This window comes from Lolium perenne, chromosome 7 (genome assembly GCF_019359855.2).
Source record: "Lolium perenne isolate Kyuss_39 chromosome 7, Kyuss_2.0, whole genome shotgun sequence".
Classification (NCBI taxonomy): domain Eukaryota; kingdom Viridiplantae; phylum Streptophyta; class Magnoliopsida; order Poales; family Poaceae; genus Lolium; species Lolium perenne.
The window spans coordinates 106,129,536-106,201,624 of NC_067250.2; the positions used below are offsets into that span (position 1 = coordinate 106,129,536).

Sequence of the window (72,089 nt, forward strand, 5' to 3'; positions counted from 1 at the left end):
TGACCTGCCCTTCCGCCTACAAATAGCCTTCGTCGCGAAACCCCCAGTACCGAGAGCCACGATACGGAAAACCTTACTGAGACGCCGCCGCCGCCAATCCCATCTCGGGGGATTCTGGAGATCTCCTCCGGCACCCTGCCGGAGAGGGGATTCATCTCCCGGAGGACTCTTCACCGCCATGGTCGCCTCCGGAGTGATGAGTGAGTAGTTCACCCCTGGACTATGGGTCCATAGCAGTAGCTAGATGGTTGTCTTCTCCTCATTGTGCTTCATTGTTGGATCTTGTGAGCTGCCTAACATGATCAAGATCATCTATCTGTAATACTATATGTTGTGTTTGTCGGGATCCGATGGATAGAGAATACTATGTTATGTTAATTATCAAGTTATTACCTATGTGTTGTTTATGATCTTGCATGCTCTCCGTTATTAGTAGAGGCTCTGGCCAAGTTTTTGCTCTTAACTCCAAGAGGGAGTATTTATGCTCGATAGTGGGTTCATGCCTCCATTTAATGCAGGACGGTGTGTGACGAAAGTTCTAAGGTTGTGGATGTCTGTTGCTACTAGGGATAAAACATTGATGCTATGTCTAAGGATGTAGTTATTGATTACATTACGCACCATACTTAATGCAATTGTCTGTTGTTTTGCAACTTAATACTGGAAGGGGTTCGGATGATAACCTGAAGGTGGACTTTTTAGGCATAGATGCATGCTGGATAGCGGTCTATGTACTTTGTCGTAATGCCCAATTAAATCTCACTATATTTATCATGACATGTATGTGCATTGTTATGCCCTCTCTATTTGTCAATTGCCCGACTGTAATTTGTTCACCCAACATGCTTTTATCTTATGGGAGAGACACCTCTAGTGAACTGTGGACCCCGGTCCTATTCTTTACATCGCATACAATCTACTGCAATACTTGTTTTACTGTTTTATGCAAACAATCATCTTCCACACAATACGGTTAATCCTTTGTTACAGCAAGCCGGTGAGATTGACAACCTCACTGTTTCGTTGGGGCAAAGTACTTTGGTTGTGTTGTGCAGGTTCCACGTTGGCGCCGGAATCTCTGGTGTTGCGCCGCACTACGTCCCGCCGCCATCAACCTTCAACGTGCTTCTTGACTCCTACTGGTTCGATTAAACCTTGGTTTCTTTCTGAGGGAAAACTTGCTACTGTCTGCATCACACCTTCCTCTTGGGGTTCCCAACGGACGTGTGTTAATTGCACGCATCAAGCTCTTTTTCTGGCGCCGTTGCCGGGGAGATCAAGACACGCTGCAAGGGGAGTCTCCACTTCCCAATCTCTTTACTTTGTTTTTGTCTTGCTTTATTTTATTTACTACTTTGTTTGCTGCATATATCAAAACACAAAAAAATTAGTTGCTAGCTTTACTTTATTTACTGTCTTGCACTCTATATCAAAAACACAAAAAAAAATTAGTTACTTGCATTTAGTTTACTTTTGTTATCATGTCTAGCTCTGTACCTGTTACTTCTTCACCTGAGGAATTAGTTTTTACTTTTAAACAAGGGGATGAGGAAAGTTTTAAAGATGCTTGGTCGAGGATTTTTACTTCTTATCGTAAAGCTGAACCTCAAATGACTCTAAGTTTACTCCTTAGTAATTTTTATTTTGGTCTGATGATTAGCTATAGATATGCCTTGGATGCTCTAGTGGGAGGAGATTTCCTTCATTGTAATGGGGATCAAGCTTTTAATGCCATAAAGAAGTTGGTTGCATCACATGATTCAGCTAATAACTTTGATTCAGCCCTTATTAGCATTTATAATAGATTAAACACTCTTGAGACAAATGCATCTCGCTTAAATGAAAATTATGGATATATTCGTAACCGTCTTGATCAAGTTTTAGTGAACTCTGAACCTTCATTGTGGGATCCAACTATTAAAATTGTCATAGGTGACCAAACTCTTCATGCTAATTGTGATATTATGACTGAATTTTGCCTAATGCCTAAGAGTATTCATAAATCTTTGAAACTTTGGGAATTCGCTGAAGGGGGAGAAGGAATAACTCTTATTGATAACTCTGTTATAATTCCTAAAGGGGTAGCTGCGGGTGTGCATACAACCATTCTTGGGAGAACAATATCCATTGATTATCTTGTCATTGAATGCGCAGGAACAGGACAAATCACACTCGGAAGATCCCTGCTGAAACTATTGGGAGCAGTCATAGACATGAGAGAAGGCACCCTAAAATTCACCTCTACACCCGGGGGTAGCCATATATTCCCTAAGCCAAAGAGTAAGAAAAAGGACAAGAAAGGTAAGGGTAAAACCCAAGGTAATGTCGATGCTTCGACTCTCGATAATACTTGATTTACACTTTCTGCGCCTAGCTGAAAGGCGTTAAAGAAAAGCGCTTATGGGAGACAACCCATATTTTTACTACAGTATTTTTGTTTTATATTTGAGTCTTGGAAGTTGTTTATTACTGTAGCAACCTCTCCTTATCTTAGTTTTGTGTTTTGTTGTGCCAAGTAAAGTCTTTGATAGTAAAGTTCATACTAGATTTGGATTACTGCGCAGTTTCAGATTTCTTTGCTGTCACGAATTTCGACCTGCCTCCCTGTAGGTGGCTCAAAAAATTAAGCCAATTTACGTGCGTGATCCTCAGATATGTACGCAACTTTCATTCAATTTGGGAATTTTCATTTTAGCAAGTCTGGTGCCATTTTAAAATTCGTCTTTACGGACTGTTCTGTTTTGACAGATTCTGCCTTTTATTTCGCATTGCCTCTTTTGCTATGTTGGATGAATTTCTTTGATCCATTAATGTCCAGTAGCTTTATGTAATGTCCAGAAGTGTTAAGAATGATTGTGTCACCTCTGAACATATTAATTTTTATTGTCCACTAACCCTCTAATGAGTTGTTTCGAGTTTGGTGTGGAGGAAGTTTTCAAGGATCAAGAGAGGAGTATGATGCAATATGATCAAGGAGAGTGAAAGCTCTAAGCTTGGGGATGCCCCGGTGGTTCACCCCTGCATATTCTAAGAAGACTCAAGCGTCTAAGCTTGGGGATGCCTCTTGGGCATCCCCTTCTTCATCAACAACATTATCAGGTTCCTCCACTGAAACTATATTTTTATTCCGTCACATCTTATGTGCTTTGCTTGGAGCGTCGGTTTGTTTTTGTTTTTTGTTTTGTTTGAATAAATGGATCCTAGCATTCACTGTATGGGAGAGATACACGCTCCGCTGTTGCATATGGACAAGTATGTCCTTAGGCTTTACTCATAGTATTCATGGCGAAGTTTCTTCTTCGTTAAATTGTTATATGGTTGGAATTGGAAAATGATACATGTAGTAATTCTAAAATGTCTTGAATATTTTGATACTTGGCAATTGTTGTGCTCATGTTTAAGCTCTTGCATCATATACTTTGCACCCATTAATGAAGAAGCACCTAGAGCTTGCTAATTTGGTTTGCATATTTGGTCTCTCTAAAGTCTAGATAATATCTAGTATTGAGTTTTGAACAACAAGGAAGACGGTGTAGAGTCTTATAATGTTTACAATATGTCTTTTATGTGAGTTTTGCTGCACCGCTTCATCCTTGTGTTTGTTTGAAATAACCTTGCTAGCCTAAACCTTGTATCGAGAGGGAATACTTCTCATGCATCCAAAATACTTGAGCCAACCACTATGCCATTTGTGTCCACCATATCTACCTACTACATGGTATTTCTCCGCCATTCCAAAGTAAATTGCTTGAGTGCTACCTTTAAAATTCCATCATTCACCTTTGCAATATATAGCTCATGGGACAAATAGCTTAAAAAACTATTGTGGTATTGAATATGTACTTATGCACTTTATCTCTTATTAAGTTGCTTGTTGTGCGATAACCATGTTTCTGGGGACGCCATCAACTATTCTTTGTTGAATATCATGTGAGTTGCTATGCATGTCCGTCTTGTCTGAAGTAAGAGAGATCTACCACCTTAATGGTTGGAGCATACATATTGTTAGAGAAGAACATTGGGCCGCTAACTAAAGCCATGATTCATGGTGGAAGTTTCAGTTTTGGACATATATCCTCAATCTCATATGAGAATAATAATTGTTGCCACATGCTTATGCATTAAAGAGGAGTCCATTATCTGTTGTCCATGTTGTCCCGGTATGGATGTCTAAGTTGAGAATAATCAAAAGCGAGAAATCCAAAATGCGAGCTTTCTCCTTAGACCTTTGTACAGGCGGCATGGAGGTACCCCATTGTGACACTTGATTAAAACATGTGTATTGCGATGATCCGGTAGTCCAAGCTAATTAGGACAAGGTGCGGGCACTATTAGTATACTATGCATGAAGCTTGCAACTTGTAAGATATAATTTACATAACTCATATGCTTTATTACTACCGTTGACAAAATTGTTTCATGTTTTCAAAATAAAAGCTCTAGCACAAATATAGCAATCGATGCTTTCCTCTTTGAAGGACCATTCTTTTTACTTTTATGTTGAGTCAGTTCACCTATCTCTCTCCACCTCAAGAAGCAAACACTTGTGTGAACTGTGCATTGATTCCTACATACTTGCATATTGCACTTATTATATTACTCTATGTTGACAATTATCCATGAGATATACAAGTTACAAGTTGAAAGCAACCGCTGAAACTTAATCTTCCTTTGTGTTGCTTAAATACCTTTACTTCGATTTATTGCTTTATGAGTTAACTCTTATGCAAGACTTATTGATGCTTGTCTTGAAGTACTATTCATGAAAAGTCTTTGCTTTATGATTCACTTGTTTACTCATGTCATTACCATTGTTTTGATCGCTGCATTCATTACATATGTTTACAAATAGTATGATCAAGGTTATGATGGCATGTCACTCCAGAAATTATCTTTGTTATCGTTTTACCTGCTCGGGACGAGCAGAACTAAGCTTGGGGATGCTGATACGTCTCCGACGTATCGATAATTTCTTGTGTTCCATGCCACATTATTGATGATATCTACATGTTTTATGCACACTTTATGTCATATTCGTGCATTTTCTGGAACTAACCTATTAACAAGATGCCGAAGTGCCGATTCTTTGTTTTCTGCTGTTTTTGGTTTCAGAAATCCTAGTAAAGAAATATTCTCGGAATTGGACGAAATCAACGCCCAGGGTCCTATTTTGCCACGAAGCTTCCAGAAGACCGAAGAGGAGATGAAGTGGGGCCACGAGGTGGCCAGACTATAGGGCGGCGCGGCCCAAGCCCTGGCCGCGCCGACCTATAGTGTGGGCCCCTCGTGTGGCCCCGGAGCTGCCCTTCCGCCTACAAATAGCCTTCATCGCGAAACCCCGGTGCAGAGAGCCACGATACGGAAAACCTTGCATCGAGACGCCGCCGCCGCCAATCCCATCTCGGGGATTACGGAGATCTCCTCCGGCACCCTGCCGGAGAGGGGATTCATCTCCCGGGAGGACTCTTCACCGCCATGGTCGCCTCCGGAGTGATGAGTGAGTAGTTCACCCCTGGACTATGGGTCCATAGCAGTAGCTAGATGGTTGTCTTCTCCTCATTGTGCTTCATTGTTGGATCTTGTGAGCTGCCTAACATGATCAAGATCATCTATCTGTAATACTATATGTTGTGTTTGTCGGGATCCGATGGATAGAGAATACTATGTTATGTTAATTATCAAGTTATTACCTATGTGTTGTTTATGATCTTGCATGCTCTCCGTTATTAGTAGAGGCTCTGGCCAAGTTTTTGCTCTTAACTCCAAGAGGGAGTATTTATGCTCGATAGTGGGTTCATGCCTCCATTGAATGCAGGACGATGTGAAAGTTCTAAGGTTGTGGATGTGCTGTTGCTACTAGGGATAAAACATTGATGCTATGTCTAAGGATGTAGTTATTGATTACATTACGCACCATACTTAATGCAATTGTCTGTTGTTTTGCAACTTAATACTGGAAGGGGTTCGGATGATAACTTTGAAGGTGGACTTTTAGGCATAGATGCATGCTGGATAGCGGTCTATGTACTTTGTCGTAATGCCCAATTAAATCTCACTATATTTATCATGACATGTATGTGCATTGTTATGCCCTCTCTATTTGTCAATTGCCCGACTGTTATTTGTTCACCCAACATGCTTTTATCTTATGGGAGAGACACCTCTAGTGAACTGTGGACCCCGGTCCTATTCTTTACATCGCATACAATCTACTGCAATACTTGTTTTACTGTTTTCTGCAAACAATCATCTTCCACACAATACGGTTAATCCTTTGTTACAGCAAGCCGGTGAGATTGACAACCTCACTGTTTCGTTGGGGCAAAGTACTTTGGTTGTGTTGTGCAGGTTCCACGTTGGCGCCGGAATCTCTGGTGTTGCGCCGCACTACGTCCCGCTGCCATCAACCTTCAACGTGCTTCTTGACTCCTACTGGTTCGATTAAACCTTGGTTTCTTTCTGAGGGAAAACTTGCTACTGTCTGCATCACACCTTCCTCTTGGGGTTCCCAACGGACGTGTGTTAATTGCACGCATCAGCGTGTTGATGTCCTATGTGTCCAAGAGACCAAGTGGAAGGGACAGAAGGCGAAGGAGGTGGAGGATACCGGTTTCAAGTTGTGGTACTGATACGTCCCAAACGTATCTATAATTTCTTATGTTCCATGCTACTTTTATGATGATACTCACATGTTTTATATACATTATATGTCATTATTATGCATTTTCCGGCACTAACCTATTGACGAGATGCCGAAGAGCCAGTTGCTGTTTTCTGCTGTTTTTGGTTTCAGAAATCCTAGTAAGGAAATATTCTCGGAATTGGACGAAATCAACGCCCAGGGGCCTATTTTTACACGAAGCTTCCAGAAGACCGAAGAGGATAAGAAGTGGGGCCACGAGGCGGCCACACACTAAGGCGGCGCGGCCAGGGCTTGGGCCGCGCCGGCCTGTTGTGTGGGGCCCTCGTGTGGCCCCCTGACCTACCCTTCCGCCTACTTAAAGCCTCCGTCGCGAAACCCCCAGTACCGAGAGCCACGATACGGAAAACCTTACAGAGACGCCGCCGCCGCCAATCCCATCTCGGGGGATTCAGGAGATCGCCTCCGGCACCCTGCCGGAGAGGGGAATCATCTCCCGAAGGTCTCTTCATCGCCATGATCGCCTCCGGATTGATGTGTGAGTAGTTCACCCCTGGACCATGGGTCCATAGCAGTAGCTAGATGGTCGTCTTCTCCTAATTGTGCTATCATGCTCGATCTTGTGAGCTGCCTATCATGATCAAGATCGTTTCTTTGTAATCCTACATGTTGTGTTTGTTGGGATCCGATGGATATTGAATACTATGTCAAGTTGATTATCAATCTATCATATATGTTGTTTATGTTCTTGCATGCTCTCCGTTGCTAGTAGAGGCTCTGGCCAAGTTGATACTTGTGACTCCAAGAGGGAGTATTTATGCTCGATAGTGGGTTCATGCCTCCATTAAATCTTGGACAAAGGATGAAAGTTCTAAGGTTGTGGATGTGCTGTTGCCACTAGGGATAAAACATCGATGCTTTGTCTAAGGATATTTGTGTTGATTACATTACGCACCGTACTTAATGCAATTGTCTGTTGCTTGCAACTTAATACCGGAAAGGGTTCGGATGATAACCTGAAAGTGGACTTTTTAGGCATAGATGCATGCTGGATGGCGGTCTATGTACTTTGTCGTAATGCCCTGATTAAATCTCATAGTACTCATCATGATATTTGTATGTGCATTGTTATGCCTTCTTTATTTGTCAATTGCCCAACTGTAATTTGTTCACCCAACATGCTATTTATCTTATGGGAGAGACACCGCTAGTGAACTGTGGACCCCGGTCTATTCTTTACATCTGAAATACAATCTACTGCAATACCTGTTCTTTACTGTTCTTCGCAAACAATCATCTTCCACACAATACGGTTAATCCTTTGTTCACAGCAAGCCGGTGAGATTGACAACCTCACTGTTACGTTGGGGCAAAGTAGTTTGGTTGTGTTGTGCAGGTTGTACGTTGGCGCCGGAATCCCTGGTGTTGCGCCGCACTACACTTCGCCGCCATCAACCTTCAACGTGCTTCTTGGCTCCTCCTGGTTCGATACACCTTGGTTTCTTTCTGAGGGAAAACTTGCTACTGTCTGCATCACACCTTCCTCTTGGGGTTCCCAACGGACGTGTGTTAATTGCACGCATCAAGCTCTTTTTCTGGCGCCGTTGCCGGGGATCTGAAGAAAAGTTACACCACAGAGAATTGCCTCCCACGGCAACAACTCTTTTTCTGGCGCCGTTGCCGGGGAGATCAAGACACGCTGCAAGGGGAGTCTCCACTTCCAATCTCTTTACTTTGTTTTGTCTTGCTTTATTTTATTTACTACTTTGTTTGCTGCACTTAAACAAAACACAAAAAAATTAGTTGCTAGTTTTACTTTATTTACTGTCTTGCTCTCTATATCAAAAACACAAAAATATTAGTTACTTGCATTTACTTTATCTAGTTTGCTTTATTTACTACTGCTAAAATGAATACCCCTGAAAATACTAAGTTGTGTGACTTCACAAACACTAATAATAATGATTTCCTATGCACACCTATTGCTCCACCTGCTACTACAGCAGAATTCTTTGAAATTAAACCTGCTTTACTGAATCTTGTCATGAGAGAGCAATTTTCTGGTGTTAGTTCTGATGATGCTGCTGCCCATCTTAATAATTTTGTTGAACTACGTGAAATGCAAAAGTATAAGGATGTAGATGGTGATATTATAAAATTGAAATTGTTTCCTTTCTCATTAAGAGGAAGAGCTAAAGATTGGTTGCTATCTTTGCCTAAGAATAGTATTGATTCATGGACTAAATGTAAGGATGCTTTTATTGGTAGATATTATCCTCCCGCTAAAATTATATCTTTGAGAAGTAGCATAATGAATTTTAAGCAATTAGATAATGAACATGTTGCTCAAGCATGGGAGAGAATGAAATCTTTGGTAAAGAATTGCCCAACCCATGGACTGACTACTTGGATGATCATCCAAACTTTCTATGCAGGACTGAATTTTTCTTCGCGGAACCTATTGGATTCAGCTGCTGGAGGTACCTTTATGTCCATCACTTTGGGGGCGGCCACAAAGCTTCTTGATGATATGATGATAAATTACTCTGAATGGCACACGGAAAGAGCTCCACAAGGTAAGAAGGTAAATTCTGTCGAAGAAACCTCCTCCTTGAGTGATAAGATTGATGTCATTATGTCTATGCTTGTGAATGGTAGATCTAATGTTGATCCTAATAATGTTCCTTTAGCTTCATTGGTTGCCCAAGAAGAACATGTTGATGTGAACTTCATTAAAAATAATAATTTCAACAACAATGCTTATAGGAATAATTCTGGTAACAACTATAGGCCATATCCTGCTGTTAATGGTAATAGTTATGGTAATTCTTATGGAAATTCTTACAACAATAATAGGAGTGTACCCCCTGGTCTTGAAGCCATGCTTAAAGAATTTATTAGTACACAAACTGCTTTTAACAAATCTGTTGAGGAAAAGCTTGATAAAATTGATATTCTTGCTTCTAAGGTTGATAGACTTGCCTCTGATGTTGATCTTTTAAAATTGAAAGTTATGCCTAATAAGGACATTGATAATAAGATTGTTACTACAGCAAATGCCATCCAAGTTAGAATTAATGAGAATATAAGATTAATGGCTGAATTGCGTGCTAGGTGGGATAGAGAAGAAAATGAAAAACTAGCTAAAGAGAATAATGTAGCTAAAGTTTGGACTATTACCACCACTAGTAATGATAATGATTCACATGTTGCTACACCTCCTACTATCAATGGTAAAATAATTGGTGTTAGCAATGTTTCTACTCCTAGTGCAAAGCGTGCAAAACTGCCTGAAATTGCTAAAACTGCTGAAACTGCTTGTGATAAAACTGCTGAATTTTTTTCCAACATTGGGGACAATGATCCCATTGCTGTAGATCATAATGGTTTAGATTTTGATGATTGTCACATCTCTGAAGTTATAAAGTTCTTACAAAAACTTGCTAAAAGTCCCAATGCTAGTGCTATAAATTTGGCCTTTACAAAACACATTACAAATGCTCTCATAAAAGCTAGAGAAGAGAAACTAAAACTTGAAACCTCTATTCCTAGGAAGTTAGAAGATGGTTGGGAGCCCATCATTAAGATGAGGGTCAATGATTTTGATTTTAATGCTTTATGTGATCTTGGTGCAAGTATTTCTATTATGCCTAAGAAAATCTATGATATCCTTGACTTGCCACCATTGAAAAATTGTTATTTGGATGTTAATCTTGCTAATAATGCTATAAAGAAACCTTTGGGGAGGATTGATAATGTTCGTATTATGGTTAACAATAACCTTGTCCCCGTTGATTTTGTTATCTTGGATATTGAATGCAATGCATCTTGTCCCATTATACTGGGAAGACCTTTTCTTCGAACTGTTGGTGCTACCATTGATATGAAGGAAGGTAATATTAAATATCAATTTACTCTCAAGAAAGGTATGGAACACTTCCCTAGAAAGAGAATGAAGTTACCTTATGATTCTATTATTAGAACAAATTATGATGTCGATGCTTCGTCTCTTGATGTTACTTGATACACACTTTCTGCGCCTAGCTGAAAGGCGTTAAAGAAAAGCGCTTATGGGAGACAACCCATGTTTTTACTACAGTACTTTGTTTTATATTTGAGTCTTGGAAGTTGTTTACTACTGTAGCAACCTCTCCTTATCTTTATTTTATTGCATTGTTGTGCCAAGTAAAGTCTTTGATAGTAAAGTCAATACTAGATTTGGATTACTGCGCAGAAACAGATTTCTTGCTGTCACGAATCTGGGCAGAATTCTCTGTAGGTAACTCAGCAAAATCTGCCAATTTACGTGCGTGATCCTCAGATATGTACGCAACTTTCATTCAATTTGGGCATTTTCATCTGAGCAAGTCTGGTGCCATTTTAAAATTCGTCTTTATGGACTGTTCTGTTTTGACAGATTCTGCATTTTATTTTGCATTGCCTGTTTTGCTATGTTTGATGGATTTCTTTGTTCCATTAACTTTCAGTAGCTTTGTGCAATGTCCAGAAGTATTAAGAATGATTATGTCACCTCTGAATATATGAATTATGCACTGACCCTCTAATGAGTTTGTTTCGAGTTTGGTGTGGAGGAAGTTTTCAAGGGTCAAGAGAGGAGGATGATACAATATGATCAAGAAGAGTGAAAAGTCAAAGCTTGGGGATGCCCCCGTGGTTCATCCCTGCATATTTTAAGAAGACCCAAGCGTCTAAGCTTGGGGATGCCCAAGGCATCCCCTTCTTCATCGACAACTTATCAGGTTCCTCTAATGAAACTATATTTTTATTCAGTCACATCTTATGTGCTTTGCTTGGAGCGTCTGTTTGCTTTAGTTTTTGTTTTGTTTGAATAAAAGTCGGATCCCACAATCCTTTATATTGGAGATATTACGCTCCGCTGTTTCGTATGAACACATGTGTTCTTAGTTTTATCTTTAATGTTCATTGCGAAAGTTGAACTACCTCATTCATTGATATATGGTTGGAAACGGAAAATGCCGCATGTGGTAAATGGTATAATGTCTTGAATAATGTGATACTTGGCAATTGTTGTGCTCATATAGATCTTGTTTAATCTCTTGCATCATGTACCTTGTACCCATTAATGAATAACTACATAGAGCATGTTAAAATTTGGTTTGCATGATTGTTCTCTCTAAGTCTAGATATTTTCTGGTTGAGGTGTTTGAACAACAAGGAGACGATGTAAAGTCTTATAATGCTTACAATATGTTTATATGTGAGTCTTGCTGCACCATTTCATACTTGAGTTTGCTTCAAACAACCTTGCTAGCCTAGCCTTGTATTGAGAGGGAATCTTCTCGTGCATCCAAATCCTTGAGCCAATAACCATGCCATTTGTGTCCACCATACCTACCTACCACATGGTATTTCTCCGCCATTCCAAAGTACATTACTTGAGTGCTACCTTTAAAATTTCTATTCTTTACCTTTACAATATATAGCTCATGGGACAAAATAGCTTAAAAACTATCGTGGTGAAGAATATGTACTTATGTGTCTTATTTCTTAGTAAGTTGCTTGTTGAGCGGTAACCATGTTTCTGGGGACGCCATCAACTTTTTTACCTTTGTTGAATATCATGTGAGTTGATATGCATGTTCGTCTTGTCTGAAGTAAGGGCGGTTTTCACAATCAAATGGTTTGAGTATGCATACTGTTAGAGAAGAACATTGGGCCGCTAACTAAAGCCATGAATCATGGTGGAAGTTTCAGTTTGGACATAAAACCTCAATCTCTTATGAGAATATTAACTGTTGTTGAATGCTTAAGCATTAAAAGAGGAGTCCATTATCTGTTGTCTATGTTGTCCCGGTATGGGTGTCTAAGTTGAGAATGATCAAAAGCGAGAAATCCAATGCGAACCTTCTCCTTAGACCCTTGTACAGGCGGCATAGAGGTACCCCTTTGTGACACTTGGTTGAAACATATGTTATGCAATGATAATCCGTGTTAACCCAAGCTAATTAGGACAAGGTGCGAGCACTATTAGTATACTATGCATGAGGCTTGCAACTTATAAGATGTCTTATACATAACTCATATGCTTTATTACTACCGTTGACAAAATTGTTTCTTGTTTTCAAAATGAAAAACTCTAGCACAAAAATAGTAATCAATGCTTCCCTCTGCGAAGGGTCTTTCTTCTACTTTATTGTTGAGTCAGTTTACCTATTCTTTCTATCTTAGAAGCAAACACTTGTGTAAACTGTGTGCATTGATTCTTACATATTTACCTATTGCACTTGTTATATTATTTTATGTTGACAATTATCCATGAGATATACATGTTGAAGTTGAAAGCAACCGCTGAAACTTATATCTTCCTTTGTGTTGTTTCAAAGCTTTCTACTAAGAATTTATTGCTTATGAGTTAACTCTTATGCAAGACTTATTGATGCTTATCTTGAAAGTATTATTCATGAAAAGTCTTTGCTATATGATTCATTTGTTTACTCATTATCTTCATCATTGCTTCGAATCGCTGCATTCATCTCATGTGCTTTACAATAGTATGATCAAGATTATGATAGCATGTCACTTCAAAAATTATCCTTGTTATCGTTTACCTACTCGAGGGCGAGTAGGAACTAAGCTTGGGGATGCTTGATACGTCCCAAACGTATCTATAATTTCTTATGTTCCATGCTACTTTTATGATGATACTCACATGTTTTATATACATTATATGTCATTATTATGCATTTTCCGGCACTAACCTATTGACCCGAGATGCCGAAGAGCCGATTCTTTGTTTTCATTGTTTTTGGTTTCAGAAATCCTAGTAAGGAAATATTCTCAGAATTGGACGAAATCAACGCCCAGGGGCCTATTTTTACACGAAGCTTCCAGAAGACCGAAGAGGATAAGAAGTGGGGCCACGAGGCGGCCACACACTAAGGCGGTGCGGCCAGGGCTTGGGCCGCGCCGGCCTGTTGTGTGGGGCCCTCGTGTGGCCCCCTGACCTACCCTTCCGCCTACTTAAAGCCTCCATCGCGAAACCCCCAGTACCGAGAGCCACGATACGGAAAACCTTACAGAGACGCTGATGGCGTGTAACTCACACGTTCGTTGGGAACCCCAAGAGGAAGGTATGATGCGCACAACAGCAAGTTTTCCCTCAGAAAGAAACCAAGGTTTATCGAACCAGGAGGAGCCAAGAAGCACGTTGAAGGTTGATGGCGGCGGGATGTAGTGCGGCGCAACACCAGGGATTCCGGCGCCAACGTGGAACCTGCACAACACAACCAAAGTACTTTGCCCCAACGAAACAGTGAGGTTGTCAATCTCACCGGCTTGCTGTAACAAAGGATTAACCGTATTGTGTGGAAGATGATTGTTTGCAGAAAACAGTAGAACAAGTATTGCAGTAGATTGTATTTCAGTAAGAGAATTGGACCGGGGTCCACAGTTCACTAGAGGTGTCTCTCCCATAAGATAAACAGCATGTTGGGTGAACAAATTACAGTTGGGCAATTGACAAATAAAGAGAGCATGACAATGCACATACATATCATGATGAGTATAGTGAGATTTAATTGGGCATTACGACAAAGTACATAGACCGCCATCCAACTGCATCTATGCCTAAAAAGTCCACCTTCAGGTTATCATCCGAACCCCCTCCAGTATTAAGTTGCAAAGCAACAGACAATTGCATTAAGTATGGTGCGTAATGTAATCAACAACTACATCCTTAGACATAGCATCAATGTTTTATCCCTAGTGGCAACAAGACAACACAACCTTAGAACTTTCTGTCCTGTGTCAATGCAGGCATGAACCCACTATCGAGCATAATTCCTCCCTCTTGGAGTTACAAGCATCTACTTGGCCAGAGCATCTACTAGCAACGGAGAGCATGCAAGATCATAAACAACACATAGATATAACTTTGATAATCAACATAACAAGTATTCTCTATTCATCGGATCCCAACAAACGCAACATATAGGATTACAGATAGATGATCTTGATCATGATAGGCAGCTCACAAGATCCGACAATGATAGCACAATGGGGAGAAGACAACCATCTAGCTACTGCTATGGACCCATAGTCCAGGGGTAGACTACTCACACATCACACCGGAGGCGACCTTGGCGGCGTAGAGTCCTCCGGGAGATGAATCCCCTCTCCGGCAGGGTGCCGGAGGCGATCTCCTGGATCCCCCGAGATGGGATCGGCGGCGGCGGCGTCTCGCAAGGTTTTCCGTATCGTGGCTCTCGATGCGGGGTTTCGTCACGGAGGCTATTTGTAGGCGGAAGGGCAGGTCGGGATGGGGCACGAGGGCCCACACCCTAGGTCGGCGCGGCCAGGGCTTGGGCCGCGCCGCCTATGGTGTCGCCACCTCGTGGCCCCACTTCGTCTCCTCTTCGGACTTCTGGAAGCTTCGTGGCAAAATAGGACCCTGGGCGTTGATTTCGTCCAATTCCGAGAATATTTCGTTACTAGGATTTCTGAAACCAAAAACAGCAGAAAACAAAGAATCGGCACTTCGGCATCTTGTTAATAGGTTAGTTCCAAAAAATGCACGAATATGATATAAAGTGTCCATAAAACATGTAGATAACATCAATAATGTGGCATGGAACATAAGAAATTATCGATACGTCGGAGACGTATCAGCATCCCCAAGCTTAGTTCTGCTCGTCCCGAGCAGGTAAAACGATAACACAGATAATTTCTGGAGTGACATGCCATCATAATCTTGATCATACTATTTGTAAAGCATATGTAGTGAATGCAGCGATCAAAACAATGTATATGACATGAGTAAACAAGTGAATCATAAAGCAAAGACTTTTCATGAATAGCACTTCAAGACAAGCATCAATAAGTCTTGCATAAGAGTTAACTCATAAAGCAATAATTCAAAGTAAAGGTATTGAAGCAACACAAAAGAAGATTAAGTTTCAGCGGTTGCTTTCAACTTATAACATGTATATCTCATGGATATTGTCAACATAGAGTAATATAATAAGTGCAATATGCAAATATGTAGGAATCAATGCACAGTTCACACAAGTGTTTGCTTCTTGAGGTGGAGAGAAATAGGTGAACTGACTCAACAATAAAGTAAAAGAATGGTCCTCCATAGAGGAAAAGCATCGATTGCTATATTTGTGCTAGAGCTTTTATTTTGAAAACATGAAACAATTTTGTCAACGGTAGTAATAAAGCATATGTATCATGTAAATTATATCTTACAAGTTGCAAGCCTCATGCATAGTGTACTAATAGTGCCCGCACCTTGTCCTAATTAGCTTGGACTACCGGATCATCACAATGCACATGTTTTGACCAAGTGTCACAATGGGGTACCTCTATGCCGCATGTACAAAGGTCTAAGGAGAAAGCTCGCATTGGATTTCTCGCTATTGATTATTCTTCAACTTAGACATCCATACCGGGACAACATAGACAACAGATAATGGACTCCTCTTTTATGCATAAGCATGTAGCAACAATTAATAATTTTCTCATTTGAGATTGAGGATATATGTCCAAAACTGAAACTTCCACCATGGATCATGGCTTTAGTTAGCGGCCCAATGTTCTTCTCTAACAATATGCATGCTTAACCATAAGGTGGTAGATCGCTCTTACTTCAGACAAGACGAACATGCATAGCAACTCACATGAAATTCAACAATGAATAGTTGATGGCGTCCCCAGTGAACATGGTTATCGCACAACAAGCAACTTAATAAGAGATAAAGTGCATAATTACATATTCAATACCACAATAGTTTTTAAGCTATTTGTCCCATGAGCTATATATTGCAAAGCGAATGATGGAGTTTTAAAGGTAGCACTCAAGCAATTTACTTTGGAATGGCGGAAAATACCATGTAGTAGGTAGGTATGGTGGACACAAATGGCATAGTGGTTGGCTCAAGTATTTTGGATGCATGAGAAGTATTCCCTCTCGATACAAGGTTTAGGCTAGCAAGGCTTATTTGAAACAAACACAAGGATGAAGCGGTGCAGCAAAACTCACATAAAAGACATATTGAAAACATTATAAGACTCTACACCGTCTTCCTTGTTGTTCAAACTCAATACTAGAAATTATCTAGACCTTAGAGAAACCAAATATGCAAACCAAATTATAGCATGCTCTATGTATTTCTTCATTAATGGGTGCAAAGCATATGATGCAAGAGCTTAATCATGAGCACAACAATTGCCAAGTATCACATTACCCAAGACATTTATAGCAATTACTACATGTATCATTTTCCAATTCCAACCATATAACAATTTAACGAAGAAGAAACTTCGCCATGAATACTATGAGTAGAAACTAAGGACATACTTGTCCATATGCTACAGCGGAGCGTGTCTCTCTCCCATAAAGTGAATGCTAGGATCCATTTTATTCAAACAAAACAAAAAATAAAAACAAACCGACGCTCCAAGCAAAGCACATAAGATGTGATGGAATAAAAATATAGTTTCAGGGGAGGAACCTGATAATATTGTCGATGAAGAAGGGGATGCCTTGGGCATCCCCAAGCTTAGACGCTTGAGTCTTCTTAATATATGCAGGGGTGAACCACCGGGGCATCCCCAAGCTTAGAGCTTTCACTCTCCTTGATCATGTTGCATCATACTCCTCTCTTGATCCTTGAAAACTTCCTCCACACCAAACTCGAAACAACTCATTAGAGGGTTAGTGCACAATAAAAATTAACATATTCAGAGGTGACACAATCATTCTTAACACTTCTGGACATTGCATAATGCTACTGGACATTAGTGGATCAAAGAAATTCATCCAACATAGCAAAAGAGGCAATGCGAAATAAAAGGCAGAATCTGTCAAAACAGAACAGTTCATATTGACGAATTTTAAAATGGCACCAGACTTGCTCAAATGAAAATTCCCAAATTGAATGAAAGTTGCGTACATATCTGAGGATCACTCACGTAAATTGGCATAATTTTCTGAGTTACCTACAGGGGGATTTTGCCCAGATTCGTGACAGCAAAGAAATCTGGAACTGCGCAGTAATCCAAATCTAGTACTTACTTTTCTATCAACGGCTTAACTTGGCACAACAAAACACAAAACTAAGATAAGGAGATGTTGCTACAGTAGTAAACAACTTCCAAGACACAAAATAAACACAAAGTACTGTAGGTAAAAACATGGGTTGTCTCCCTTAAGCGCTTTTCTTTAACGCCTTTCAGCTAGGCGCAGAAAGTGTGTATCAAGTATTATCGAGAGATGAAGCATCAACATCATAATTTGTTCTCATAATAGAATCAAAGGGTAACTTCATTCTCTTTCTAGGGAAATGTTCCATACCTTTCTTGAGAGGAAATTGATATTTTATATTACCTTCCTTCATATCAATGGTAGCACCAACAGTTCGAAGAAAAGGTCTTCCCAATATAATGGGACAAGATGCGTTGCATTCAATATCCAAGACAACAAAATCAACGGGGACAAGGTTATTGTTAACGGTAATGCGAACATTATCAACTTTCCCCAAAGGTTTCTTTGTAGAATGATCAGCAAGATTATCATCCAAATAACAATTTTTCAGCGGTGGCAAGTCAAGCATATCATAAATTTTCTTAGGCATAACAGAAATACTTGCACCAAGATCACATAAAGCATTACAATCAAAATCTTTAATCTTCATCTTAATGATGGGCTCCCAACCATCCTCTAGCTTTTTAGGAATAGAGGCTTCGCGCTCTAGTTTCTCTTCTCTAGCTTTTATGAGAGCATTTATAATATGTTGTGTGAAAGCCAAATTTATAGCACTAGCGTTAGGACTTTTAGCAAGTTTTTGCAAGAACTTTATAACTTCAGAGATGTGGCAATCATCAAAATCCAAACCATTATAATCTAAAGCAATGGGATCATCATCCCCAATGTTGGAAAAAATTTCAGCAGTTTTATCACAGGCAATTTCAGATTTAGCTTTGAGCGGTTTCTCGCTTTGCATTAGAAGTGGAAACATTGCTAACACCAATTCTTTTATTAGTATTAGTAGGAGGTGCAGCAACATGTGTAGCATTAGCATTACAAGTGGTGGTAATAGTCCAAACTTTAGCTACATTCTTCTCTTTAGCTAGTTTTTCATTTTCTTCTCTATCCCACCTAGCACGCAGTTCAGCCATTAATCTTATATTCTCATTAATTCTAAATTGGATGGCATTTGCTGTAGTAACAATTTTATTATGATGATTCTCATTAGGCAAAACTTTTGATTTCAAAAGATCAACATCAGCAGCAAGACTATCGACTTTAGAAGCAAGTATATCAATTTTCCCAAGCTTTTCTTCAACAGATTTGTTAAAAGCAGTTTGTGTACTAATAAATTCTTTAAGCATGGCTTCAAGTCCAGGGGGTGAACTCCTATTATTGTTGTAAGAATTCCCATAAGAATTACCATAGCCGTTGCCATTATTATAAGGATATGGCCTATAGTTGTTACTAGAATTGTTCCGGTAAGCATTGTTGTTGAAATTATTATTTTTAATGAAGTTTACACCAACATGTTCTTCTTGTGCAACCAATGAAGCTAATGGAACATTATTAGGATCAATATTAGTCCTATCATTCACAAGCATAGACATAATAGCATCAATCTTATCACTCAAGGAAGAGGTTTCTTCGACAGAATTTACCTTCTTACCTTGTGGAGCTCTTTCCGTGTGCCATTCAGAGTAATTGATCATCATATTATCAAGAAGCTTTGTTGCTTCACCAAGAGTGATGGACATAAAGGTACCTCCAGCAGCTGAATCCAATAAATTCCGTGAAGAAAAATTTAGTCCTGCATAGAAGGTTTGGATGATCATCCAAGTAGTCAGTCCATGGGTTGGGCAATTTTTAACCAGAGATTTCATTCTTTCCCAAGCTTGAGCAACATGTTCAGTATCTAATTGTTTAAAATTCATTATGCTACTCCTCAAAGATATAATTTTAGCAGGGGGATAATATCTACCAATAAAAGCATCATTGCATTTAGTCCATGAATCAATACTATTCTTAGGCAGAGATAGCAACCAATCTTTAGCTCTTCCTCTTAATGAGAAAGGTAACAATTTTAATTTTATAATGTCACCATCTACATCCTTATACTTTTGCATTTCACATAATTCAACAAAATTATTAAGATGGGCAGCAGCATCATCAGAACTAACACCAGAAAATTGCTCTCGCATAACAAGATTAAGTAAAGCAGGTTTAATTTCAAAGAATTCTGCTGTAGTAGCAGGTGGAGCAATAGGTGTGCATAAGAAATCATTATTATTTGTGGTTGTGAAATCACACAACTTAGTATTTTCAGGGGTGGCCATTTTAGCAACAGTAAATAAAGCAAACTAGATAAAGTAAATGCAAGTAAACTAATTTTTTTGTGTTTTCGATATAGCAAACAAGATAACAAATAAAGTAAAACTAGCAACTAATTTTTTTGTATTTTGATTTAGTGCAGCAAACAAAGTAGTAAATAAAACTAAGCAAGACAAAAACAAAGTAAAGAGATTGAGAAGTGGAGACTCCCCTTGCAGCGTGTCTTGATCTCCCGACAACGGCGCCCGAGAAAATATGCTTGATGGCGTGTAACTCACACGTTCGTTGGGAACCCCAAGAGGAAGGTATGATGCGCACAAAGCAAGTTTTCCCTCGAGAAAGAAACCAAGGTTTATCGAACCAGGAGGAGCCAAGAAGCACGTTGAAGGTTGATGGCGGCGGGATGTAGTGCGGCGCAACACCAGGGATTCCGGCGCCAACGTGGAACCTGCACAACACAACCAAAGTACTTTGCCCCAACGAAACAGTGAGGTTGTCAATCTCACCGGCTTGCTGTAACAAAGGATTAACCGTATTGTGTGGAAGATGATTGTTTGCAGAAAACAGTAGAACAAGTATTGCAGTAGATTGTATTTCAGTAAGAGAATTGGACCGGGGTCCACAGTTCACTAGAGGTGTCTCTCCCATAAGATAAACAGCATGTTGGGTGAACAAATTACAGTTGGGCAATTGACAAATAAAGAGAGCATGACAATGCACATACATATCATGATGAGTATAGTGAGATTTAATTGGGCATTACGACAAAGTACATAGACCGCCATCCAACTGCATCTATGCCTAAAAAGTCCACCTTCAGGTTATCATCCGAACCCCCTCCAGTATTAAGTTGCAAAGCAACAGACAATTGCATTAAGTATGGTGCGTAATGTAATCAACAACTACATCCTTAGACATAGTATCAATGTTTTATCCCTAGTGGCAACAGCACAACACAACCTTAGAACTTTCTGTCACTGTCCCAGGTGTCAATGCAGGCATGAACCCACTATCGAGCATAAATACTCCCTCTTGGAGTTACAAGCATCTACTTGGCCAGAGCATCTACTAGCAACGGAGAGCATGCAAGATCATAAACAACACATAGATATAACTTTGATAATCAACATAACAAGTATTCTCTATTCATCGGATCCCAACAAACGCAACATATAGGATTACAGATAGATGATCTTGATCATGATAGGCAGCTCACAAGATCCGACAATGATAGCACAATGGGGAGAAGACAACCATCTAGCTACTGCTATGGACCCATAGTCCAGGGGTAGACTACTCACACATCACACCGGAGGCGACCATGGCGGCGTAGAGTCCTCCGGGAGATGAATCCCCTCTCCCGTGGTGCCGGAGGCGATCTCCTGGATCCCCCGAGATGGGATCGGCGGCGGCGGCGTCTCAGTAAGGTTTTCCGTATCGTGGCTCTCGGTACTGGGGGTTTCGTCACGGAGGCTATTTGTAGGCGGAAGGGCAGGTCAGGATGGGGCACGAGGGGCCCACACCCTAGGTCGGCGCGGCCAGGGCTTGGGCCGCGCCGCCCTATGGTGTCGCCACCTCGTGGCCCCACTTCGTCTCCTCTTCGGACTTCTGGAAGCTTCGTGGCAAAATAGGACCCTGGGCGTTGATTTCGTCCAATTCCGAGAATATTTCGTTACTAGGATTTCTGAAACCAAAAACAGCAGAAAAACAAAGAATCGGCACTTCGGCATCTTGTTAATAGGTTAGTTCCAGAAAATGCATGAATATGATATAAAGTGTGCATAAAACATGTAGATAACATCAATAATGTGGCATGGAACATAAGAAATTATCGATATGTCGGAGACGTATCAGACGCCGCCGCCGCCAATCCCATCTCGGGGGATTCAGGAGATCGCCTCCTGCACCATGCCGGAGAGGGGAATCATCTCCCGGAGGTCTCTTCATCGCCATGATCGCCTCCGGATTGATGTGTGAGTAGTTCACCCCTGGACCATGGGTCCATAGCAGTAGCTAGATGGTCGTCTTCTCCTAATTGTGCTATCATGCTCGATCTTGTGAGCTGCCTATCATGATCAAGATCGTTTCTTTGTAATCCTACATGTTGTGTTTGTTGGGATCCGATGGATATTGAATACTATGTCAAATTGATTATCAATCTATCATATATGTTGTTTATGTTCTTGCATGCTCTCCGTTGCTAGTAGAGGCTCTGGCCAAGTTGATACTTGTGACTCCAAGAGGGAGTATTTATGCTTGATAGTGGGTTCATGCCTCCATTAAATCTGGGATAGTGACAGAAAGTTCTAAGGTTGTGGATGTGCTGTTGCCACTAGGGATAAAACATCGATGCTTTGTCTAAGGATATTTGTGTTGATTACATTACGCACCATACTTATTTCAATTGTCTGTTGCTTGCAACTTAATACCGGAAGGGCTTTGGATGATAACCTGAAAGTGGACTTTTTAGGCATAGATGCATGCTGGATGGCGGTCTATGTACTTTGTCGTAATGCCCTGATTAAATCTCATAGTACTCATCATGATATTTGTATGTGCATTGTTATGCCTTCTTTATTTGTCAATTTCCCAACTGTAATTTGTTCACCCAAGATGCTATTTATCTTATGGGAGAGACACCGCTAGTGAACTGTGGACCCCGGTCTATTCTTTACATCTGAAATACAATCTACTGCAATACTTGTTCTTTACTGTTCTTCGCAAACAATCATCTTCCACACAATACGGTTAATCCTTTGTTCACAGCAAGCCGGTGAGATTGACAACCTCACTGTTACGTTGGGGCAAAGTACTTTGGTTATGTTGTGCAGGTTCCACGTTGGCGCCGGAATCCCTGGTGTTGCGCCGCACTACACTTCGCCGCCATCAACCTTCAACGTGCTTCTTGGCTCCTCCTGGTTCGATAAACCTTGGTTTCTTTCTGAGGGAAAACTTGCTACTGTCTGCATCACACCTTCCTCTTGGGGTTCCCAACGGACGTGTGTTAATTGCACGCATCAGGTACACGGGGACAACTTCAAACAAAAATGTAGTAGGCATCTTGGTCAATAAGAGCCTCAGGGATGGAGTTGTGGACGTCAAGAGGCAAGGGGACCGGATGATCCTTGTCAAGCTGGTTGTTGGGGACTTAGTCCTCAATGTCATCAACGCGTATGCCCCACAAGTAGGCCACAATGAGAGCACCAAGAGGGAGTTCTGGGAAGGCATGGAAGACTTGGTTAGGAGGGTACCTATTGGTGAGAAGCTCTTCATAGGAGGAGACCTCAATGGCCATGTGGGTACATCTAACACAGGTTTTGAAAGGGTGCATGGGGGCTTTGGCTATGGCATTAGGAACCAAGAAGGAGAAGACGCCCTGAGCTTTGCTCTAGCCTATGACATGGTTGTAGCTAACACCCTCTTTAAGAAGAGAGAATCCCATCTAGTGACGTTCAGTAGTGGTCTACACTCTAGCCAGATTGATTTTGTCCTCGCTAGAAGAGAAGACAGACGCGCCTGCATTGATTCTAAGGTGATACCTGGAGAGAGTGTTGTCCCTCAACATAAGCTGGTGGTTGCTGACTTTCTCTTTAGGATCCGTGTCCAGCGGGGTAAGCGCGCCAAAGTCGCTAGAACAAAGTGGTGGAAGCTCAAGGGTGAGGCATCCCAGGCTTTCAGGGAGAGGGTTATTAAGGAGGGCCCTTGGGAGGAAGGAGGCGATGCAAACATGATGTGGACGAGTATGGCGACCTGCTTGCAGAAGGTCGCTGTAGAGGAGTTTGGAGTGACTAAGGGAAGTAGAAGGGAAGCTAGGGATACCTGGTGGTGGAACGATGAGGTCCAGAAGGTTATTAGGGAGAAGAAGGACTGTTTCAGATGCCTATATCTTGACAGGAGTGCAGCTAACATGGAGAAGTACAAGGTGGCGAAGAAGGCTGCAAAGCGGGCGGTGAGTGAAGCAAGGGGTCGGGTGTATGAGGACCTCTACCAACGTTTAAACACGAAGGAAGGTGAAAGGGACATCTATAAGATGGCCAAGTTTAGGGAGAGGAAGACGAGGGATGTCAATGAAGTCAAATGCATCAAGGACGGAGAGGATCAGCTTCTTGTGAAGGATGAGGCGATCAAACGAAGATGGCGGGAGTACTTTGACAACCTTTACAATGGAGAGGTTGAGAGCTCTACCATTGAGCTAGACGACTCCTTTGATGATACCAGCATGTGCTTTGTGCGACGTATCCAGGAGTCTGAGGTTAAGGAGGCGTTAAGGAGGATGAAAGGAGGCAAGGCGATGGGTCCTAATGGTATCCCCATCGAGGCGTGGAGAAGCCTTGGAGACATAGCGATAGTATGGCTAACTAAGTTTTTCAACCTCATTTTTCGGTCAAACAAGATGCCCGAAGAATGGAGGCGGAGTATTTTAGTACCAATCTTCAAGAACAAGGGGGATGTTCAAAGTTGTACTAATTACCGTGGAATCAAGCTGATGAGCCATACTATGAAGCTATGGGAGAGAGTCATTGAGCACCTCTTAAGAATGTTGACAAGCGTGACCAAAAACCAATTTGGTTTCATGCCTGGGAGGTCTACCATGGAAGCCATCTTCTTGGTACGACAGCTGATGGAGAGATACAGGGAGCAAAAGAAGGACCTTCATATGGTGTTCATTGATTTGGAGAAGGCCTATGATAAGATACCTTGGAATGTCATGTGGTGGGCCTTGGAGAAACACAAAGTCCCAATAAGGTACATTACTCTCATCAAGGATATGTATGATAATGTTGTGACAAGTGTTCGAACAAGTGATGGCGACATTGATGACTTTCCAATTAGAATAGGGCTACACCAAGGGCCAGCTTTGAGCCCTTATCTTTTTTGATTTGGTGATGGATGAGGTCACAAGGGATATACAAGGAGATATCCCATGGTGTATGCTCTTTGCGGATGATGTGGTGCTAGTCGATGATAGCCAGACGGGGGTTAATAGAAAGTTAGAGTTGTGGAGGCGAACTCTAGAATCGAAACGTTTTAGGCTTAGTAGAACTAAAACTGAATACATGAGGTGCAGTTTCAGTTCTACTAGGCACGAGGAGGGAGAGGTTAGCCTTGATGGGCAGGTGGTACCGGAGAGAGACACTTTTCGATATTTGGGGTCCATGTTGCAGAAGGATGGCGATATCGATGAAGATGTGGGCCACCGAATCAAGGCTGGTTGGATAAAGTGGCGCCAAACTTCTGCCATACTCTGTGACAAGAGAGTGCCGCAAAAGCTAAAAGACAGGTTTTATAGGACAGCTATCCGACCTGCGATGTTGTATGGCGCAGAGTGTTGGCCAACGAAGAGACGACATATCCAACAGTTAAGTGTAGCAGAGATGCGCATGTTGAGATGGATATGTGGCCACACAAGAAAGGATCCGGTACGGAATGACGATATACGGGAGAGAGTTGAGGTAGCACCGATTGAAGAGAAGCTGGTCCAACATTGTCTCAGATGGTTTGGGCATATCCAACGGAGACCTCCGGAAGCGCCAGTGCATAGCGGACGGATAAAGCGTGCTGAGAATGTTAAGAGGGGTCGTGGTAGACCAAACTTGACATGGGAGGAGTCTGTTAAGAGAGACCTGAAGGTTTGGAATATCGACAAAGATTTAGCCATGGACAGGGGTGCGTGGAAGTTAGCTATCCACGTTCCAGAACCATGACTTGGCTTCGAGATCTTATGAGTTTCAACTCTAGCCTACCCCAACTTGTTTGGAACTGAAAGGTTTGGTTGTTGTTGTTCTTATTGTTGTTGTTGTTGTTGTTGTTGTTGTTGTTGTTGTTGTTGTTGTTGTTGTTGTTGTTGTTGTTGTGTTACTCTGTATTTTAGCTTTGTAATCTATATCTATACCTAATAATAAAGGGAGGATTGTTTCCTTGGTCCAACACTTTTTTGGACCGATTTACCCCTACATTATTAGGCTAAGCTATGAAATATTACATTGGTTGCCACCGGTAAGTTTACTTACCGGTTCGTTTTCTGTGTCGCTCCTCCGAACTGGTGAAGGCTCGCGCGGTAATGGGCCACATAGCTATGCAGCTGGCCTAAGAAAATTATCCGACCATCCAGAATATGGATTACAAGCAATGCGCCGCCTAGATTAGTCCCACATCGCTTATTTACACGGACTCTCACCAGTTTATATATCTAACTTTTTTAGTACCAACAAGCAGCTAAAGATTTGATGAGGAACCGAGCATGGCAAGCTAAGCAGGACGGGTGAGGATTGTGCGGTGGCGCACGCTCATATCGATGGAAACAACAAAGATACTGTGAGGAATAAGAAACGTGGCCGGGAGAGGTGCCGAGAGAAGGATGCGTGTTTGCCTAAAAGCGCGGCGGACAGCGGGCGCATGTCGAGAGAGGAGATGTGCGACGGCCGAGAGCACCCCCACTAGGGGCGCAGCAGAAGAAGCAGTGCATGAGGAGCGTCGGGTGATACGTCTCCGACGTATCGATAATTTCTTATGTTCCATGCCACATTATTGATGATATCTACATGTTTTATGCACACTTTATGTCATATTCGTGCATTTTCTGGAACTAACCTATTAACAAGATGCCGAAGTGCCGATTCTTTGTTCTGCTGTTTTTGGTTTCAGAAATCCTAGTAAGGAAATATTCTCGGAATTGGACGAAATCAACGCCCAGGGTCCTATTTTGCCACGAAGCTTCCAGAAGACCGAAGAGGAGATGAAGTGGGGCCACGAGGCGCCCAAACCATAGGGCGGCGCGGCCTGCCCCTTGGCCGCGCCGACCTGTAGTGTGGGGCCCTCGTGTGGCCCCCTGACCTGCCCTTCCGCCTACTTAAGGTCTCCGTCGCGAAAACCCTATCACGTTCGACGAAACCAGAGAAAACCTTCCAGAGCCGCCGCCATCGCGAAGCCAAGATCTGGGGGACAGGAGTCTCTGTTCCGGCACGCCGCCGGGACGGGGAAGTGCCCCCGGAAGGCTCCTCCATCGACACCACCGCCATCTTCATCACCGCTGCCGTCTCCCATGAGGAGGGAGTAGTTCTCCATCGAGGCTCGGGGCTGTACCGGTAGCTATGTGGTTCATCTCTCTCATATGTACTTCAATACAATAATCTCATGAGCTGCCTTACATGATTGAGATTCATATGATGATGCTTGTAATCTAGATATCGTTATGCTAGTCAAGTGAATTTTACTTATGTGATTTCCGGAGACTCCTTGTCCCACGTGTGTAAAGGTGACAGTGTGTGCACCGTGTGGGTCTCTTAGGCTATATTTCACAGAATACTTATTCACTGTTATGAATGGCATATTGAAGTGCTTATTTATATCTCTTTATGATTGCAATGTGTTTTGTATCACAATTTATCTATGTGCTACTCTAGTGATGTTATTAAAGTAGTTTTATTCCTCCTGCACGGTGTAATGGTGACAGTGTGTGCATCCGTGTTAGTACTTGGCGTAGGCTATGATTATGATCTCTTGTAGATTATGAAGTTAACTATTGCTATGATGGTATTGATTTGATCTATTCCTCCTACATAGTGTGAAGGTGACAGTGTGCATGCTATGTTAGTACTTGGTTTAGTCGTATTGATCTATCTTACACTCTAAGGTTATTTAAATATGAACATTGAAAGCTTCAGTTTCTCTTCCAGTTTTGAAGGACCACTTCCCTCTTTTTTTCTGAAAAGGTTATATAATTGTGCTGTGAAAGCTTCAGTTTCTCATTCAAAGGCAATAAAATTTATCTATGGCTGGCCGGCTGCTACTAGGTGTTATGTACTTTAATGATAACTGTTGGTTTAATATATCATTTCCCTTCGGCTGCAGCATGCTATATTGAATTGTTGATTGATGGTTTAAGAGCAGTTGTTATCATTTGGTTGCGGTCACGACATGTGTTAGGCCTTGAATTGAGATGACCTACATATTGTGAAAGCCCGTTTAATTTTTTACAAGTTTTACAGTGATTGGCATTTTTAATAACCATCCATCCACACCAATCTAACGGTGATAAATAGACGGAACCAAACTAACGGAACCAAAAATATGTGACCGAAACCAAATCACGTGGGACCGGAACCTTTAATATATTTTATGAAAATTGTAAAAAGCGAGCATCCATTTGAGAGGTTGAACGGTTGGATGAGCTTTGCACGCATCTTAAAGTCGCCCAACTAGCAACTAGTAGTGGACATCCGTTGTGTTTCATCGCTCATCCTCTCTCTCACTGACGGGAATCTCTCTCTCCCGGCGATCTCCCGCGTGGCTGTCTGGGCGGCACCATGGAGCCGGCCGCCGGCGCTACACGAGGAAGGATGAGGGGGGCGGTGATTGGGGGGATCAGTGGGGGGTAACCTGGGGTGGTTTTCGGGGCGGCACCACGAAGCTAGCCGCCGGCCCTAGCGAGCAAGGCGGAGGGGCGCGGGGGATTGGGAGCATCGGCGGCAGGGTCCTGGGTGGGTGATCGGGTGGCACGACGGAGACGGCCTCCTGCGCTAGGTGGGGAATGGGGGCATCAACAGCAGGGAATCTTGGTGCGGGAGCAGGGACGGTGGGAAATCCGCTGTGGTCGGCGGCGCAACTTCACACCTCACGTAAGGTCGTCGTCCTCCTCTAGTTTTTTCCCCTTTTCTTGATTGTTTCAGCAAATCTGCTTTCTTATTTCAAGTTTAAGAGCTGAACCTCCTTGCAAATGAATGGACTATCTGAATCAAAGTCAACACTACCTAGTATTTGGTTATTCTGATGAATTCGGTTATGCAAATATGTTGTACAATCAGCAGCTGAAGCTGGTTTTATATAAGTAAATTAGTACACTGTGGCGCCCGATCTGCACATGTTGTATACTCTACTGATTTCCTAGTGGAAGATTCGGGATGTTGCTGATTGTAGTAATCAAAATCTTGCAAGAAGTCAGGACCTCGAGTGCAGTTGTTGCCTTCTGACAAAGAAACTGTGACCCTGAGGACAGTAGTTCTCAACATGCTCAATGGTTGAGGGAAAATAGATTTAATAGCGTCAGAGTCCTTACTAGGTTAAGCTCAGTTCACAATGCGCCCTCCTTCTACATGTGATGCACCAATATACGTATTTGGCATGCCATTTTTGGAACCACCTTTTTTTCGGAACCCGGTGATCGTGTAGTAGCTCCACTTCCAGCAGAGAAGCAATCAATCTTCTGTGTTGGCTCATTTTTTGCATTTATTCAATTTTCTGAGCATGTTGTTATGTCTTCCAATAAGGATTATTCTTTCTCAGAACACGAATTAGGAAAGTTAAAATTATAGATGACACTCGTTTATATCTGCTTTGGTTTTTTAAATTGTAGGTTGGATGAGTTCACTGGAAGAAGGCCTTGTGGTTGAGTTGGTGACGCCCATATCTGGTGTTTTTTGTTCAGTAGCTACCAGTTTCATAATGATGCCTTGCAATATATGTGCAACGGCAAGTCATCCCCATCAATCAAGCACAAACAATCCTCTGGACTAGAAGATTATGAGAAACATTTGTTGTTTGAACATCAATGCCTTAGTCTGCTATGTAGTTCCTTGTCCAGTTTTTTAATGAACACTTAATTAGTCTCATTATTTGCTCCAGTCATCGACTTGTATATGCTTGTTGTGTCCCATATTGTCCATAATGTTGCCAGCTTGCTAAGAACTATTGGTAATGGTAATTCAGAGAAAATTTCCAAGCAAGTTTTATGTCTGCTTCTTAAAGCGGTGAACAACTCATCGCAATCAAAGGGTTCAGTGACCACTCTACGCAAAATTGAGATCCTGATTTTTCATGGAATTGATTTCTGTGAGTTGATTGCAACACGGAAAAGCAGCACCCCGTCAGTCATATTTGAGACTTGTTTTCTTCTTCTACTACTTAGATTTCGTGGCGTGTTATTCTAGCGTCGAGTTGAGACATGACCATGGAAACCTTATTGTCAGACTCAGATATCAAACAAAGATCAACGCAGTTTTTCTACAATGGCGTGGGCGTTCCTGGCTTATCCAACGATCACTGTGGTTCTAAGATTAGTGCTGGGTTGTTTTGCAGTTTCAACCTAAACATTGTGCATCTTCGCGCTACTATAGGAACCAAAGTGTACCTTGTACATCTTATATTCCTACCGGACACACTCCCTCTCCTTATCCACTCGTACGGCGGTGCAGCCCACAATTCCTCGTCCTCTCCCCGAGCTCCACGCCAGCGCCGCTCCCGTCCCCGCCGTACTTCTCGAGCTATCGCCGTCCCTCGTGGGCTTCCTGGAGCCACTCCTGCCCGCTCCGTGTCCGCCACCGCTCTGCTCCGTCGCCAGCGATGTCAACGACGAGATGGCACAGCTCGAAAAGCTCACCGGGCTCGCCTCGCCGCCATACCTCTCCAAGGTTGGGCGCGCCCGTGCGAGCTGCCGTCGGCGATGCGCTCGAGGCCGATTTGCTCTTCAATTTCTTTTTTTCCAATCTGACTTTCTTCCCTTGCAGTTCTTGTGAGTAGTCTACATGTATTCCGGTGATTCCTGAAATAAATGCTCTTCCATTCTTTCCGATTTAGCAAACATTTTTCCTAACACAATCTGGTGATTTGCTTTTTCATTCTTTCCTATTTTGCCTCTATTTTTCCTAACATAATCTGATCCAGATCCTGAATGTGTGCCAGAAAAAAAGGTCCAAATCCAATTAACGTGGTGGAATATTTTTGTTCCAGGTCACATACGTACTGAAAACAAATGGTCCAGCACAAATTAACGAATGTAGATCGCCAAGTCCTCCATTTTTACTCGTATTTAGCCTCTATATTCCTAACATAATCTGGTCCAGATCCTGCATGTGAGCAGCAAAAAAAGGCCCAGATCCAATGTATGTACTGAACATAATTCCACATGGAAGTGGAAAAATAATACATGAAATTTTTCTGCATCTACATCCCATTGATTTAGGTGTTCATCCCATAATTTCATAACATAATCCCATTGTTCTGTAGAAACCAAGGACTTGTCTATTAAAAGGAAGAACTTTCCAGGGTGGTTTCTGCTATTTACGAAACTGGTTGCACGAATCTCAAAGTCAAAGTGGACGTCCAGAGATAAGCCAGGGACGCCCACGTGTATGTAGAGATGCATTTTCGAACAAAGATGCAGGCAACAATAATATCAGTATGTACTCCTATGTGTTATGTTGCACTGGGGCCCGGGTTGCACGGCCGCTTGGAGGAACCGTGCGAGGAACAGAGGCTGACGTATGGTGGCTGTGACCCAGAGGAGCTGATGCGGAGCCTCGGGTCGGGTGGTTCGGGAGCGTTGGATGATCTTGGAGGAGATGGTGCAGAGGTGCCATGACCTGTTTGAGGTAGAGCAGCTGAGCACGGAGCTGGAAAACAACGGTGTACTTCAGATGGGTGACACCAGCCAAGTCGCGCCACCAACGGCTTGAGGATTTGTCGATATTTCAAACACGCACATACAAATATAAGGATTATTATTTCTTCAATAATTCATCCGCCTGCTTTCCAACTTGGAATGATCTACCAAAGTGATGACAATATCATTACCACGTTAACTGAAGCAGTTCTGAATATTTGCCTCTTGGGGACTAGTTAAGTTTGCTTCTGTAACTTGTGATATCACAATCTCCTTACATCTAGTGGTCACTCAGTTATTCTCACTTTAATCTAATCTGAATAGTATTCAGTTGCATGTCCTGTTTACAATATTGTTTATGTTCACTGAAGTAATTTGTTTTCTAAATTCCTTAGGCCCTGTTTAGAATAGGAGTTTTTCTTGGTACAGTTTTGTTTTTCAGTTTAAATTTGAGTTTTTCTTGGTACAGTTTTGTTTTTCAGTTCAAATGTGAGTTTTTCTTGGTACAATTTTGTAATTTTAGTTCAAATTTATCCTAGATACCAACACTTCATGGAGAACTTAAATCATGCATGCCAGTAAACTTACCACAGATGCACACAGAAAAAATACAACATGATCATGGAAAAGCCAGAATCATTGTAGTACAAATGATCATGAAAAATACAACAGTGATGCCGAATTAGACTTAATTGATGCCGCTAACCAAACACTCGAGGACGACTTTACACAATATGAGTGCACAATAATTGAGGGTCTATAAACTACTAAGTAGAACCACTTAAACATAATCCGAATGTACAAATGTCAGATCTAAAGAAAATCAGTAATCTGGTCCTATGCTCTACAAAACCGTAGGCGCAAATAACTTGGTCAGCTACATCCTTGGACAGCTTGACTGGCGTAACTTTGGCGCACCAGCTTGGTGAACCGGCACCCTCTCTGGTGAACCAGTTGCATATTTCTCCAACTTCCCAAACGTCTCCAGTTTCACCTTCAGCATGAAATCCAGGTTAAACAACAAATCCAGCTCAAGCCGATTCATATCGATTACGCTGATTCCTCCTACTATAGTGTAGAATGAGTTTTTCAAAAACCTGCAAGACATGTATTAAGAAAGTTACTCGAAATCTGCGCACATGCTTTTCATTCTTCTTTTGCAGACATAGAACCAAAGCATTATTTAGAACAATGGAGCAGCCAACATCCAAGCTAGGAACCATCTAGTTCATTTTTTAGGAGTCACATGCTAACCACTGCTCCATAAATCAGAATACTTGGGAAAACTGTTCATATATTCAGGGATAGACATGCTTATTATAAAAAAGCTAACCATGTAAAGTGGTTCTACTTAGTAGTTTATAGACCCAGAGAGCATATCTAGTCATGAACTAGTGAAGTTGGTTTATTAACTGATCTAAAGCTGAATTTCTATCTATTGTCAGCACTCTTACTGATCAACCAAAGCACGGTTAAATTACCAACCATCAGATCTGCATCAAAACTACAGTAATTAATTCTACTATTTCTTTATATTTACCATGACCCCTAAAGAGATATCAATATTTTCAGCACTGCAATAAGGCAACCTATGAAAAATTAATGGTGTAGCATTTTTCTTCAGTAAATTCATTAATATTTCTATTATTTGTAGGCAGTGACTTGACAATCAATCCAACTAAACTTGTATGATGATTTCATATAATTTAACATGTTTAAAATAATCTTTCAACTAACTTTATTGTGGTTTTCACAACAATGCACGGCCTCCTAGCTAGTAGAGACCTGAGATCAATGAAAAGCTTACTGTGCTAGAACATACTTCTGCACAAAGAGCTAGTACTTCAGAAACAACTTCCATTCAAGAAGATATATAAATAATATAACCAATAGCAGTTGCCGTGACCCGTGAGTACTTACGTATCATCTGTTAATTTGGAAGCATCCACTACACTTGTAATTAGCAAGCGGTGAACACTAGCTACGAAGGGAAAAAGATCAATGTTTTAGCTGGACCGCTCGGCGAGCTACCAGTTTCAGTTCCCCATCATCACCTCTGCAATCGACGAGGACGGCGCCGTCGATCTTGGATCCATGCCGGCCCAAGCGACACTCCAGCCGATCCCCAGGCAGAGAAGAAATAATTCAACTATCTACAATGTTTCAGAATAAAATCGAGCTGCTAAGTAAATTCACCTCCAGGCAACGAAAAGAAAAAGAAACATGATGGCAGCTAGGGGTTGGATGCTCCCCTGAATCCCCGCGATGTGGGGACGGGCGGAGGCTCGCGTCGGCGCCTCGCGGCTGCGACACAGGGGAGGGGGTGCGACGGAGAGGCCGAGACCGTGAGCCCACACGACGGGAGGAGGGGGGCAGCGTCGGCGGCGGCTGCAGCGGCCGGCGCTCGTGGGGGAGCGAACAGAGTTCTGATTTGATTCTATCGGATCTTGATGTTGATTCGATTCTGATTTTTTTTTTCTTTTGATTTGGAACACTGATAAAAACGTCCGTTCCGAATTGTTGCAGGAGTAGTAGCATTATAGAACTTACAGAAAATTTATCACTGATTTAATCAACGGTCACAAAAAATTAGATTAAACGGAACTAAAATTTAATTAGACGGAACCAAAGTTTCGTGCCAATCACCGTAAAAGAGCTCTTAATTTTTAGGTTTATCTAAGTCTTTTGACAATTCAGTGCTATTTCTGGTGTAGCTTTTACATATGTTGATTAACAATTTCTTCATGCCAAGTAAAAGAAGAAAATTTATCACCGAATCATGCTAAATAGAGCGCCTAAATATCTGTTTGGAACATTCGGGCATCCAAAGACAAAGGAAAAAATTATTAACAAATTTTAAAATAGTTTCTAAGTACGAGGGCAGTGTTATTTTTCTGCTGCATTATTTACCGTAGTTGGTACTCTAACTTAAGGCCTCAATGTGTCACTGGCCTTGACGTGCATGGGTACAATTTAGTCTAGCCTCTTCAACTTTTGATTAATAATTTCTTTTTATAGAACAAGTTCATAACTAAATTGAGCTTTGGAGTATTACTTACACTATTGCTTGCAGGTGACCTCTTCATGTTAGAAGCCTATAATATCATGCAACCTGTTCTTGCAAAGGAAGGATAAGGGTATTTATATTTTTTAGAAAGCATGGTGTAAGTTGTTCTACAAGACAATTTTTAGTTGACAATATGCATTATTAGACTAATCGCTCTAGACACTGCAACCTCTTTCTCTGTGAAGCCAGCGAAGCAGGACATATCTTGGAGCAGCAGGCAACTGTCTTAGCTGCAATAACTTTTATAGGCCTTGATAAGGATTGAAGATCATACCAATAAATGACATTATATCCGGAAGCCAGTGTAGTCGATATATAGTTCAGGTCAGTATGCCAGATAAAGGTTTTGCCTGGCTCGCAATGTTGCAAATCTGTCCTGTTTCGGTGGTTCACTTTCACCAGAAGTAAAATAACTAGATAACCTCGTCAGTGCTCAATCGCATCTGGTCAAAGTTACTGAATTGGAGAGGAGGACACTCTACCATGCTACTGTAATCGCATCTGGTTTTTCACTTGCTTGGAGTGTTAGGCTTGTGAAAGCATGTGTGGAATAATCACCCATGAATTTTGTTTTAGTGAATCAGTATAGACAAACTAATGCGAAAGTGAATGACTTCGGCAATTGAGGAGCTTTTGCATGTTCTTTCAGTCAGGACAGTTTTTCATGGTTATTTTTCTGAGAAAGATGTTATTATGTTTTTTAGTCTACACTACCTTCAGTAACAACGACAACAATGTGGTCAATTGAGAGACAATCTTGGTATCTCACATGTGATCACTTAACATGTGTGATCCTTTGCAACGATTCTCTTTCATATGGATGACATTTGTCTGATATAATTTCTAACTGTATCAGTTCTGGTATTTAACTTACGAGCTTTTCCATGGAGAGAACATTCAGAGCATCTGAAACCAGTATCATGAATTCAGCAGTTGATGCAGAGTTCATTTGGTTCATACTAAGTTATATTCAATTTCTTGCTTCTATAGCTGGTTTGAAGTCCTGGTTGTTTGTTCCATATTTCAGAATACCCTTGTGCTTATAAAACTCGAGATATGGGTGTATTATGTCGCGGTCATAAGCATGTAACCTGACGTTCATGATGTTTGAACACTATAGTAGTATATCTATTGTTTGATTATATCCTTCGTGTAATTCCAACACCTATATTGCTGATGCAGCATATCCATGTTCGTTGGTTTTGAACAGTATCCTACTATGGCAGAGTGATCCTCTTGATTAAGCTTATACACAGAGTGGTCTCTGCGATCAGCATTAAACGACAATTCTGAAGCCGGCCGTGGATCACCACTTCATGGCTACTATCGATGATTTCAGAGGTTTGTACTGCGAAGTGTCTTTTGTAGGAATGCTGCTGATCCAAAATACAGTGTAGGTCATAGTTACCTCATTCTTATGTTATGGTGGCTTTTGTTTGTTTGAGCTTCGTGTTATCTTGATTATCGTTTCACACTATCGTTACCAGTTGACTTGCTCCATACCTGACCGGTTGTTTGGTTATAGTTTACTTTTAACCTGAAAATTTAAGTTGTCCTTGGTTATAACTCTGTAGAGGAAGAAGTGTTTTGTTGGGATTATCTGCTCCATACAATAAATAGGGCCCCGCAACACTAAAACAGAAGAGATCTAAAGAAAAAACTGTTTTAAAGCCTGAAACAATGTGATGGCACTACCATGCAAAGCTACCACTCTTGCGAAGGCAAACACAAACGATATGCGCATGTTCATCTAGTTTTAGTATATCTTGGATTGGTTAGGACATGTATAATGGTTATATCTTAGCATTGTCACCTAGGATAATTGATGATGTGGAGTAGCGAGAAATAGGAAGAAGAGGCTTGTCTTCTCTTAGCTAAGAGATCATATCTTAGCAACAATCTGTCTCACCACTTATTTAAGGATGTCTCGTTACTAGAGATAAGACTAAAAAATAATCCATTGTACATCATGTTTTCTTGTTAAATCTATATTACGTGGTGAAAAGAAGATAAGGCAGTCTTATATTGTTGATGCCCTTATTTACAAATCAAAGCAGTAAATATTAATGACTTGCTAATTAGTTAATTTTACTCCAATGTAGACTAGTAGACCAGAATGCAGGATTTACCAAGTTCGGGTTTAGTTTTAACTGCAAAAGTAGGTGGTTTAGCTTTAACCGTAGAGGTTAGGCAAAACGGCCTCCGGGCGGGACCCACCAAACAGCCAATGCCACGGATTAATTATCCCACACGAGCCACCGCCGCCGCCTTCTTCTTCTCCCCACACATGCCGCCGTCGCATTCTTCTTCCACGCGGCGAGCGAAATCCGGAGGGCGCGCGGCGCGGCGCAGCGCAGCGTTCTGAATATGGAGTTGGGAACGTCGACGGCGACGCGCGCGCGGGCAGCGGCATGAATCGGTGAGCGAGCGCGGGTTGATACCTGACCCCGGGCGAACTCGATCGGCGCCTGGAGCAAACAAGGATCCTTGCCTACCGAATCGAGGTAATTAAGGAGCCCCGTGAGCCGCTCTTCTCCCTCCTCCTAGCTCCAGATCCCCTCATTGTTTCTGCCTGTATGCGGCTCCTCCCAGTTTGCGCTGCTTATTCTGCTCCCCATACCGTCTTGTGTCCCTCTTCTTCTTCTTCTCTCTATTGATTTCGTTATTCCTTCTGCTCTACATAGTCATTAATTCGGTGGCTTAGGTCCCACGGTTGCTACTCCAGTCGCGTGGCGTTAATTGTCCGGTGATCATTTGCGTGGTTAAGGGGAACATGATAGGAGGAGATTTACGTACAATGGTAGGATTGTTTTAGTTGGACAGTGCGCTGCTGCCTTAGGCTAGTCATAGTGGGGAGTAACTTAGACTAGTAACATGACATATGTTACTAGTCTAAGTTACTACCTCCATAGTGGGTAGTAACTAATATGTGGTGTCATGTATTGTGTCATTTACTATGGTGTAGACTCAACTTGTCTTGGGGTGTGTGATGTTATGGTAACATAGCTAGTTACCACCTCACTCTCTTTCTTCATTCATTGCCATGCCATCTCACCAAAATACCTTGGGTTGTGTGATGTTACTAGCTAAGTTACTCCCACTATGAGCAGTCTTATCCGTAAGATGTTTCGTTGGGTGGATAGTGAAATTCTTTTGACAGTAAGTGGCTAGTTCCAAGATTAAATTATCTCTTACCTGAAGTCTTAATTGTCTATTGACTCGTCACTGGTTTGTAATCTATGTCTTTGATTGGTTGCATCTGGAAACTAGTAGATACCAATTCTTGTTCTTTACAGTTGATGACTCCCACTACATCTCTATGTGGCAACTGTACGCACCTTGCTTGTATCTGTCTTCTGGAAATTAGTTGAGTTGTTGTATGTCTATTCAGTTGCTTTTCGGATACGACAACCACGCGAATGGTTTTCTTGATCTTAATAGTGAGATCAGGTTGATTTTTATCTTGTTCTTTTGACACTAGTGCTAATTATATGCAGGTACATTGGGTCTGGATTCAATACCCACAGTCTGCACTCTGCAGACCAGATGTGACGTCTATTCTTGAGAGCTCAGTTGAAAGTTTAGCATCTTATCTGACCCTTGTTCATAGTCTAATTGTTAGTTTGTTCTTTACGTTCAAACATGTATCTGAGGAATGTCAGGATGTTAATGTTATTAGTCTGAAGACCAGTGCGTGGAGAACTGACGTAGACCAGATGTGGCGTCCATTTTTGAGAGCTCAGTTGAAAGTTTAGCATCTTATCTGATCCTTGTTCATAGTCTGATTGTTAGTTTGTTCTTTACGTTCACACATATATCTGAGGAATGTCAGGGCTGTTAATGTTATTAGTCTAAAGACCAATGCCTGGAGAACTGACGTAGATTGAAAATTTAGAACCTCCAAACTTAGCCCAATAATAAATGATTGATGGAGACTGTAGACTGAACTGAGTGTTCTAAGTTAAGCATCTTATGGCTTGATTTCTGGGAACTATTTTGTAGGAGTATTAGTTTGTGAGTGAGAGGTTGGCACTTGGGCGTAATTTCCTGGTGCTAGTAGGCCTTAGGCTGGAAGAGTACGATTCATTTGTTTAACCTTATCTATAGGGTTCGTAAAGAGCACAACTAGTTTTCTCTTTTTCTTAAATAACTTGTTTAAATAAAAAAGGGGTTTGTACTGACTAGCAGAGGGGCTAACTGGACCAGTAGACTAGCTTGACTGGACAGACAGAGTCAGTATGACTTGGGGTCTGAGTCATGTAAGTACGACTCTAGCACTGAGACCAACTGGTAAGTATTCATCATGCAACCTTTGCAGGTGCACTACTAATAGGCAATTGCTGATACCTGCCATGAACAAGCATATTCCTTAATTTTCTGACAATTGAACTCTCAGTTTTATTATTAGTTTTTCGTCTTGCTTTCCTGCATGAGGTCCCCATTATGCTTCATGCTTCATACTGATAGTCAACCCATGCATCCCTGCAAAATTATTTGCTTAGCAGTTAGCATAGTAAATTGATGAATAGGGATTATTGTATGGAACTAATAATCCCAGTCATTTTCCAGCTTGGTGCAGAAGGAGGATGGGGTACATTCTCACCTTATGATTTTTTGTCTTTTCCTTTTTTGGGGAGTCATCATCTACATATAAATGGCAACAACTTAACTTAGTGGGATTTGTATCTTCTGTGTACTATCTTGTTTTGTAATACTGTGTTTCACAATCTTTTCCTGGTGATATCAACCAGAAAATGTGTTTCTGACTTTCTGGACTAATTCCCATAGGTGGGCAAAAGCAATCAAATGACAAGTGAATTTCGATTTCGCATACTTAGAAACTAAAATTTAGAATGAACCATACCTTTGCTGTAGCCATAGCACTCAAACAAGTTTTCTTAGATCATGATAGTGAAGATGAAGTTGCTGATGACATTGCTGACTTGGAGGGTAGACGGGTTACCTTTCTCAGGGTTGCAGATGATTGATGATGATGATTTTGTTCTTGTCATACAAGATGAGAAGCTTATATACTGTTTGTTGAAAAGTGTTTTGAGATATGGGTCAAGTTGGAGATGTTTCCAGCATAAGGTTTATCTTCAGCATGCTCTCATTTTGTTTGGCGTACATTATTATTCATAGTGTTTTACATTGATGATTGCTGCACATTTGTTGTTGTTTGAATTCCTGTTCCATTTATTTCACGGGGCGAACAAACCTGCATATCTCACCATCTTCATAATGTGTTTTGCTAGTGGTATAAATTGTTTTGACAATTTTCTATTGATAATTTCCAATCCATTTTAGAGCGTTGTTGACATAGCAAGACGCAAGAAGTGGTTTCAAAACAGGATATGCTTGATTACAATGCATGAGTATACATCATAAACAATATTCGTCTTGCATGTAGACTGAATTTTTTTTCGTTTTTACAATAATTCCGCTTATCTGGTATAACCTTGTCCTGCATAGTAGATTCTGTAGCATTTTTTTTTTCATGGTACCCATTGAACAGTACATATATATTTTGTATCTGTGTATTTCTCTTATCCTGAAAGTGTAAATTGTTTTCATGGTACCCATCGGCAACATCTTTGTGCATAACCCTCTCCTACTCCGAGTCCTCGTGAACATACTTGTGGTTGCCCCGGCATGTTCAAAGGCTCCCTTGTAGAATGGTTTTATTTGACTTGCAGTTTAATCGATGAATGAAATAGGTATTTTTGTTTCCTTATGATCAAACTTTGTAACCTCCAGAACGGCACAGTCTACTAGATGCCCACACCATTAACACCTGCAACACAATTCTTGGAGGATGTGAAGAAGATTTGAGTCGAGCGATGTGCACCATGCCACCAAGTGGATTTGTAAGGAAGTATTCGAGGGAAATATAAACATGGCAACAATAAATTCCTTTGGTCCAGCAGGAGCAGCAGCTTCAGTCTTCACAAACATGGCAGCAGCAGCTGCCTAATGCCTGGTGGCTGGCGGCTTTGTTGTCCAAGTACCCAGTATGGTGTAAGGTGGCATTCTCTGGACTCTGGAGACTGAGATGAAATAATCCTGTAAAATTCTTTTAATTTTTCTGTACAACCTGCCAATGTCTTCTGTAGGGTTAGTTTCTTTTACTCTTTTAGCTTACAGGTGTATGTAAGTATGTAATCATAGAATCTTTCTGAACAATTGCTTTCCTGCGATCATTCTGTTCGTTGGTGATGTGGAAAATTAACAATACTGTTGGGACGCAAAAATAATTCTCGAAACATTGTTCTTAACGTGGCCATGTAAGTCCCTGTTAATTTTAGAACGACTGTATTGGTTGATTCCGAGGATGGCGTTTCTCCCCTTTCTGAAAAAGAATGTAAACCCTATTGCTCAGTTCCGTGGACGGGATGGTGGCGTCATTCTTGATCTTCTAGGCGACTGAAAAGTTCAAAAATTCTCCTGTTTTTATTAGTATATGTTTTCCCCTGTCTGAGAAAGAATACTACTCTCTCTGGCCCCATTAAATAGATGCGGAGGTAAACTGGACATGGCACATTTGAATGTATGGGTTGCAACAATTAATTCGAGCTGGAGATACCATGCAAATTACGTTTGCAAGGAAGAAACCATGTAGTTCAACTAGTATATGTTATTTCACATTTGAAGCTGTATACATATCATGTACTGTACAAAACTTTGTGGTGATTGACAGGTCCTACAAAAATGGGGTGCCCCGGTAGAGCTCTATGAGCTAAGAATGTTCAGAAGCGAAATTCTGTTTTGGATCAATCTCCTGTACATAAGTTCCACTCCAGACTCAAGATCACTGGCACTGCGCTCCAGTGCCCGCATTTGCTCCTCTTTGCACACCAACTTGCTCTTGTGGAATGCCTTGGAGACAAGAGAACACTTGGGCATCTCAAATTGCTTCGACAGGAGCCTGCATGTGGATTCGAGCAGTGAGATGGTAATCTCTCTCGCCTCAGCCATTAGCATCAGCATCCTGCAGTCGTTGTCAGAAACGGTGTTCTTGCTGATCTTCTTGAACTGCTTTTGGGCCTTCTTGGCTAGCCGGATGTATGCCTTGACTTGGGCATATGCATCTTCTCCTCTGCCGAGAGCCAACAGGAGCTCCTGAACACTCATCTTCAGCTCCATGAAACTCTCCTGCATGGTATTGGAGAGGTCAAGCAATATGAGTGACCTTCCTAGCTCCGCCTCCACCACCTTCCTTTGCAGGCTGACTTGGCTGCTGGGCGTGCACATCATCTCCTCGATGGATCTGTAGATACCTTCAAGACTCCTCAAACCATCGCATGATGTATCCATGGTCGCCGATGGTGAAGAGATTGTTGTGCTCAGGCTCTGGAGCTGTTGCTCGACTTTGGGCTTGTTTGATCGTGGGCTCGAAGGCGCGCTTGAAGATCTTTGATGGTAAGCCATGCTTGGAGATTGAAGCTTTGATGCTTTTCTTCTTCTGTATGTAGTTGGAGGAGAATGGTTGTCAAGACTCAAGACGAGCTGCAGTTTGTTGATGCTCAACCTTTGGGGTTTTCCCTATATTTATATGGAGACTAGAAGCTGAAGCAATGGCATGATGCACAGAGCAGTTGACTGCGAGAATATCATCGCTAACCTCCATCTGATCTGGATTATCGTGTTAAGTGATTTGTTGGAGTAGAGCCAGCCAAGGTCCTTTCAGGCAAACGCTGTTGCTTATGTGTTTTTGGTTAGGGCAGTAGGTGTTAATCAGTGAGCTTATTTGCCTGGCATGTCCCAGTTATTGGTGGCACAGCACACTGCACGAATGTATAGTTTAATTTTGGGTCACTAGTTTGGTTCTCTGCTTACTCCGCTGTTTTCGTCCCATCTCGGCTTACTCCGCGTCCGCAATCTCCACCTCCAAATCCACCACAGATTTGGTCCGGCGTCATCTCCGGCGACCAGAGATCGTTCGCACAAGTGCTTCGGACACCTCCGCTGATGGATCACCGTTATGGGGGTCCGAGGCGTCCCTCTCCGAGGAGATACCCGCCGAGAAACTACTTCGCCAACCGTCCTCGCCCTGGATCGGAGGCTGATCGTCGGGACGAACAGCGTCGCTGGGAAGATGAAAGGCGCCGTGAGGCAGATCGGCGTTTCGATGAAGAGCGTCGTCGTGAAGAAGACAGAAGACTTGCAGATCAGGAGAGGCTCCGGGCGGAGGAGCGTCGCCATATCGAGGAGCGCCGGCGTCTTGATGAGGATCGACGTCGGGAGGCTTCTCGCATCTCCGAGCGCGTGGCCCGTGAGCGGGCGCTGGCGGACAAGCGTCGCCAGGAGGAGGAAGCTCGCACTCGTGATTGCTGGGCGCATAGATCCGAGATGCTTCCCGGAGCTTCTTCGCACTTGGAGGATCTTAATAGATCTGCCGATGTAAGTTAGAATATCTCCTCTTCCATTCCGCTTCCAGTAGCAGCTGCAGGTCCTGATAGGGTTGAGGTTGGTCTGAGTCAACAACAGTCTGGATCTAGTTTGAACATTTCTCCCGTAGCTCCTGTTATGCATGAACCGGTGGGGTCCTCTGTACCTCCACCAACGCCTAGTGTGCTTATCACTGGTTCGAAGGCTGCTGATAACAGATTCAAACAGTTTAAAGGTTCTTGTATCAATTGCTGTGGTGAACATCATATTGAGGTGTGTCAGAATAGAGAGCCCTGGGAGTACAAGGCACCTTTCTTTGGTAGTGAAGAATTTGAGTCTGGTTTTTATTCGATTCCTGTTCCTGAAATAGAAGCTCAACCTGTGGAGCAGTTGAATTACGCTCATATCACAGTTGAGAAAGGGGAAGTTAATTGCAGAAATATTGAACATGAGTTTAATGTCTGGGCAGAGTCTATGAAGATAAACTGGAGATTTTTTGCCAAGGAAGTATCTCCTACTGAGTTTAGAACAAGATTTCCTTCTACAAAAGCAATTGATGAGCTAGCCCACTTTGGTAAACTCTTTATAAAAACTGTTCCTGGTGCCATTATCTCACTGGAAAAATGGGCTGGTGACATTTAGCCAATCTCTATGATGGAGGAAGCTTGGTTCAGAGTCAAGGGTATACCTATGAACTTCAGGAACAGGTCCACGGTGTTTTATGCTGCCAGCCTTGTGGGTAAGCCTCTGGCCCTTGATAAAAACTTCCTGAGAAACTTTTCTTATGTGAGAGTCAAAATTGGAAGCCAGGATTTGTCCTTGGTTCCAAATACACGCATTGTTGAGATCAAAGGTGGTTTCTATGAATTCCAGTATACTAGGGAGCTGTGTGAACCAGTTCCTAATCCTGGTACCAGAATTTTGGTTGCTGATACTAATCAAGGAGGGATGGGTGACAATGGGACCCCAAAGGGACAGAGTACTGGGAGAAATGACTCTGATGCAGGTTCACATTCTGCTCCCCCAAAAATTAATAACAACTCTGACAGGAATATTGGTTCAACCAGGCAGACTGCTGCTGCAATTTATGTGGCTGCTGGCAGGGACAATGGCAAGAGGAAATTATTTGAGATGGACCCCTTGGATGTTACAGAGAAAGATGTTGATACTGGAACATCTAGTTCCCTCCCATCTCCCAACAGAAAAGATACTTCTGGAGCTTTGTCTGATGTTCATAAGTCTGTGGTTGATGCTTTTGCCCCATCCGCTTTATCCCCTGGCCAAGCTTCATCAAGTGCATCTGCTTCCCCTTCATACACAAAATTTCTTCACACCCTAACCAAATCTGGCGGTGACAAGACTTTCATGTTTCAGAAGAAATACAGGGAGGAGCTGGGACCCATTTTGGAAGCTGTTAATGAGGAAGATCTCTCTGAGGAACAGGTTGATTATGATACCACTGATTCTGAGAGTGCTGCAACTTCTGAGAGGTACATAATTCCTGGTACAGGTGTGATGGCATTAGCTGTTCCGTCAAGACAAGAAAGGGCTTCTGCTGAGATGTCTGTTGATGGTTCTCAACCTGAGAATGGAGGCACACAAGAAGATCCCCTCTCCCAAGTTGACAATCCTATTGATATGGAGACTGCTGATGACACTGGTATTAATGAGAATTTGCATCAAGCAGGTGGTGGCCCACAAACTGTCAGGATGAGCTCCAGGATCATCTCTCAAGACTTACATACTACAAGAATTCCAGAGAGAGCAAGCAGATCTGCAGCTGCAAGAGATGTTACAGGTACTAACCTTACTCTTCATAATTCCTTTGCTTTACTTGATGATGATGATATTCATAATAGGGCCCTTGAAATGGGGGTCAACCCTGAAACTTTTACCTTGGAAAAAATTAATTACTTGAAAAATCTGGAACAAGCTAGGCATGCTATAGCGGTAGCTCAAAATACACAAGAGACTAAAGTGGAATCAGATTCAGATAGAGTTCTGCTCTTGGGCTTTAGGAGAGATCAAGATCTGGAAGATGAGGATGATTTCACACCTGTTGTTTCTAGAAGAAGCAGGAGGAAGAAGAGGAGTGCTGGAAAAGCTAGAAGATGGAAGGGAACACCAACAAAATCAGGTGGTTCCTTTGGAGGGGCACAAATAAAATCATGTGCTGCCTCGGTGAAGGTAGGCAATGATCACCATTTGAGTGACATTGTTACTGGAACCAGATGTAGGAAAAAAAACCCAAAGTATTTATGATAGGAGACACTTTTAATTGCAGAGGTGTGGGTAAGAAGGGTATGAGCAAGTTTCTGTCAGATTTTATCAGTGAGCAAAATGTGGATTTCTTGGGTTTGCAAGAGACTATTAAGAAAAATTACTCTCCTGCCTTTTTCAAGAACATTGATCCCCAGGGGCAATTTGATTGGAAGTGAGTTCTACTGGTAGAAGTGGTGGAATTCTGGGTGGTTTTAGGCTATCCAGATTTTCCATTACTGATACTGTTGTTGGCAAGTTCTTTATCAAAGTCTCCTTGCTGGATTTGAAACTCAATTTGAAGTGGTGCTTGGTGATTGTGTATGGTGCTGCTCAGGTTGGTGATAAAGATGATTTCCTTACAGAGCTTGGTATGGTCTGCAATGATCAGAGACTCCCTCTTCTCATTGTTGGTGACTTTAATATCATGAGATTTTCCTCTGAAAAGAATAAAGGGATGAGGAACAACATATGGTCAGATATGTTCAACTCTATTATTAATACTTATGCTCTCAGAGAAATTAATATGTCAGGTGGTCAATATACTTGGTCAAATAGTCAGACTGTTCCTACTCTTAAAAAAATTGGACAGGTTCTTGATGAGTAGTACCTGGGAAGATCTTTTCCCTTTGACAACGGTTCACAAATTAAACAGGGATATTTCTGATCATAATCCCCTCATTCTGGACACCATGGAGGGCAAACCAAAAAAGAAATATGAATTCAGATTTGAGAAAAGCTGGATTAAAGAAGAAGATTTCCTTGTTAGAGTGGACAGAGCCTGGCAACAAGGAGTTAGCGCTACTAACAGCCTGGATAAGTTGTAGAAGAAGTTAAAAAATGTTAAGAACTGTTTGAAAGGGTGGGGACATAATCTGAGAGGAAATTATAAAAAAAGAAAAGGGGAGATTTCTCTCTCTCTAACTGAGCTGGAAATGAAAGAAGAAAATTCACCCTTATCTCATACAGACATTCAGAGGAGGACTGAACTGCAGCAAGAGTTGCTTGATATCCTTGACAAAGAGGAATGCTTTTGGAGACAGAGGTCCAGAGATAATTGGCTGTTAAAGGGTGATTGTAATACAGCTTACTTTCATAGAATTGCAAATGGTTGCAAGAGGAAAACTAGTATTTTTTCTTTGAAAGATGGAGACTCTGTGATACAAGGGGATGAAGACTTGCTCCAGCATGCTACAGAGTTCTACAAAAAGTTGTTTGATCCAGTTGATGACAAAGGTGTGAGGTCAAGGGAAGATGTTTGGAACAGGGAAGAAAAACTGGATGATAGTGACAGAGAACTCTTGGACAGGAAGTTTATTATGGAAGAAGTAAAAAAATGTTGTTGATCAAATGGAAAAAAATAAAGCGGCATGTCCTGATGGAATTCCTATTGAATTCTATCAAGTGTGTTGGGAGATTATTAAATTTGATATCATGGCTGTTTTTGATGATATTTTTTTATCATAGGATTGACCTGGCCAGAATCGATTATGGCATCATTACTTTGATTCCAAAAGGGGTGGAGGCTGATAGAATACAAAAATTCAGACCTATTTGCCTGCTACAAGTTCTTTTTAAGATTTTCACCAAAACTTTAACTGTCAGGGCTGTTCCAGTCATGGAGAAGTTGTTAGCTCAATGTCAAACAGCTTTCATTAAAGGGAGATACATCACTGATGGAGTAATTTTGCTGCAAGAGGTTCCGAGGGAGAGTAAATTTAGAAAACAGTAGGGCATAGTTTTGAAAATTGATTTTGAAAAAGCCTATGACAAAGTTAATTGGAATTTTCTGTTTGACTGCTGTTCCCAGAAAGGTTTTAGTGAAAACTGGATGGTTTGGATAAAGAATGTGGTAACCAATGGTACTTTGAGTGTGAAAGTTAATGATAAAATTGGTCCTTATTTCTCTAGTCATAAAGGTGTGAGACAAAGGTGATCCTTTTGCTCCTTTTCTGTTCAACATGGCTGCAAACAGTTTGTCTAAAATGGTTTCTCTGGCACAGCAAAATGGCCTCATCACAGGGTTAGCAAGTAACTTGGTGGAAAATGGTATAGCTATCCTCCAATATGCTGATGACACTATCCTCCTCATCCAGGACAGTGAAGAACAGGCTGTGAATCTGAAACTTATCCTGTATATTTTTGAATCAATGTCTGGCCTGAAGATTAACTTTGAAAAAAGTGAGGTTATGATGATCCTAGAAGATGAAGTAAAAGCACATAATTTTGCCTCCTTGTTTAACTGTCAGCAAGGGTGTTGGCCTATAAAATACTTAGGCACACCTGTGAGTGTGCTGAAATGAGCTTCCTGGGGGAGAAAACAAAGAAAAAAATGGGTGGCTGGATGGGAAGTACAATGTCTATTGGTGGGAGAGTGGTTAAGATTGATGCATGCCTTTCGAGCATTGCTGTCTACCAGATGTCCATGAGATTGCTCCACAAAACTAACATTGAACAGATGGACAAACCAATAAGAACTTTCTTTTGGGCTGGCAGTGCAGAACAAAAGAAATATCATTTTGTGAAGTGGAAGTGGATCTGTCAACCCAAGAAAAAAGGAGGTTTGGGTATAAAAAATCTTTACAAGTTCAATGTTAGCCTGATGTGTAAATGGTGGTGGAAGTTGGAGCATGGCTTAGGCCCTTGGCAAAGAATTATGAAAACAAAGTATATGACACATGGTGGTGTTTTTTATACAAAAAAAAGGCCTGGAGATTCTCCTCTTTGGACTGATATGTTACAGGTCAAACAGATATACCTAACTGGCAGAAGGATGAATGTGGGGAATGGAAGAGATACAAGCTTCTGGTGTGACTCTTGGTGTGATCAGATGCCATTAAAGGAAAGATTTCCAGATATCTATGATATCTGCAATGAGCAGGAGGTATCTGTGGCAGAGGCAGCTGAAATGAACTGGAGTTTCTCTTTCAGGAGGTGGATGACCCCTGACATTGCCTGGCAAATTCATGGTCTACATCAAATCATGTTTCAAACCATTCTTTCAGATGAACAGGATAGAGCTGTCTGGAAATGGACAAAAAGTGGTAAATTTTCTGTTAAATCTGTTTACAAGCACCTGTGTGGTGCAGGCCTGGATAGATCCTTTAAACATCTCTGGAAGAGTAGAATTCATCTGAAAATCAAAATTTGGCTGTGGATGATCTGGCACAATGCCATTGCTACAAAAGACAATCTGCTGAAGAGGAACTGGCAAGGAGGAGCCACTTGTCAATTCTGTGCCTGTGATGAATCCATTTCTCACCTCTTCTTCTCCTGTCCTGCTGCGAAATTTGTGTGGAGTGCTGTGGGGAAGTTAATTGGTGCCCCTTCTAGACCTCGATCCTTCACACAATTTTTTTGGTGGCTTCCACAATTCTTGCCTGCGAGCAGAAACACGCAAATTGCGGGGTTAGCTGCTATTTGCTGGGCCATTTGGAAACTTCGGAATCGTGCCTGCTTTGAGCATAAGCTGATCAGTAGTCCTGCGGAACTAATCAGCTATTCCATTGTTTTCATGAAATATTGGGCAGGTTTGCATGGGGAGAAGGACGCCGATGATCTGCGGGCAGGTGCTGATGGTTTGCTACGTCTTGCTAGCGCCACCACCTCCCAGGCTGCGGCCTCTCAAGATGGTGCTCGACGGATGCAATCACCTCTACGGATCAGGGATACAAACGTGGACGCTGGCATTGATGACATGGATCTGGGAGGACAAGACTGATGTCCCTGTAGTGATCTTAGTTCCTGCCTTTTTATCTCGCGTTTTGTGGTGGTGGTTTGGTGCCCTGGGGCAAAAACTTGTCATATCTATGTTGTGTGTCGTTAGCATTAGGCGGCGGCTGTAAAAAAGTGTGGATTGCTGTTTTCTTTTTTTCACGCCTGGACGTGTTTCGTTGTTTCGTTATCCCTGGGTAATGAAATCCGGCCATGAGTGGTCGTTTGGAAAAAAAAGTTTGGTTCTCTGCTGGTTCTTCGACATTAGGATATGTTCTAGTGCTTATGTAGCAGCAACTTCACTGTGAAAAACGAAGGGGGTTATGGATATTGTGAACTTGTTCTTTGGTGGTGTAGGTTCTCGGACTCTACATACTACTTATAATCACTAGGTTGATATTTGAGAAGGTAGCCTGTTACCTGTAGTTAGTTATATGGACAAGAAGGCAGCAGGGATCTCCATCTGCCCTGATGATTGCATTGCCACTGCATGCACAGACATATTCAGTACTGTAACACATTGCTAACCAACATAGCTGGGTTGTCTTGCTGGTTGCGTGGCCAGCAGAGAAAGGTGCACGCTCAAGTGCATGTTGATGCATTGTTGGGTTCCGATGAACGTGGCCAGAACAAACAAAATAGCAAGTGCATGGAAATTTCGTCAGTGTTGAGACATGTTTCAGAGATTCGAAGCAAGATCTGCTATTTGTACCCAACTGCTAAAAACCCGAGGTTTCAGAAATATCTGTTCAAATGACCCAATTTGTTGGGTGGCACGCCTAAGGTTGCTTCCTCCGTTCCTCTTCGTTGTTGCGGTAAATCAAAACACATAAGTGCCCATATAACTAAGTCTTGTATTTTTCTGCAGACTAGGATTCATCATGGGCCGGGGAAGGGGATTGTGAGAAGCTGCAGGTTCCAATTTTCCAAGATCAGGGAACTATAGTGTACAGAGGATCTATATGTGTGCATGCTTATATCACAGAATCACAGAAATGTCCCTTAATGTACACTATAACCTCTGTTACTAAATATAAGGTATTTTGGGAGTTTGATTTAAACTTTTTAAAAGTATTATATTTAGCAGGTGTGCTATTTCTTAGTCGACTTGACTTAGAATTTGTTATATCTCAGTCACGCCCAAAAAGTGCAACCACGGTGAAAGAAAAAGTGCAACTCGTTTTCAGTTGCATGCATTTTTCTATGGTGCAACTATAACGAATTGCACTTGTCTCGGATGAATGAGACTTAAGAAAATCTCAATCGAACTAAGATGTAGGCAAATTAACCCTATTATGTAGAATAACGGAGGGAGTAGCATTCCAATCAGCCATGCATGCCAGAAATAAAAACGACACAAGTACAATACCGCAGTTCGATTCACGCAGTGACACGTATCTCCCGAAACAGCTGCTAGGAAGCAGAGAAAGACAGAACACGGTAAGCAAAATGTCCAATAATTTAGCATCCTCATTGGATTGAGCGCACATCGGATCAGGTCTGCAACAAGAACGTACTGTATTTGATAAAATGGTTTGTTTAGAAATCATGCACGATCGAGAAAGGAAGCTCATAGAAATCATGCCATATCTGCGCACACGCATGGCAGGTAAGCCTAGCTAGCTTGGCGCGCCAGGACTCCCAGAGGGATCCATGTGTCCAGCTGCAGCGCAACCATTCGCTGTAGATCGTCGTCGTTGCGCGCGGGCGCTCATGTACATGCCGTGGCCACTAGAACTATGGGCCTGGTTGGTTGATTGTATCTTTTCTGTTACTCCCGGGGGCATATGTTTAGGGTATCTTCAGCGGCCCGATTTATGAGCATCTCCAGCTATTGGAAGCTCCCGGGGCACAATCCGGATGAAAATTGGTCTGGATTGGACCTATTTTTAGCATGGGGAGCAACGATTTTCCAGCCATTCCGGGGAATTTGCGCGGGCCAGAACGCGGAATCTTCACTGACAGGCGGGCAGGGCGTGAATTTGCTCCATCCGGAGTCCCCGGCAGCACCCCTGGAAACCGAGGATGGTCTGGGGAGTCCGGACGGATTTAGACCTAAATCCGGACGAAAACGAGAAGCTGGGGACGTGACTCGGCTGTTTTCATCCGTCCGGATGAAAAAAAGAGGTCATGGGGGCCTTCCCGGGGACATGGCTGGAGATGCTTACGGACATGAAAAATGATCGGTTGTATCTATGTGGATCAGACTGTCACGGCATACATCCTTCTGACCTCTATGATGTGTTTGGTGAGGTTGATGAAGGTGACGGTAGTGACCTCCTTCTCATGGCACCGCTTCTCGTCCCTCTGGATCAGGGCCTCTTGTGTCTCGGTCATCATCGTCTTCAAGGTCTCGCTCAATAAAAGGGCTGAAGCATCGCGCTTTAGATTTGGTGGACTTGTGGGCCATTGGACAAGATGGAAGGGCATTTTGGCCAGGGGCTTCGTCTTCGCCATCAACGGCCACCACCATGCTTCGCCATTCTGGACGCTGATCTTGTAGGCCAAATAGCCTTTACGGAGGTGCCTACATGGTTGGAGGAATTGATCAAGGAGTTTATTACCGAACATGGGTGAATGCATAACCGCAGGATTTTGGCTCCTACGGTGTAGTTTGCCTACACTTATAGATTACGATCTTGTGTATTTTCTTTTCGGTGCGTTTTGGATCTTGGACGATTGTGTGCATTTTAGTTATGCAAAGGCCGGATGTAATGCTTAATTAAGTTTTAAGTAATAAAGCATCCTTTATCGAAAAAAACCTTCAATATGTTAATGATACTATTCCTTATATAGAGAACTTGGAGAAAGCCATGAACACGGCTTTTTTTTATGTATCTTTGAACAACTATCCAGACTTAAGATCATGTAATATTTTTTTGGAAGTCAAAAGAGGAAGAGGATCGGTGCAAATAATTTTTTGGTTGTGAAACTGGTTCCTTCCTTTCTAATACCTATGTGTCCCAATCTATTTTAGAAAATTACTTAATAAATACTGGGATCCACTTTGATTGAAAGTTGGGTTGTTACTCTCATATGAAGAATGACTTGTGCTTATTAGTTACGTTCTTATAAATCTTCCGATGTTTATGGTACCTTTTCTAGAGATACCTACTAAATGTTAGAATTTTATAAGTCAAGTTTCTTTCGGCAAAGTGATCAACTTGGAACAAAATATCAGTTTCTGAATTGAATATCATTCTCCAACCAAAGGAACAAGCTAGGGAGCCTAGGGGTTCAGGTTCCAGAAATGAAAAATAAGTTGTATGTCATCTTTGGTCGGTTTGGCAAAGGCTGTGTTCAGTGAAGTTGTATATCACCAGCAAGAAAGAAACCCCGTAGTTTCAATTAGTATATGTTTTCACACATTTGAAGCTGTATACATATCATCTACAGTGCAAAAATTTGTGGTGATTGACCAGCCCTATAAAAGTCGGATATCAATCGCAGTGAACCGGTAGAGCATAGGTGCTCGACGTATCTACAAGCTAAGAATATTTAGAAGCGAAACTCTGTTGTGAATCAATCTCCTGTACAGAAATTCCACTCCGGTCTGAAGATCACCGATGCTGCTCTCCAGTGCCCGCAATTTCTCCTCTTGGCAAACAAATTTTGTCTTCTGGAATGTCTTGGAGACAAGGGAGCACTTTGGCATCTCAATTTGATTCGACAGAGGCCCGCAAGTGGATTCGAGTAGTGAGATGGTGACCTCTCTCGCTTCAGCCATTTGCATCATCACCCTGCAGTCCTTGTCGTCAGAAACAGTCTTCTTGCTGATCTTCTTGAACTGTTTTTGTGCCTTCTTCATTAGCCGGATGTACGACTTGACTTGAGCACATGCATCTTCTCCTCTCCTGAGAGCCAAGAGGAGCTCCTGAACACTCATCTTCAGCTCCATGAAGCTCTCGTGCATGGCGTTGCAGAGATCAAGCACGACGAGTGACCGTCCAAGCTCTGCCTCCACAGCATTCCTTGGCTGGGTTTGGCAGAGGATGACTTGGTTGCCGGGAGTGCATATCATCTTGTCGATGCAGCTGTAGATGACTTCAAGTTTCTTCAAACCATCGCATGTTGTATCGATGTCAACGGTTGCTGAGATTGTTGCGCTCAGACTCTGGAGCTGCTGCTCAACTTCCGAATTGTTCGAGCGAGGGCTCGAAGGCGCGCTTGCAGATCTTTGATGGCAAGCCATGCTTGGAGATTGAAGCTTTGATGCTATTTTCTTCTGTATGTTAATGGAAGAGGATGGTTGGAAATACGAGCTTGGTTTGTTGGTGCCTCGGGTCTGGGGCTCACCCTGTATTTATATCGCAGAGGCTGAAGCAATGCGTGATGAACAGAGCTGTCGACAGGAAGAATCTCATCCGCTAATCTCCATTTGATCTGGATTATTGTGCTAAGTGATCCGTTCGAACAGGAGCCACCCGGAGTTATTGGTTGTCCGTGTTTGGTTAGCGCAGCAGGCCTCAATGAGTGGGATTATGTGCCTGGCATGTCTCGGATACTGGTGGCACAATACACTGCACGAATGTTATTTTTGATTCCGGATCATGGAAGATTACAGAAACGAAATGGAAGATGTAGTAAACGAAGGGGATCAATGGATATATGAACTGGTGCTTGGTGCAGTTTATACTTCTGACTCTGCCAACCAATCAGGAGGTTGGGAATTGGGATATTTGAACGCAGCAGGAATCTCCATCTGCTCGCGATTGCATGGCCAACTGCAGCCACAGACAATGCTGATGTCCTTCTACGCCTCCTGTCTATTTCAGAAACACATTGTTACTTAACCAACATGTCTGGGTTGTCATGTTGGATGCGTGGCCATCAGAGTAAGGTGCACGCTCAAGTGTAGGTTGATCGATTGCTGGGTTCATATGAACGTGGCCAGAACAGACAAAAGAGCAGAAGTGCATGTCTGATCGAACGACTCAATTCATTGGACAACCCCATCAAAGGTTGCTTCCTCGTTGTTGCGGTCAACCTATGATTAGCAGCCTCACTGGATTGACACACACATCGTATCAGGCCAGCGACAAGAGCGTATCTGACGAAAAGTTTGTTTAGAATCCGAGATGATCCCCAAGGATCTTCCGCTCCACTTAACAAATCCTAAAACATGTAGTACGGACGAGAAAGGCAGCTCATCCGGATCATGTCATATCCGTTAGCGCACGCATGGCAGCTTCACCCGGAGACGTCCATGTGTCCAGCACCAGCGCAACCACTCGCGGTTGGAACGCTCATAGTAACTAGATTTATATGTGCGCCTTGGCGCACGACCCCGTAAAGTTCACTCCAATTCACAGTTTGTACAACAATAATGAAAACCAGGTGAGAAAATGATAATATGTTATTGGCTTGGTACCTTAGCAGAGCAAATCTGATAGTGGAAATTCTATGGTAGCCCAGATATATATGATTCATAGTAAGATGGGATGCATAATAATACTAATGAACCAATAAGTAACACCGCAATGTGGCCAAGAAATCCATGGCAAGATGTAGATCAATGTCACACAATAGTTCTTGATCCAAGGAAAACATTCCGAGCTGAATATCAAGCCTTTCAGCCTAAAAGTAGCAAACTCTTGTACAAAGCACAATCAACTCACGATCCTCTCTCTACTCGATCAGATCGGCATCATCATCACGTAGTGTGGAGTGGCTGCGCTGTTACGGCAGCAAGCACATCCTCGTCATATAAGAAACAATCAGCAATCTAGTCATACACCTGTTTCAAATAAGAGGAGCACCTGTGGCAGTGGAATGATACGAAAAATAGGAAGACACTTACTGTTGTTGCTGCTTGGATAGGTTGAAGGTCACTTCCAGGGGCTTGAGAGTCACATGCTTCAACAAAATGTTGGCATCACTAACATCATCAAATACAAATAAGAATTAATATAAATGGCCATGGATACTGCAATAATTAATTAAAAAGAACAAACAGTCAGAGATGAATTAACCATGGATACTGCAAAAATCAATCCAAAAGAACAATCAACCAGAAATTATAATGGATACCAGTATGCATCAGCAAGTAGCGACAACCAAAGAAAAGTACAGTGAGCATTTTAGTAACTTTCAGATAAAGAGAATGGATCAAGCGGACAGTACCCTAGGAACAACAAATACTTATTCATCTAAGGTAACAATTAAGTTAAATAATTCATCTACCTATTGAAACTATATAACTCATTCATATGTAGAAACATTAGCTAAAATTTCACTGTGTTTTCAGAGTAATTAACACACTATGAAGAACAAATAATAATTATGGAAAGAAAAGCATTACAACTTAACCAAGACATCGAACTATTGTGGCAACAAACACTCGTGCAGAAACATTATCTGAAATTCATTGTATTTTCAGAATAAGCAACACCAAGACCTACCAATGCACTAACAGACATACCTTTACATGGAAAAATTATGGCCACCTTGACGTTATTTTAGTAGTACGAAGGAAATATTTGCTTTTCCAGTAGTACTCAAAAAATCTTAGTGTTGCGGCGAATAGCAAGTTCAATTCGAGCACCAACACAGTATGAGCGACGATTTCAGCAGTATGCATAGTGTGAAAGATAAGAGAATCTGAATAAGTTCAGTTAGCATGAGCTAGACAAAGGCACAAGATATGATCTCCACATGTACCTGAATCAATGAATGATGCATATAATTTCTAAAGTCAATGTGCCTGATTCATTAGAGAGACATAGATAAAATCAATGAATGATGCACATAGAGTAATCGGAACAAAAACAATATAAAAAGCATGTTGATGAAAAGCAGAGTAGAAAGTAGAAAACACCAAAGCTGAGAGTGTTTGAACTGTTCTCCTTGCAGGACTTGATCTTATTGATACGTTACAAAAAACTTCATTCGAATCTCTGATTCCTCTTTACCGAAGAAGCATGTGCTCGAAATAACCAAGCACGGGCTTTTCTGTTCAAAACATATCTTGTCTAAAGAAGTTTTGCAGATATTCAAACATGCATCATTTTGATATAAACAGATAGAGTTTATTTTTATGAACATTCTGTTATCTTATTTGCATTTTTCCAATTGTATATGAATTAGTTATGATTTTCACAAGCTGAAAAACATTTCTGGAAAACAGAAAACTGCAGAATACGGAATTAGTCCTTCAAACTCTCTGAAAAGGTCTCACTGACTTTGTTAGGAAGCACTGAGTTTAGATGTAGTCTTCCTACCATCATGCATCGTTTAGCAATGCCCCCTTGGAGAACGATCTGGTCATGGTCTTTTTGTCGGCATCACAAGTTTGAGTGATCGTGCATATATCGTTTTTCATATGTAGTACAAACAAACTCTCAGTACATAAATAACATCATTTTTCATATGTAAGAGGGCACATGAAATGGGAAGCGAATTCAGATTGGAGATTTCACCTCATTGGCATGAAAAGATTTTTGGGAAATAGCATCTTTAGTATAAATATTGATAAGCTGGCATTATTTTTTCTTACCTAACACATACCAATGATATTTTAAGACCAGTATAATTATAATTAAATAGATTTAGGTCTAATCCTGTAATCTGTGAATCATGCAAGACTAACCTATACCTTTTAAAATCTATGAAAAAGAAGAGAAAATCCTTAGCATACATGCTCAACTAATCTGTGCATCAATTTCTTAGTGGTTGATAATGGACCCATAAGTATGGTTAAAGGGCAGAGCTTAGCATATTAATTTTTACATGGTAGCATCCTAGCAGGACGTGAAGATCCTTTTCAGGGATCCAAAACTAACCTAGACCAGAAGAATTTATATACAACTTATTTCAGCCTTTTGTCACTTAGGAGAAGTACCCATACCGATAATGTAAACTTTGGGGCATTCGTTTAGAACCTGAAAATATAGAACCTGAGTGGCTGAGTGTCCTATCAAACAAAGAGCGCAACTTACATGTAAAAAGGAGCTACAATATAACTATTAGGACTAATGGACCAAAATGCTGGCCAAATCGACAATTATATTGGGCAAAAAATAATCCCCTTGCCCATCCTATCAAATAAGACCAGCTCAATTTCACCACCTTCATTTGCACCGACATGACAGAACCAACACCTAACAAAATCGATTGGATCCAGTGGAGACATGTACACAATGACAGATATATAAATCAGAAATTCAATGTCATGTGAGGATTCTATGTAGAAGAGAAAGAGAGGCAGAGACAAGAAGGACATGGTTACCAGAGGATGCGACAAATGCAGCTAGGCTCTCATGGGACTAAATTACACAACAAAAAGTGCCTACTGCCAGGAGCACGAAGATTATCAAACATTCAGGCATATCTACACCATATATAGGAACTGAAAAAAGATCAAGTCCACAAGGGGAGATGGTTACCTGTGAAAGACTCTGGATTATCAGTCGGACTTGGGAGATCATCGATTTGGGGTCAAAGCATAAGTACACATGGGCCATGGGGTAATCCATGAGATTATCATCGATCTCCCGCACGGTTGTGTATCTGCCGAACCTAATCATGAGTTCGCTTACCACGGGCTTGTATAGTTTTTTCCCTGCAGTTACCAAAAACCTACGCAGCTCATAGACTTTGCCCTCTTTGATTCTTTCCATGAAGTGGATTATCAAACCCGCAGCAATCTCCCCACACATATTATTTCCCTAAAAAACAAGAAGACAACAACAAATAAGTAATAAGCAATAGGACCAGTAACCCAGCGGAACAAGAACAATGTGCCTCAGGCAATACCTTTGTATCCTGGAACACAGTATCAGTATGTTTGATGGGTCCCTCATCCGTCCCTCCACGTTGCTGCCAAAGGCGAGACACATACACATAGATCGTCCATTCCTGATGACCCTGGGTAAGCTCACTCAGTTGATTGATCGGCATCTGTGCAGAAGGAAAATAAAGAGGAGTTAGCAAAAGCAAAGGAAGCAAAATGACATACAAATTAAAACGGCACATGGCAGAAGGGTACCCCAGAAAGGAAAGCAGGAAGATAAAGCCACATCGAACAAATAAGGTAGAGGACCATCGAACGCATGATAGACAGAGGCAATGTCCATAAAGCAAAACATTGATGTAGGCTAGCATAGATACGATTGAACAAGTGCAGAAAACCAAAAACACGCGTAGGTTGTACACGCAACAAAAGAAACCAGGTAATATAAACAAACAGTAGAACATAAGCTATAATATGAACATGCATAAGGTAGAACATCATTCCTGAGTTAAACGAACGGATTGAAAGACCTCCAGATAGACCACGTTCTTTGTCTACGATCCGCAGGTCTTATCTTCATTGCCTATCAATATTTTCAGGGATTTTCTAGAGGTTACGCAGGATACGGCCACATATAACTTTCCATGGGAAAACACCAGTGTTTTTAGGTACAGACCAACATAATCTAGGGTCTTCCGCTGGCTCTTATTTATAGTCATAACATCAGACACATGTATTGGAAATTGTCATCGTACAAGAATGAATGTCCAATTATTTTTTCTTGCTCTATCAACTCAATTCTTGGTATATAGATTACATCTCCTACATGCGACCCTGTGATGATGACAGCTTTCACCACACAGTCAGCAAGATCAAGAACAATAAGTCGTGTGCCATTGCACAGGCCAGTGGACTGGCTCAGGTTTGTAAGCAACATAATAGGAACATCCATGGTTTTAAAGGCGTTAAGGCGTCTTAGAGCGGTTTGGGGGCGCTTTGGCGCCTAAGATCGTTTTGTTATACATGCACAATAAAATGAATATCCTTGAGAACAATGAGCTTGGAAGAAGAAAAACACTACATGTCACAAATGGAAGAAATAAGCTGATTACAAAGCATTTTGCCAATGTACTGGCTCACTAACATGATATACAGAGCCATCACTAGCATCACCCAAGACAACACGACCCGACCAAGCTACCAAAACTGCAAGAACGACGGCAGACCGCACAAGATTCCTATAGGCTTGCATTCCCTCATAATTAAAGTCTCGTACTACGAACCCATACAAACGCTGAAAGAAGCGCACAGCTTGTAGGGCCGACACCTCGTACGGGCATCATGAACCAGTTGACGCGGAAGTCCAAAAAAAGAACCAGGTGGGTGTAGCTCCCTCCCGGGCAACATCGATCTCAAGCTCCACGCCTCCCAGGACGGAACCATCATCACCCACATCACGCAGGTAGGAATGATTTGACAACCGACAGTGTGAGGCGACCATCTCCAACAGATGCATAGGGTAATAGTAGACAGCGAACATCCTATAGCACCAGAAAAAACCCAAACACCCAACGCACAACAAAAACAGGGGAAAAACCACAGTGCACACCCTCATTAGGAGCATAGCACTTTCAGACATGAACAAAGACAAAAATATATACAGGTCAGAGGTAAACATGCGATACCATGAAACGGGTAAGGAAAACTACCTGAATAACAAGAAGTCGCAGGAACAACTCACAGTAGCACATGGCCTGAAACAAACACACCATAGCTGAGACACACACGTGATAGCACCGATAAAAAGAATTTGTACATAAGAAATTCAATTAAATCCTAAAGCAAGAGAGTAGCAGAAAAAATAAAACAATTAAGGGGAATCCAAAAATGTAAAACTCAACTAATTCCAACGACAGAGAAACCACTCTAGCAACAACACAAAGATGTGTATGGCCTACTAAGGACAACCGACAAATTAAGACAGAGCTGCAATGTCTGTGGGAACCATTGGACTGATCAATTCTACATGCATGAGTTATTTCTAAAAATACTGGAGCATATTCGTAATGAAAGGAAGGTGTTTACCACAGTGATGTTGTCAATTTAGGGAGAAACCTCTTGAATATGTTGCCTCAGAAACAGTAATCATAATCCTCATATTTAAATATGATCAACTTCAGGATAGAAGAATCTATTGACTGGTACTACCCACCCTCGTGTGTATAAACAGCACCGCACCTATTTTCCCCTGGCCTCTACCCATCCCCTATTTTTATTTTCTATACCATCCAAAATACTTATACTAAACAGTTTTGAACTTGCAAAATTACCTGCTGCCATATTTTGCTTCTATTGTAAACCCAACTAAATATTTTTGGACTTTCCAAGTTTTTGCTTGAATTCTAAACAAGGCAGGAAAATCTTACCAAATTCTAATCATTGAGATTTTATTAAGAAACACAGTGTAAGACTTCGCTATTTTTTTGAGATCAACCAACTGACACCACCTAAAAAATTAGGAACTAAGCAGGCAAACAACGGGGCACCCAGGACATGAACCCTCAAATACAGTGAATTACAGAGAAACAACATGTGCAACCACATATTATTATGTATGAATGTTTGCACCCATTCTACTTAGCTAGCAAACCAACACAGTGCGTTCCTAGGAGAGCACTTACCACGAGCTGCCCAGGACAGCAGACCAAGACAAGAACCTGCAGCCAGCCGCGTCCACCCGGCATGGCAGCCTTCATGACAACGACGACCTGCCAGGAAGCAATTCCGGACAAAAATAAATAAGGTCAGCAGTCAGCTGCAGTCCAGAGAAGGGAATCGCGACCAAAAGGGTGTTGGCAGCGAAACGAATCCAGGAATACAAAAGCGGATCGAAAAGGAAGATGATAAGAACAAAAGCAGGAAGGGACCAAATCCGAGCCAAAAAGAACACGAAAGGATCCTGTCGGCCAGATCTAGAAGAAACGAGCGAAAGGAAATAAAAATTTGTCTTCCAGGAGCCCAACAAAAATTCGCGGATCGAAACCAAACGGAAACAATCAAAAGCGCATCAACATCGAAAGAACCTAGCAGTTCTACCCGAGTAAAAGAGGAAGATTTTTTTTGCAGAACACAAAGCGGAACGAGGGGAATAAATGTAAGTCCCCATAGATCAAACAGAGGCTCACCTTATCCGAACCCACCGCGGCCTCCTCCTCTCGCCGGAGACGCGCTGGCAGACGGTGTTGGAAGTGTGAGGGTGCTCGTCGATGGATGGCCTGGCGGTGTCCTCCCCACGCGCATCAATGCGCGCTTCCTCGTCGTGCACTGCTGCTCGTTGACGGCGGCCTCCTCCTCTCGCCGGAGACACGCTGGCGAACGGTGCTGGGAGCACGAGGTTGCTCATCGACGGCCTGGTGGTGATCTCCCCGCGGGCGTCGATGCGCGCTTCCGATGGCGGAGTGACGAGGCGGACAGCGAAGGCGAAGCGGAAGGGGCGAGGGGAAAGTGAGGAGGATGGGCTCTTCGAAGCGAGGGCGCGCGTGGGTACTCCTCCCGTGGGCTAATGGCGCTCCGCCACCGAGCCGCCCGCACCGACCACCGATGGAGAAGACGAAACAACCCCTCTATCAACCCTGCGCGGAGGAGATATTTTCTGCGTCCGACGCGAAGGCAAGAGCAACTCGAAAACGAGCCGGAGCAACTGACGCGCGGACCCGGCAGACCTTGGGGCCCACACGCACCCAAACGTGGGTAGACCACAGCCATTGCATGTCTTTCTCTAGCCCCAGGGACAGAAGGTAATAACCGCGGCGCGTGCTACGCAGCCAAACAGAAGCCGCGTTTCGTCCAGAAATGAATGTCTGAGATGCTATGTCTACCAGCTACTGTAAATATCCGACGGTCCAGAAGCGTTAACCGCTGTGAGGAGCCCATGGGGTTGCAGCAATTATACCTTTAGATGTAGGTACATCGTCGTCGTTGCGCGCCCGGCCACGGAAGGAATGCCAGGCAGCCAGGCCGACATGACAAGTTGATAACGTGCAGGGGTACGGCGAGCATCCGGGGTATGTTACATTCTCTGGCCCGAGCAACTGTATTAGCCCGTGCACGGCGCGATAAAGTTGCTCGGGCTCGGGCATGCGAGCAGTCTCGTCCTACTGGCTAGATTTCATTTAAATCCTACCCTACTGGCCACCCGGCGGTGCGTTCGACCGCCCCGCCCCATTGTCGTCTCTCCTCCGCCGCAGCTTCTGCTGCGCGGGCCACCTCTCCATGCGTAGTGCGGTGAACAGACGCCGCTGCTCCAGCAGCGCGTCCTCACCTGCGCTCCCCTGTTGAGCCGCTTGGAGGGAGAGCTCGACGGCGCGGTGAATCAGCGTGTTTTCGCGGGCACGGGCGTCGTCCTGGAGCTTCTTCTCCGACTCGAAGGACTCGACGAGCGCTCGTTGCTGATTCGCCGCCTCGTCAGGGTGCGACCCGTCATCGTCGGACCACTCGAAGTTGTCGTCGTCGTCCTCTTACTCCGCCTCTTCCTCCCCCGCCTCCTCCTCCTCCTCCACCTCCTCCATTTGCGCCTCCAGTTGCGCCGCCAACGCGTCGGCCTCTGCCGCCAACGCATCCGCTCGCGCCCCCAGGCCGCCTCCGTTGCGGCCAGCGCCGCCTCCCGCTACTGACGCTCCTCCGCCAACTGCCGTTGTTGACGCTCCACCGCCTCCCGCTACTGATGCTCCTCCGCCACCTGCCGCTGTTGACGCTCCACCGCCTCCCGCCGCCGCTACTCGACCGCCTCCCACCGTTCACGGTACTGGAGCACCCACTCCATGCGCTGGCGCTGCCACTCTACACACCACCGATCGGCCATCTCCTCCGTCCGGCGCCGCCGCGCCTTTTCTGCCGTGGCGGCGTCGAACGCCGCAATGGAGTTCGCTAGCGCCGCCTCCTCCCACTCCGTGTTCTCCTCAGCTTCGGGGTCTCCCGCCGCCGCCTCCGCTGCTCGATTGCCTCCCGCCAATGCCGCCGCTCTACACGCCACCTCTCCGCCTGGTGCCGCCGCGACTCTTCCTCCGCGGCGGCGTCGATGTCGAATTGTGTTGCTTCCGATGGTGGAGGGGGTGGTGGAGACGGTGGTGCAGGGAACTGGCCGGCGCCGGGGCGGTTCATCATTGCGCAGTAGTGTTCGAGCGACGAGGGATGTGCTTGCGGCGGAGAAAGGGGTGTCGGTGGCTGTGGTGGCTGCCTATTGAGCCAGGGGGGGCTTTTATAGACGCCGGTGGGAAGATATATAGCGCGGGAAGAGGCCAGAAGCGGCGGGAAGAAAGCGTGGAAACGCACGGTGGCGTGCGAACGCCAGCAATGCGTGGAGGCTACGCAGCACCGACGAGATGTCTGGCCTCAGTCGCCATTAAGGCAAAGCTGTGACGCTTCACTGCGCGCAAATAACTTTCGTCGCGAGGTAAGCGACGGTTAGGTTCAACCTTGAATGTGCCGCTGGCGCGTCGGTCTCACCACGCCTCGCCTCGCTTTTCGTTGTGTCCGGCGTGCCCGGAGTGTCCCCTGCGTACCGGGGACGAGCTCGAAGCGCCGGACACCGTATTGGGCCCAAATTTAGGAGACGCGGCTGGGAACGTTTTTTTTTCCGACGCGCCTAAATTTCTTTGGGGTACGGTTTGGGGAAACGTAGCTGGAGATGCTCTTAGCTTTCTGATGCATCATAGGCGGCAAAATGGGATTGTCAGAAGCTGCACGTTCCAACTTTCTCCAACTTCAGAACTTTCCAAACGTGCTTAACACTGGCAGCTATTGGTATCAAAACTTCCCAAATGCAGTACTACTTCCTATTATCATTGAAACTATGAAGCCTTGGCGCGGCGACACGCCGCACCCGTTATAATAAATGTTTCTATTATATTAATTTTTGCTTGTGTTTTGCGACAATATGCATTATAAGCACAAAGGAATCCTTTGAACTGTTGGCCTAACTACTTCTTATATACGCTTGTTCCAATGAATACACGTCACTAAACAGTTTCATATAAAGCACACGCAACTTGTATACAATAAAAAAAACACCTACAATGCTATCAAACTCTTTCATGACTTATTAAAGATAACACTGTCATCATCGCCAATACACTCAAAGAAAAACTTGAATAGGCAGCAATGCATCCTCTCAGTTATATATTCAGTCATCCTTTTGAACATGTACCTCTTCCTCGTCACCAACGGGGAAGTCCTAAGGGTGACATCATAGTATCCTTTTAGTAATTCCTACTTGTTCATTCTTCAGCCTATGAGTTGTGGTGTAGTTTTACGTATTTCGCTTTACATGGAAAAATTCATCTCATCAAGCCAAGATTACATGCCATCCATCCGTTTATTTTATCAGCCCGCTATACATGTTGAATGCTCTCTTTGAACATTTTTATTTGAATGGAAATTATCTGAAAAGGAGGTGCAGATCGAGAGAAAAAAATTGGTGTGTTACCAAGAGAAATTGTTCCCCTTGCGAGTAGAGTGTCACACATATATTAGATGCATACCTTCTCTCCTGAAAAATCTAAAAGCAGGAAACTACTTATGCATTCAGCCTGGAACGAAATGCAAAATCTGCAAAATATTTATCAGCCCAAGATCGCTCTTACTTAACGCAGATTATCTCTGAGATCAAGTTTTTAATGCAGGGTACTAGAGTTATTTCCTTTGTAAAAGTAGATCGTACGCAAAATAGGGTTAGTCACTGCCTTGCTAATTTGGCAAGAGCAGATTCTAGAACTATGGTTTGGCTAGGTGCAGGACCTGAATGTGTTCATCAGGCTCTTGACTTAGACCTTCTTGTAAGCCCCGATGCGTAATATATCTCCTTTTACCCGCAAAAAAAACTGTAGACAGAAGATCCACAGGGCGTCCTACAATATACACATATTTACGTATCAAAAATGAAAATATGTCACTTCCATGTCCTCCAAAATAGAAAGGTTTTCAGTCAAAATAAAATATTTTCTGGCTGGAGTCTTGATGAGTGCTAAAATAGGTTTGATTTAAGAATGTTGTATTCATGTACAATATAGCTACATTTGCATCGAACTTCTTTTCATCCTGAAGAAGTTCGTATGAATTAGCTCAGATAATGAGGAAATCTGGCTTATTCAACTATAACTTCAAAATCGTTCAAAAAGTTAAGTGAAGGTCGCATTATTTCTACGTAAAATGCAACTCATATTTTAAGACTGAGAAGCTAAGTGAAATGATATCTCAATGCTTGTATTCATCTGCATATTCATGTGACAGGTTTAGTTTTCATGGTTTGCTACTTATTTACAAATATGTTTCTAATGACATGATGCATGGCAGCTTAGTTGACAATTCATAACTATGAAGCTCCTGAAAAAGGAAACTGGAGCGTAAGAAATAATGAACTGCTTCTCTACTATCCAAATAAGTCCACAGTTTCATGTTTCTCATGTGGCATTTAGGCAAATTTGCCCTGTTTTTAGCAAGTGTGGTCTATCGTTTCTCTGAATACCTGAATTTTAATGTGCGTAGCTTTCATAAATAATATTTTTCATATATAAATATATCCAGAAGCAACATCGAGTAAAAATAACAATAATCACCTGATAGACTGTTAGCACTATCAAACTGTTGAAGAACTTCAGCCAACACCAGGCGACAATACCAACAGGACGACAGGGTTATCAAAACCAGACACTCCTGAAAATAAAAACGAAGTGAAAACGTATACAGGACAACAGAACATGAAGCTACTCTTGAAGGCTAACAGTCCAACGTCAATGCAAATATTATGCTAAATAATGAAGGGTGCATTTAGTCTATAAATGTTGTATGGACCCTCACCCGGAGGTGGCATACCTGACAACTGGGCAACACTCATGCCTGCAAACAGTATTACAATGTTGTCATCATAAGAGGATTAATGAAGAGCAACCGCATGAAAGGTTTCTGCATGTTCGCGCCATAAAGTAACAATAGCACAATTGCCACTTGGTTACATATATTACAATGTCAGTGCATATGGATCTTCGGTAGGAGGTGAGAATAATCATTCATGGTTCTTAAAGAGATGAGACATAGTACATTTATGCAACAGTGAATGTCAGCTATTTCAGAATACATGCAGTTTTTGCGAGAATCTATGTATTTTACACCTTTATCTGCTAAAGCAATGGATGCAAGAGAACATGTACACATCATGTGAACACTGAATACATGAGAATTAAGGCGAAGTTAATAATTATGACTTGGTAAATCCATTGTGTACTAAACTACAATAGGACAACACAAGTACATACCTGATTTATAATTTGACACATAAGTCTTCTGTATGGCACATCCTAAGGCTTGACTAAGAGTAATTTTGTTGTTGTCAAACCTGAGGCTTGACTGAGTGCTCCTCTTGTCATTTTTATTTTCTGGGCAGGGCTCTCATTGGCCTGAAAAAGGTATGATGTATTAACTATATTATATCAAGAGGAAATAAATAAGGGGTAGTTGATGGGTGAAATAGAGCAGACATTTTAGTAAGTAAAAGTGCTAAATCTATGCTGCCACCCAAAAAGCAGAAGCGAACATGCCATTACAACCATATACGACCGTGCTCTATGTATAAATGTAACAATCACACAGACTGAAAACTACCTATCCAGTTCTTGAGTTGATGTAAAAAAAATTGATATAAATAATCAATTTGTTTAACTACATGCTTGATAGAAGATACTTGTTAGTCCATTTATCCACGGGACGTAGAATAGGTCAATATGCAAACTTTTTCGTTTTCAGATGCTAGCTGGACTTATATGTATTGATGTGCGACTTCACCATCCTTACTTGAAAATTATGTAGTAGCTCAATAAATCTTATCAATTGAGAACTAAACAAAAACAGAATTGGAAGGCCTACAAACATATCCTCTAAAGCCTGAACATTGTGCAGGTGCAAACACCCTATTTCCAAATTATATGGCCTAGCGAGGAACTGTGATCAGCTAAGCAAGCACAACACAACTGGACCAAGGTTCTCTGTAAAGAATACAACCACTTGGCCTATTAATTTGGAAATGTATTGGGCAAGAAGTTGTCAACAATTAAAAGACATTGAAAGAAAAGAATGACATACTGAAGCAACTCAGAGAGCAAAATGAAATATTCAAATTGCTAAATAAGCAAAATGGCCAAATGCCTCAATTAATGAAGACATTGGTCCAATGCTTATCCATGTTTTAACATCAGAAGTGGTGAGCCAGTGCAGTGGCTGCTAAAAATAGACTATTTTTAGAGAGTCCAGGGAAAGTAAATAGAGAAGATTTAATGTTACTACTATTCTGCCAAATGGTTACATGAGGTAGTAAAAGTATACAATGATAATGGATGAACTGGTCAACCGTTGTTACTGCTTTGGTTGATATAATATAAGACTAATAAAGTATAGTAGCTGCCTATTTCCGTTAATGATTTGCCAAAAATATTGAGGTGTAACAAATAGTGGTGTGTATGAAAACTGGTCAAATGTTGTTACTGCTGAAATCTGATTATTGCCGAGTTGCGCAATTCAACTCAGCGCCCTACATCCCTGCATCCGAGCGCCTCTGTACATCTCTGCACCCATCATAGGTTTGGAGCCTGAAGCTGTTATGGTATTGCTAGAGGGATGGCGCGAGAGGGGCGGGCCGGGGAGCCTTGCCGGGCCGGTGGCAAGAGAGAAGGGATTTCCTTCTTAATTCTTGCTTGATTAGATTGATACATCTCCTCTCCATATATAGAGAGGTTTACTTGACTCACAAGCAAGTCTTACTTGATCCCTAAGCAAACCATAAGACTAACGGGCCCAGGCCATGACGTACTCTAACACTACACCCCACCTGGACATGCAGCTCGTTCTCGAGCTGCAACTTAAACAAACCATGACTGACGCAACACAACCCTAACACCTAAAAACGAGCCTTTTACATCTCGGCTTGTTTTATTACTCTCAACCTGAAATAGACTGGGACGCTTTATTGTTGACCCCTGAAAATAAAGTGGACATCATCCGCCCGTCGGACGTGCACCTGTACAGCCACCTGGATCCCATGGAAACCAGCGGGACAAAAGGAGCCCGCGCGGCGGCCGGCGGCGGAATGCAGTGGTGCTACGCGATGCGATCCTGTCGGTGACACCATGCCTTCTCCCCGCCGGATGATTGTCGATGGTGCAGACTTTGAGGTCGCTACCCGCGGAAAAAACAGCATGTCCGCCGCCCGCGGGGGAAACCGCACGCCCAAGAGCCCCGACGCAGTAGACAAGATCGAGGTCTGTTGCGCAACGAAGCGCAACTTGGAGGAGCTGCAGCTGCAGATCACGCATCTCCCGCACACGCCGACGCACTAGGAGGCCGCACGCAGCAGCCTGCAGCCTCACCGCCGCCGACACGTGGTGGATAGCGATCCAAGCCGGAAGCGGTGACGGCGACGGAGGAAAACGGACCTGGTGGAAGGGCATCCCGGGCGGTGTCGTTGTAGAGCCCGGGGCCAAGGTCGCTCTCACACCACCGAAAGGCAGGGACGGCGTCGGTGGCGGCAGCAGCCGCTGCTGCGGTGTTGGTGGCGACGGCAGCAGCTGCTGCTGTTGCAGCTGTCCACCGAACGGTAGGGACAACGTCGGTGAGGACAGCAGCTGCAGCGGCGGCGTTGGTGGAGGCGGCATCAGCTGCTGTTGCTGCAGTGGGGCCACGGCTGCGACAGGGCCCGCGATGGGCTGGGATGGCCACAACAACTAGGTTGGCGGCAGGGCCGGCTGCTGTAGCGAGGCCACGGCCGCGACGGGGCCCACGATGGGCAGGGACGGCCATGGCAACCAGGGCGGGGTGGTGGCGGCGACCGCGGCGGAAACCGCCAGATGCGGCGGATTCCACGGCATGAGCAGCAGCCCGGTGGGGGCGGCGGCCTGTAGGGGCCGACCAAGTAAAGGTGGATCTCCTGGACCGCGGTGGCGAGATCGCGGAGGGCTGCGGTGATCTCCGCCGGCGAGAGAACGGCGGGGACATCGGAGAGCATCGGCGGCGGGCGGGAAAAACTCGGTGGAGGGCTGGACATGATCGAACCCGGGAAAGCTGTAACATCCCAAAATTTTAAAACAAAGAGAAAATAAATTTCACTATTTCCAAAAATTTGGAACCAACAAAAACTTTAATTGAGTTAGAGGTTGTGCATAGTACTCATGCTTAAATGTTGTGATATTGCCATAATGCTTATGTGAAGTACTTGTAAATGCTCCTAAAACCCTAAACTTTACATTTCTTTTCACCATCCAATATAAAACAAAATAAAAAGAGATTAAATTAAAAAGAAAAGCCTATGTTCGCAAATAGCCATATTTACCAATAATGAGCTATGCCAAGTTCTACCTTGTTTAGATGGGTTGAAAAACCTCAACAAACCTAACCTATCACTTACCAACTAAATCCAATGTGAAACAAAAAGAAAATAAAAATATACATAGAGGCATATGTGACACATAGCCATAATGGCAAATCTTGACCTATGCCCTCCTACTTTACCCAAATGATTTGAAACCATTACTAAACTCAACCTAACCTTAAATGAACCCAAAGGAATACTTATTGATCAAAGAGAAACCCAAAATAAAAGAAAGGAAAAATGAAAATAACACCACATAGGTGCTTATGGCCATTTTTGCAAATCTTTAAACTAGACCATTTTAAATTATGTCAATGGTTTGGAAAGGTTACTAAACTAATAAGCATCACTTTTGACTCAAGAAAACCCAAATCAAATCAAAGGAAAAGTCAAAATCAAGTGACATGTGATAATGGTCACTTGTGCAAATTTTCACATCTTACCCACTTTGAGCCTCTGTATTAAGAGATTTTCAAACCAAACCCTCTCAACTCTTTGCACCTCATCCAAGACCTCATCAAGATGAACACTTTTGGTGTTGACCACTTTGACCAGATCCTTTTCTATTGCTCAAATTAGTCAATCCAAGATGCCATGTTGAAACAGATTCAAGATTCCCACAGTTTTTAGAAATTTCACCAAACCTTCCCAAAATTCAAACTAACACCACACATTGTTGCCCAACATTATATAGGACACATCTATGAATAAAGTTGGCCAAAATTAAACACAAGAGATACCATTACTTGTCACATATGAAGTACACATAGTTTAGGTTAGAAGGACAAATCACTTTTTCAACCACTTTTCACTTTTCCACCCTCTCTCTCTTGTCCTTCTTGATAGTACACCTTTTACCCTAAAGTGCGCCAATGAAGTGGCCCAACATTACCATGATCACCATGACCAAGCATGCCACCATCATTGCATGTGCCACATACCCTTTTGACTTTAATCAAATGTGCACACCCTAGCCCTCTCCAACCATGCCCACCTTGTCAAATAGACTCACCTCACCACACTCAAGCTTGCAGCACTCCAAGACCAAGAAAAATATTGCACAAAGGACCATGCAAAGCCCATGCCATTGCCATTGACATCATCATGACAACCCTTGTCCTCCTCCCTCTCTGGTCACCTCACCTTGTCAAATAGACTCACCTTAGACTACTGATCATCACCATGCCAGGGTTGACCCCAGGAGAAGCCCTGCACAACCCCTGTCACACCATGCCAACCCCTATGCTCACCACCATGCCCAAACCTACCCTGGTCCTCTCCTCTCCCTCTCACCTTGCCAAGCTAGCTCCCCTTTCTCTGCAGAGCATGCCAGACATGATCCCAAGCAAAGAGGAACACGACATGCCCTGGAGCGTGACGTGGTCACCGCACCTAGGCTCGCCAGGGCGTGCACGACAAGGCCCTGGACGCTCCAGGACACCTCCTGCCCTCGTCGCTGTCGTCCTTCCCTCGACCCCTCCTTTCACCTACCGCCTCCCCTTGACGTCAGCTAACCCCTGGACAACCCCATTGGCTCGCCAGCGCCCTGTAGACGACGACACCATGAACCTCTGCCGCGCCCGAGCTGCAAGGACGGCAACGTCGCCCGCACGCCTCAGACCTCCTTTTACCGTGCCATCACGCTCACCAGGACCGCCATGATGCCAGCAAGCTTACAAGCCCCTCACCTTGCCCCTTCGCAGCTTCAGATGACGTCGCCATGGTCGACCTCACCCGCACCCCTCGGCCACCTCTCGCCCCTATAAAAGGAGGATGCTCTCGCCTCCATTCCCCACACCAGTCGCCTCCCCTCCTTCTCATGAGCCTCCCTGACTACTCCCCCTCCTCGATTAAGCTCCTTCATGCCGAAATTTAGCCGGAGTTCACCAGGGCCAGTAGCAGAAGCCGCCGTCGATTTCGTCCACCTCCGCCGCTCCCACGACCACCGCTGACTTCGCCGTCGTCGACAACCTCATCCTACCTCGTTGCCGAGCCTCGCCGGAGTCCAGGTGACCCTTCGACCCCCTAGCCTCGCCGCAGTAACCCTAGCTCTCGTCGACGTAGACAAAGATTGTGCACCATTGATCTGGCCTCTAATCCAACGTCCGCTGCGCGCGTACCGCTTCGGGCGTGTAAGACACGCTGACAGGTGGGGGCCACTGTCAGGCGGCCCGCTGCGTGCGAGACGTGCAGCTGGGCCGGCCTTCCCCCTTTTTCTCTCTGCTGGCCCGTTTAGATTTCCCACGCAGCCCACGAATTCAAAATCTGATTTATTTGATTTAATTCAAATTCCCTGCAGATGCTATTGTTCAAAATTAAAAATAGGAAAATCTACTGAGCCAATTTTTACAAATTCTATATATTTGGAAAGCTCATGAAACACTCTGTCAAACCCCACTGGCCCCAAATCAAAATTCATAGTAGATCATATGTAGCAAAATAACAAATCAGTAACTTTTGAGATTTCAAACTATTCTTAAAAATCAACCATAAATGATTTTGAGTTGATTCCAACTCCCATAAATCAAATTTCTTATGATCTAATTGATTATGTAAAAATATGATATGGTTGCTTCATATGATCATGGGCTAGATTCAAATGATGGCTATGTAGTCATGTTTAGCTCATTTAAATCATTTCAAATTTGAAATTTCAAATCTATGAGATATAGCATCTCATTTAAATCATCTTCCCAAGTAATGTAAATTAAAGTGATGACCTTAGTTGCATGGTCTCATCATTTCTTACTTGTGGATATTAAATCAAAGTATGTTTAAATTGCATGAGGTATAGTACCTCATTTAAATTATGCTTTTCAAATGATAAGTGTGAAGTGTTGACCTTGGTCCACATATGTTCATATCTTGTGATTTGAGGAGATTAAGTCTTAACAAGATTCAATGAGAGGAAATTATTCCTCCAAAGTACTAAATGGAAACCCTAATAGAATTTTCAATGAGAGGAAATTATTTTACAAATACTAAAGAAGAAACCCTAGTATGATGTTGAGGGATGATTGGGATGATGATAGATCATCTTGTGTGAGCCATTAAGGCTGATTAGTCTACTTAAGTATTGTTGGGTGATTGTATCCTCGTATTCGTTTATAGACGCTAGTACCGGAGACTATGAGGAGGAAGAGGAAGAGAACTTTGATCAC

General features: G+C 42.8%; 3 protein-coding genes and 2 long non-coding RNA genes across 5 annotated transcripts; 2 read left to right on the forward strand and 3 right to left on the reverse strand.

Moving 5' to 3' along the window:
• The first annotated feature begins 23,100 nt into the window (after window positions 1-23,100).
• Window positions 23,101-24,844, forward strand: LOC139833661 (uncharacterized). The gene is made up of 2 exons (XM_071823996.1): window positions 23,101-24,330; window positions 24,821-24,844. Exons 1-2 carry the CDS (start codon window positions 23,101-23,103, stop codon window positions 24,842-24,844), a joined length of 1,254 nt encoding a protein of 417 aa, XP_071680097.1.
• A 3,218-nt stretch (window positions 24,845-28,062) lies between these two features.
• LOC127316401 (uncharacterized) lies at window positions 28,063-29,704 on the forward strand. The gene is made up of 2 exons (XR_007860314.2): window positions 28,063-28,605; window positions 29,335-29,704. It is a non-coding gene; the product is annotated as an uncharacterized lncRNA (long non-coding RNA).
• Window positions 29,705-31,965: 2,261 nt separating this feature from the next.
• LOC127316400 (uncharacterized) lies at window positions 31,966-33,827 on the reverse strand. The gene is made up of 2 exons (XR_007860313.2): window positions 33,280-33,827; window positions 31,966-32,456 (listed from the first exon to the last, which is right to left on the reverse strand). It is a non-coding gene; the product is annotated as an uncharacterized lncRNA (long non-coding RNA).
• A 7,328-nt stretch (window positions 33,828-41,155) lies between these two features.
• LOC127315774 (uncharacterized) lies at window positions 41,156-41,889 on the reverse strand. Its single transcript, XM_051346229.1, has one exon. It carries the CDS (start codon window positions 41,852-41,854, stop codon window positions 41,156-41,158), a length of 699 nt encoding a protein of 232 aa, XP_051202189.1. The 5' UTR covers window positions 41,855-41,889.
• A 10,379-nt stretch (window positions 41,890-52,268) lies between these two features.
• LOC127312689 (uncharacterized) lies at window positions 52,269-52,979 on the reverse strand. Its single transcript, XM_051343224.2, has one exon. The coding sequence runs from the start codon at window positions 52,977-52,979 to the stop codon at window positions 52,269-52,271; it is 711 nt and encodes a 236-aa protein (XP_051199184.1).
• Between the last annotated feature and the right edge of the window lie 19,110 nt (window positions 52,980-72,089).

Excerpts from the sequence above, each read along its gene's own strand:
- LOC139833661 (XM_071823996.1), top strand. The coding sequence starts at position 23,101 with ATGATCCTTGTCAAGCTGGTTGTTGGGGACTTAGTCCTCAATGTCATC. Across the intron at positions 24,331-24,820 it reads GCCTTGGAGACATAGCGATA|GGCTACACCAAGGGCCAGCT; the intron begins GTATGGCTAACT and ends CAATTAGAATAG.
- LOC127315774 (XM_051346229.1), bottom strand. The coding sequence starts at position 41,854 with ATGGCTTACCATCAAAGATCTTCAAGCGCGCCTTCGAGCCCACGATCA.
- LOC127312689 (XM_051343224.2), bottom strand. The coding sequence starts at position 52,979 with ATGGCTTGCCATCAAAGATCTGCAAGCGCGCCTTCGAGCCCTCGCTCG.